Here is a 72,089-nt window from a genome sequence, read left to right on the forward strand (position 1 = left end):
ATTGACGAGAGTGAAGTAAATGTGGCAGGAAACCTAGACACAACAAGGAATCAAGAAAATGAGCTTTTGACCACCATGACACGTTTAAGACTTGAATGCCTAGTGCGGTTGTGATGGGTCTTTTCTGTACTTTTTTACTCCAATCCAAGCAATCACAATAGTCGAGGGGCAGACTGGTTGGTACGACATTCAAAACTAATGACCCATTATACTATGTCCTACGAGATCAAATATACAGCGGCCAGACTATCTTACATTCACAGTAAAATTCAACAGCTATGTCTCATCTGTTATGCATTAGATCAAAGGCGATACTTGTTGAGATGAACTCCTTGCTACATGGTTCTTGCAAGTTCAACAAATTTTATCAAAGACTACTTATATGTGTTTGGTTATTGCATGATCAAAGCCACTCATGACTACTAGTACTACCGATACGTGATTGGCTCAACAAACCGAGGCACAAACAACCCTTGCACGGTTGCGACGAGTGAATTGAATGCATGAGGAAACTGATGTGGACAAGGCCCAATCTTCCAAAAGGTATGATAGCGTCAATTGGTGGAGACTCAACATTCATGATCTAGGCTTCTAACCAAGACTGATTTAGACCCCCACAACCATTACACCACTGCTCCGTTGGTTATCAACCACGCGAACGCGATTGACCTCGCCGAGAAGGCTTTCCTACAAGCGAATTGAGAACACAAGCAAGAACGGGATGAACACAATCTGAAATTGCACATAAATATCAAGATTATGGAAACAAGAAGGAGTTCAAGTCTTTATTTGAAAGGACTAATCACCACAGGCAAACAAGATCAAGAACTGGGGCCCTGGTTCACAGCAAGCAGCCTTGGCGGCACAGTTGTAGCAAAATGATGTATGTTTCACAAGGAGATCAAGAACTAAACAAAACCCCAAACCCTAAGGAGAGCGACGGCTGCTAATTATAGAGTCTTGGGCATCACCCCCATGCACATGCCCCTAATGGCCCCAAACACGATACACGGTCCAACGGATAAAAAGACGGTGTCGCAGCACCCTAGCAGAATCTAGATGCTGATTTGTTTTGACAATTCCCATTGATTATGTAGGGCTTTTGACATGAGACCACTTGCATTGGCTTCCTTATCTAATTAGCTTTCCATCCATATGTGGATCGTTGCAAATGGAGTTCGAACGCGCCCGTGTGACTAGTTTTATGACGGACTGGTCCTCAAACCCGAGATTGACTCAAACTTGATTTGGGCCTCCACCTTGGTGACTCAAACTGGATGAGCTTTGGGCCTCCTTCTTGGTTAGGACAACCTCTTTGATCTCCTTGGCCTCTATCTCCAAGCATGGTCATATGTATGGAGCTCATGTCCTTATCATCCTCCCTTTCTTGATGAAAAGTCATCCTCGGCGTTGATTGTGCTTGAAATTGATCCTACACAACACAAAGGAGAACGGGGTTGCTAAAACAAAGGGAACTGAAATAATTGTGAGAAGGAATGTGACCATGTTTCCAAGTTTCTAGCGTGTCATCTCGCATAAAAATTTCAGCAAACATGTACACTCCATGATCCGAATGCACACGATGTATGTCAACACTATCTTGTAAAAGATTAGAACTAACCAAAGACAATGCAGGAATAGATGGTCTAGCAGACATAGGTAGCAACCAACAATGGTCTCCTTCTTGGAAGTGAACTTGTTTCTTTGAGGAACTTGAGAAAATGTTTGTAATATTATGGCTGCCATCTAAACGATCATAATCTTGTACAACAAAAGGAGAATTCATATTACTACGAACGTATACTCGATGTATCATATATTGTCCTTTGTTGTTATATTTGCCAATAACATGATATGTGTGTTTAGAAAACAAGGCAAATCAACATATTTAAAAAGTCTCTCCTCCAAGCAATCTAGGTTACACAAAACATCAAATTCAATGTAACCCAAAGTATGTAAAGAAGACAATAGTTTGAGCTCATCAGTTTTAGTAGCAATATGAATAACATGTTTATTTTCAGCACAAGTGGGTGGTTCCAAAACATGTAAAACTGAAGCATCATCAACCAATTCATCTTTATCACAAGGAACATTAAGCAAATTATCATGGGACAAAGATAAATCAAGAGAGGGTTTCCACTAACAATTGCTCTATGATAGCATGGTTTGTGGAAAAATTTAGTACATTAAAACAATTCTCACCTTCTGTGAGTGTAGCACCATGGGCATTACCTGTGTTCTCAGCAGGAGTAATATGTGCATTGTGAAGTGATGGTTCTAAATTTGCATATGAGGTTGTGAGCTCCTCATTTTCTTCCATGTCATCCTCTCACTTATGTACATTATTCCTACAGAAGGTTAGTCATAGCAAGAGGAATAACAATAGACTCTTCCTCTAAATAGTGCACCTCAGCATATGAAGTCAAAATAGGAGGTGGATTAATAAAGGTTTCTCATATAAGGAGTTTCATATCATTCCAAGTTTGAGGTTTCTCAGAAGGATCTAAAGACTCCCACCAAGATAAAGTAGAATGTCGCAAAACACTAGCTGCATTTTTTACCTTCCTCCTTAGACACATAAAGCGAGTAGCAAATATGTTATCTATGGCAATTTCCCACTCCATGTACTCATCAGCACCTATACCATCATAAGTCGGTGGATACGAACAACATGTCATTGTTAGAATCAAACAAGAAAACACACAAGTATGTATCTTCCTATTAGCTACTATAGGATGTGGTCAAGGAGTAAAGTCACACACTCTCAAGCGTCTTACCACTGGTCTTACAAGTGTTCTTACCAAAGCAACAGGCGGTGCAATCGGTCGGTGACTGTGATACTGTTGTAGCTTGAGTGTAACAGTGGCAAGGTGAACCTGTACTTTGTTAGAAGAAAGTGGAGCTTGGACAGGCACAATATAGTAGCTAGGAATAGCAATATTCGCAACTGAATAGCAAAGCTGAATAAGTATCCCGAGTACTTATCTTAGTTGCTGGCCTATTCATGTTCCAAGTACCAGATGTATCAAGTGATGTGAATAGCAAGAATATGATTAGGAACAAGGCAGAAATCAGCACACGCAAACACAGCTCAAATGGAGCTCTCTATGTGCTCCTCTAGATATTGTTCCACTTTTGTCCCTCTCTTTTTTCTCTATTTTTGGACTGTCATTGTTTTTTCTTGGGATTCTTTGACTTTTTCTTTTTCTTTTTTTGATATTTTTCACTTAGGAGCACAAAAGAAGTAACCACAGAAAATATGAGCTTAAACAAGTGAAAGGCGTGGCTTGTGGAAAATTTAGAAGACGTGCTCAAAATTGACAAAAAGCTTATGACCATGAAAAGAGAATCTTGTGACCAGTTTTTGGCCAAAATAAAATTTTCTGAACCCAACAAAGCAGGGGACAGACGGATCCAAAAAAATTCTAATCGATTTCGATATATGGAATGTCGAAATCCGAGTTTGTATGTGAAAACTAGACCAGTTTTAAGAACTGACTCTGAATTAGAGGACAAAACAGGGAATAATGCGCGTAAAAGTTATTGTGGTGGCTATGGATAGATGCAAATAGTGAAGACAAGTGTAACAAATTAGATGGCGTGGACTAGGGTTTGATGGATACAAAGGAAACACAGCAAGACTTGAAGGTGTTCACAGATTATGATAAAAAACAAAGGAAAAAACACAAACTGGACTCAAAAATGATCTAAAACCAGCAACCAAAACTTGTCCTAGGACACGACCTCAACAACATGAAACTAGAGGCGAAATTGCATGGCACAACGAGGCTAAGGACAGGGAATATGTGATGGTGTATATTTTTTATTGGCTTTTTGTGGACTATAGGTAATACAAAAATAGTAACAATCTAAAGGGGAAAACAAAGTTATACCTAACGGGCAACAAGGTCTCTGATACCACTTGATGTGGACAAGGCCCGATCTTCCGAAAGGTATGATAGCGTCAATTGGTGGAGACTCAACGTTCATGATCTAGGCTTTGAACTAAGACTAATTCAGACCCCCGCAACCAGTTACACCACTACTCCATTGGTTATCAACCACGCGAACACGATTGACCTCACCGAGAAGGCTTTCCTGCAAGCGAATCAAGAACACAAGCAAGAACAGGGATGAACGCAATCTAAAATTGCAAATAAATATGAGGCTTATGGAAACAAGGAGTTCAAGTCTTTATTCGAAAAGGACTAATCACCACAGGCAAACAAGATCAAGAACTAGGGCCCTGATTCACAGCAAGCAGCCTTGGCGGCATAGTTGTAGCAAAATGATGTCTGTTTCACAAGGAAATCAGGAACTAAACAAAACCCCAAACCCTAAGGAGAGCAATGACTGCTAATTATAGAGTCTTGGGCGTCACCCCCCTAGACACGCCCCCTAATGGGCCTAAACACGATACACGGTCCAACGGACCAAAAGACGGTGTCGCAGCACCCGGGCAGATTCTAGACGATGACTTGTTTTATTGATTTGGGCGTGTGACCAGTTTTATGATAGACTGGTCCTGGAACTCGAGATAGACTCGAACTTGATTTGGGCGTCCACCTTGGTGACTCAAACCAGATGAGCTTTGGGCCTCCTTCTTGATTAGGACAACCTCGCTGATCTCCTCGGGCTCTATCTCCAAGCATGGTCGTATGTATGGAGCTCATGTCCTTATCAGAAAGCCTCTGCAGTTATTTCACTCCAAGCATTCATAGCAGTCAAGGGGTAGACTGAAGAGTGAAGACGAGTTGCTCTTGCTTCCGTAAGAAATTTCTCTTGCTTGGTTTTGTAGAGCAGCAGCTAGCCAGAGATGGCTACATGATTTCATAGGTCCTGATCGTCTGTACTCGCTCGGCTATGGCTGAAGATGCCACTTCAAATCCAACTACCTTACTAGTACTTCATGCATGCATCCACAGTTGGTGCAGCTGTTCTTTGTAGCACAAGCCGATCTGGCAAAAGTTCTAGTCACAACTCAGTAGCAGAGTAAAATGTCTAGGGCTGGTCAAATTTACATGACTCAGGACTATGAGGCGTGCATACAATTACAAGAAATAGGTAAATGTCATTTCGTCAATATTGTACTTGTCTATATATATTTGGTCAACATACTTTAACTCACCTAATATAAAGTTCAATAGAAGTCCATTTACATGGATATTATTACAACAAAATAAACTAAAGAACATCACAATTGTCTCCAGTGAACATTGAAAACACAAATCAGAACATCAGTGTTATGAGATACTTGAACATCACAACTATTTCAGAAACGGAGAACAAGAGCATATCTCTAATGCAATAGATACTAAATGTTAACATCATCTGACCATGTTGCTACTACTTAGTTAAAAGGAACTGCACAAACTCCACCAATCTCTGGATCATTTGGACGGATTGTAAGATAACAGATACAATGAGAAAATACTTCTGCACCACGGAACTCATAGCGGTATGAAAGCAAAGTCTAGAGATCTGCGTTTGAAGGAAACACAACAAACACATAGGGTCCTAGATGATCTTCGGCAAGACAATAGTTTCGATGGCCAAGAACTTGATGAACAACTAAAGAAGCAATGTACCACCTACTGTAAAAGTTAGAATGCACTGCAAGCACTACAACCCTTGTTTGTAGGCCATGGCAAACATGAAGCTCATGGAAGACATAGCAATACATAGACATGTCCCTAAGAATGATCATAGTTATCCATGATCTATGTAAAAAAGAAAACAATATGTAGAAAAAAAATGCAAAACAAAGATGCCTAGTAGTAGGGTGGAGGGCAAAAGCTTTGGGATGGAACTGAAGCAGGAGCTCTAGAGAGCCTTCCTCTCACCCTTGTATCTACTGTTATATAGTTAGCGGGTCATGGACCATCCCATGACCCGTGTGCATGCACCTACGTGCCCATGACCCCACATACATGGTGCAAGAGTTGACACGATCTATATTTTGTTGTTTCATAAAAACTATGATCCGGTCTGTCAAGATTTCTTTAGTATCAGACTATCTTAGGCCCTGTTTAGATGGACTGCAACTAGTTAGCCATGGCTAAAAATCAGCCAATTAGTTGTGTTATTAGTCCATACCTGTTTGTATCCTGAACTAATTGTTGGGTTCTATAGACTAGACTAGTTGTTAGCCCCTGGTAGTCGGGTTCTATGGACTTGTTGGATGGCCCCTGTATTTCGTAATGATCCAGATCGTCTATATTTTGTAGGATCGGACTGTCTTAGGATCTAGAAAATTTGAACATCTATACACCCACATCCTCCGATCAGAAAGGGCAAACACCATTAGTATAACCAGTTACCAAATGACTAAAGGACCTGAGCTACACCATGCTCAATAGTTTAACCGACCTAATACAAAGTTCAACAAAAGTTAACACAGACATGCATGCAAATAAGACTTCACATACAAGTCATCCCATAGACCAAACCTAGTCATGACTTGTACTACTGATATGTCCCATAGATCAAGTGTCGAGGTGGGCATGCAGGATGTTAATGTCCATGTTCACCTTCGCTAAGATGGTGTTGGCGACCAGCTCGAGGCTCACAATAATGGGAACGTACTCGAGCGATGGAAAGTATAGCACCGACTATGACTCCAATGAGGAGGAGGATGATCCGGAGTACTAGCGAGTCGGCGAATCATAAGAGCGCTAGCCAGGAGGAGGATGCTTTAATTTTTTTCTCTTCTCTGAAAACTCAAAGCACCTTAGAATCCATGACTACTTTTTCCAGGGTGACAAATCCATGGGGATATCATTTGAAAACCCCATTTAGTTTTCTGAAGGGTTTTCCATCCCTGGGCATGCCTTCCCCTTGCTTCCTAATTATAGGCCTTAGTTCAAATAGTCACAGATGCAGTCACACAAAAAAAATCGCTAGTTGAAGCGCAATAAGTTGTAGTGAGCAGGTTTATTTTTTTTCTTTTTTGGGTAATTTTTAGGTGTCAAATTCATGGATCTTTTAATTGTTTGTTATCACCTTCTTTTAGTTTTATGTTTATTTATATTATGAAATAACTAAAAGGGCAACAACTAACTGATCGGATATATAAACAAGTGCACAAGAGAAAAAATGAAAAGACGGATATTAGGTAAGTACAATATTTTGTCGTAATCATTTCCTATCAAATCACAAAATAAATTCCGATCTCTGCTGAGCACCAGCCGAGCAGTCCTACCAACATGCCTCAAAAATTTGATTTCGCACCGCAGTCAAGCAGTCCCGCCAACACGCACCGAAAATTAGATGTCTCTCTTTTGCCCTCCGCACAGAAAATAGGTTTACCACGCCATCGATTTCAGACAAGGGCATTTGTGGTAATATGATGGCCACATAAAAGTGCAAAGAGTCACCATCTCTGCCTCCATCTCCATTCTCTAGCCACACCATCTCTCCTCCAGCTCCAAATTGTAGTCCCATGGCCTCTCTCTCCACTCTCCAGCCACCCCCTCTGCCACCTCGCTCCAGACCCTAGGCTCCATCGGAACAGTAGCTCGACTCCCTCTCCACTCTCCAACCGCACCCTCTTTTTGAACCCTAGTCAAAGCCAGATCCCCTTTGATTCGTCGATAGTAGGTCAATTTGGTGACGGTGGAAGGACCGCCTTGACGATGGTACAAGCTGGATCTAGAATCCCCTACCTAGCTCGGCACCTATCATGACTCAACCAGATCTGATCCCTAGATAGAGCCAGATTTGGTACCCCTTCATCAACGCCAGTCGCACCAGCTCCACAACCATGATGATAGGATGGCGGTGCCGACGACAAAGCAAAGCCCGAACACGGAGGAAGAAGTACCCAAATTCCTTTTATGATGTGTGCTACTACTGTAGTGGTTGAACCAAGGATATGTAGATAGCGATGGGTTTATATATTTCCTATAGTTGAGTGTAGCTAACATGTGCTTTATTGGATTAATGACTTCTGTATAAGCTATAGTTACTAGTTAGGCGCTTATTTGCATACTCTTGCTCTAGTTGTGTTGACATTCCATAGAAGCTTTAGTTAATAAATGTCTTTGTAATCAAGATGAACAGCCACTAACTGCTTATGAATGAGCACGGGATGCACAAATCACAAGGAATCATAGAAAGATGGAAGAACTTGGAATACGTGTGGGCCCAAAACCTATGTCTCCAAAGGCAAAAAAAGTCAAGCACAAAGGTAGACACGATGAAGATTTGGAATATATCCCTGAACTAGGGGAGGTAGTTGAGGGATTTGATGATACAGATAAAACAAATTTAGATTTAGAAGATGAGCCAGTGCCCCTATCAATTGAGGTGCTTGTTATATCTTGTATTTAGTTCAAAGGGGGAGGGGTGTAGATAGCCAAGCAATGCTTTACTCTCTAGATAGCAATAGAATTTGTACACGCTTGTTGCTTAAGTTTGTATCTCTAATTTCAGTGTCTGGGTCCAAGAAGCCATAGACAAAGCTCTACCAGCAGAACAAAAGGCAGCACTATCATGAGTCCTAGGGCGAAGGCTCTCCAAGCGAGTGAGGTCAACACCACTAGAAGTGGATGCTCATGGATTTTGTACTCGGAGGTCTTCTACTTGGTAAAAGGGTGGAGGTAGCAGTAGTAGGTGAACATAATTCTCCATCATGACTGACACCCAGACTCATGGATCAATTCCAAGCTCATCAATTGACTAGAGACAATGGTTGGGACGGCACCCTACCTAGCCCTAAGAGAGACTCCTCATGACCAGATGATGATAGCCCTCTCAGCAAACTCAGTCTCCCCCCACCCGCAGAACGATGGAAGTTGTCAAGGTTGGTATTACCATATAGATGTCTATCAATCAATTTGCACTAGCTATTTGATATCCATGTAACTTTTCTAAGAATCTAAATGTATGAAAACTATGTAGTACCATTGGTGGGAAGAGCGAGAAAGCTGAGGCCTCGAACTCGTGGAATTATGTTTGACAAAATGAGCAAATCACTAGGAGTGAGGATGGGCATCTCTTTTAATGAGGGGAACAGAAGGCCACATGATCCAGTGCAAGCTACCAAGTTTGCCTTAGAGGTAGGTGTAGTAGTCCACCTGATGAAGACATTAATGCTATGGAAGTCTTCTAGGACTTCCATACCAGTAGGAAAAAGGGCCTGAGTGATGTTGCAAGAGTAGCAGTTGTAAGTACCTTCTTTTGCTTCCCTTGAATCTACTAAAGCCATTGCCATAAAAGAAGAAAATGTAGCAGGAGCCTAGTGTTATGGAAATCTACTAAAATCTATATGTAATCTCTATCAGCAGTAGGCTGAGGAAGACTTATGCATTACTTGTTAAGAATCAGTCTCTTGGGTTTTCAATTGAAGTCCTCTTACACTAACTGTAACCTAATGTTTTACTGATTGAACTTTGCAGGAAGCTATGGAAACTATGCAAGCAGAACCTATTACTGATGGGTAGCAACCAATGACTGAATGCTGATGTTGTTTGCAAGGTCATCTATGTCTACTAGGGCAAGGCCCCCTCCTAGGGAAGCGGCAACAACCTTTTTTTTGAAGAATGCTAATATCCAAACAAGCTTCACCAGAACAGAGACATCGAAGGAGAGAATGCTTGGGAACAACTTGCTACTGAACAAGAAAGTTTCTGCTGCCCTCATCGATCAAGTGGATGAACTGAAGAGGAAGACAAAAAAGACTAAAAGGGAGCTTGAGGAATATAAGAAATGACAATAGGAGAAGTACAATAATCTCTATGAGCTATGCACTCGCTTTAGCTCTTCTGGTAACTCTCAGTCTTCAACTCCTACGGCTTGATTCAATAAACATTTGTGGTTTGATGTGTGAACTCATGTGTCGGTTTGATGTGTGGATTCATATGCCGGTTTGATGTGGTGATACTCTATCAGTGGTTCGCTATTGACGTATGAAATGTAATTGTTGTTATTTGATTGCTAGGCTAAATAGTTATGTAGTCAGTCTATGCAGTAGTGATGATCTCGAATTACTTTTATGATGAATTGATTATACTCCACATGGTAGAACCAGGATAGGCCACATGATCAAATAAAAATGCAACACATGGATGAACCAGTGCATGACACGTGCAATAGCCAGGACTCGACACTGGGGGCTATTAAAATCTGACACGTTGAAGGAAGTCATGAAGCCACATGGCTGAATAAAAATATGAAACATGGACGGACAGCGTCGTGACTCAGTGGTTGAATAAGAAACAGCCATGTGAACTAATAAAAATACGACATATGGTCTAATGAAGAAGTGACACGTGATCCAACCATAATATGACACTGTGTGCCAATAGAAAACTAACGTGGAACAATAGGGACCTCGATGCATGGTCCAGTAAGAACCTAATACAGTGCAAGAACCAGTGATGGCCATGTTGTGCAATAAGAAGGTGACACGTACTCAAACCATCTCCAATGCAACCGGCTATAGCATGGGCTATAGCATGTACATGTGGAAAGCATCTCCAACAAAAGCGCCCACCAGCGTGGCAGCCCCTACCACACATGCCAAAACAGTTCTATGACTGGTCTAGTTTTTTGTCATAGATCAACACACTTCTATGATGATTTTGTCATATTCATCATAGATGTGCAAGTGTGACGCGACTTCTATGACGAACCGTTTTTCGTCATAAATTCCTCATAAAACTAAAATTATGATGAATTTGGCTCCTTTAGTGACGAAAATCTATTCATCATAGAAGTGGATATTTCTAGTAGTATTGAGAAAAGCTTTGTATGGCTTGAAGCAAGCACCAAGAGCATGGTATGAGAGGTTGTGGGATTTCCTACTCTCTAAGGGATTCAAGATGGGCAAGGTTGACACCACTCTCTTCACCAAGAGGATAGGCAATGACTTGTTTGTGTTATAAATCTATGTTGATGACATTATCTTTGGATCAACCAATCAAGATTTTTGTGAGGAGTTTGGAAAAAATGATGGCAAATGAATTTGAGATGTCCATGATTGGAGAGCTTAGTTACTTCCTTAGTCTTCAAATCAAGCAAATGAAGAATGACACCTTTGTAAGTCAAAGCAAGTACATCAAAGACATGCTCAAGAAGTTTGGAATGGATGATGCTAAAGCTATTAGTACACCAATGGGGACAAATGGAAACTTGGATAGTGATGCTAGTGGCAACATGGTGGATCAAAAGATGTATAGGTCTATGATTGGAACCAACTCTATATGACCGCATCAAGGCCGGATGTGATGTTTAGTGTATGCATGTGTGCTAGATTCCAAGCCTCACCAAGAGAGAGTCCTTTGAAGGCAACCAAGAGAATATTGAGGTACTTGAAGCATACACAAAATATTGGATTGTGGTATCCTAAAGGAGCAAGATTTGAGCTTGATTGGATATTCAGACTATGATTATGCGGGATGCAAAGTTGAGAGAAGAGCATATCGGGCACATGTCAACTATTGGGAAGATCACTTGTGTCTTGGTCATCAAAGAAGCAAAATAGTGTAGCACTTTCAACCATCGAAACAGAGTACATTTTGGCTGATAGTTGTTACTGCCCGATTACTTTGGATGAAGGCTACTTTAAGTGACTTTGGAATCAAATTCAAACAAATGTCATTGCTATGTGACAATGAGAGTGTCGTGAAGCTCACCAACAACCCTGGTTCAACATTCAAGAACAAAGCACATAGATGTCTACCATCATTTCATTAGAGATCACCAACAAAAAGGGGACATTTGCATTGAGAGTGTGGGCACCGATGATCAACTTGCCGATATTTTCACCAAGCCACTTGATGAGAAGAGGTTTTGCAAGCTAAGAAATGAATTGAACATACTTGACTTCTCAAATATGTGTTGATGCACCCCCATTATATGGCATGCCTCTCCTTTGAGCTAAGCAAGGTAAAATTGATTGACATGTCATTCATACATTACTAAGGACTTGTTTAGTGCATCCTAGTCATTCCACACACTCATTCATGAAAATCAAATGGATTTGATGCTTGTATGGTACCACTATTGCTTTTATGTTTGAAATGATCTAGTGGTAGCATATGACATGTTTGTGGGCTTGTGAACCTAGTGTTTAGTCTAGAAAATAAGCTATGAGTGTTTAACTCAACATGGTCAAGATAACCCTTGAAATGAGGTGTGAAGAAGCTTGCCCTTGGATCAAACCGAGTTAAATATCTTTTGCAAGTGATCTAGATTAAACCAAATATGGGAAAAGATCCTCACTTAACATGGTTTCACCTTTTGTGGTATTTGATGCCAAAGCGGGAGAAGTAATTTACAAAGATAGTAAGATAGAGGGAGAAAACAAATGAAATGACATTGTAAGGGGATCAATTAAAATTTGAAGCACATAAGTAGGGGGAGCAAGCTCATAAACTTGTTTTATACATTTGTATGTGCACTACATATGTTTGCTTGCATAGCACAAGTCTTTAAATTCCTTATCTATGCTTGTGTGGTGTATGCTAGTTGTAGGATTGATTGATGAAATGCAAAACTAGCATGCATAGGATGATAGTTAGATGCGCCTTGCTCACTTTTCAAGTGGTACTAGAGTAATGTTGATCTCACAAGGTATTTAGTGTTTGTGTTTTGCAAGTGCTATCTAACTAACCATGGTGCTAAGGATGGTATTATTGAAAACTCTGATTGGTATCACGCTTCAAAAGTCTATTCTTTACACCTTAGCATCACTTGGTAGATGTGGCAGAACCTCCTAGATTATAGGGCCCACATGCACCTGTCATTGTCCAATGATTCCTGACGACTATGCATATGTTCCCGACAACTTAAGAAGCATGTCGGGTGTCCTCAGGAAACCCGAATCATCCATGATTTCTTCCGATCAGGATCCATTACAGAGTCATTGCAGTATTACAATAGTTTATTCATTAATATACATTAGAGTAAAATAGCGGAAGTCTTACAATAACTTAGTTACAAAATAGTTGTTTCACATACTAAGTATGATTATTATTACAAACCATAGTAGTGGAGTAGCTTAGTAACATAAAACAAAAAACACAATAAAGTGCCCTGCCCAAGGGCCACGCATTTACTTGTCATCGTCGATTTGAAAAACCATCATGCAGCACGGTCCAAAGCAGACCTGCACATGAGGCTCACCTGCAACAAGGGTTTAACGAACCCTGAGTACAAAAGTACTCAACAAGACTTAACTGAAGTAACAATAGATAAGACTCAGGAATGTAGGCTCGAGGATTCAAGGTAAGGCTTTAGCAAGAATCAAAGTTCTTTTGTGTAAAAGCTCTCTAACAAGATTTTTTCTTTCAACATATAACCCTCATCAAGATCATATATGAATCTACCATGATCCATATTGAGATCATGAACTTCATATCAAACCATTTCTCAAATCTTCCTCAAGTTTCATTTATTAACTACGATGATGAACAGTGAGTTGAGTCTCCATAACCGAGGAGCAACGATGATTCGAACCGATTATAACCCAGCTAGGGATTCCCAACCACATGATATATGCAGGTCCCTGACCTACATATACCAACCTACCCTTAGATCCTCTAAAACAAGAATGGGTCCGCGCCACCCGAGAATACAGTACTCCACCAATCCAGCCTATTGCCACTGTAGGTACACGCTACTCTTGCTATCTCTCCACTCCTAGTGCGTGAGTAGCCATTCTCGTAATAGAATAGCCGAGTTAAGGCTTACCGGAAGTATGTGGCTAGTACTACAAAGTCTCACCTCATGCAATTCAACAACGAACGGTTCTTAATCGACACAGGCGGAAAGAATCCGCTCACAAGACATCCATGTCTTGTGGCTCTCATACACCGAGTCCGTCCGGTCTAGATTTATTACTCCACATGATTATACCTCATGATAGCATAAATAACCAATCGTATCCAAAAATCCATGTATACCTCATAGGTGACCGGTAATCACCCGACCTTTATCTGTCTAAGCATGGCTAAGCATAACTAGACCTTCTCGAATTAGAACTAGTAATAAGGTTGATATGGAAAAACAAGGTTGGTAATGCATCAATTAGGTTTCCACTCAACCCCTAATCACTTAATGCAATATATAAAAGCAAAAGCGAATATAAATTTGTAAAACACAAGGTAGGTTTAAATGCATCCGGGGCTTGCCTTGATTGTCGGAAAAGTCCGGTCCCGAAGATGTTCCACAGATATCAAACCCGACCTCAACAGGTGGATTAACTTCCTCGACAACTTGGTTGACTACCACGTTCTCACTTTCGTTCACTACACATAGTAATAATGCCATGTTTAAAATGATGCGAGATATAAACATGATGCTTAACGATGGATGCAAAAGTTAATTTGAATACAACTTTCCTTCGCGGTATAGTTACAAGCCAAAAACTAACTAAACCCCTTTTTATAAACTCAAACACTTACTTTAAATATCAAGGATCATTTTATGCTTATGACCCAAGGTCATCACTCAATCCTAGATTCAAACAACACCTAAGTCATTAAGGGTTAATATTTGTTTTTATTAATTAACAATTAATTCAAAATTATGAAATAAATCAACCTTTTCCAATTGAGCTCAAAATTTTTGTGAAGGCTCACCACATGATAACTAAGTGTAAAAACAAATCTCATAATTTTTGGATAATTATACAAGCCTAGAAAAAATCATGAAAACCTATTTCTTAATTAATTTGAGCAAATTTTATCTCATTCAAAATGCACTGAAAAGTAACATTTAATATTTTTCCTAAAAAGTTTACATCTCAGAGAGGTCACACAAAAATTTTCATAATTTTTGGAGCTCTATTTAATTCTTCACAAAATAAACAAATCACAACACTATTTAATCATTTCAGCAAAATAGAAAATTTCATTTTCAAACAAACGGTCGCTGACATCAGGGTCGCACCCGTCAGTGAGAGCAGCGCTTCGTCGAGCCTCTGACTAGTGCGTTCTCACCGGCGGCGAGGTCTCCGGCGATGGGAATCGAACCAACATGATCTCCTTGACATTGCGCACACACCGGTGGCACAGGTTGAAGCTCTAGGTCACCGGAGTGACCTTGCCAGTGACGATGGTGGCTCAACAGAGCACGGCCGATGTGCGCCCAACGATTTAGTACCTCACCAGTGAAACTAAGGTCGTCGGCGTACTCAGCAACTTCTAACGGACTTAACCGAGCACTTAATTAGTCCAACAGCGCTTTACAACGCAAGCAGCGACGAGCGCAACTGCACGGTGGAGCAAAACTCACTGGCATCATGTGGTCCGGTGGCTATGGCATGGTAGAGGTTAAATAGATCGCACAGGCATGATCAGTGGCTCACCCCAAAGCTGACGCGCTCGAGAACGACGGTTGTGGCGAGTCGGAGCTAAGTCGTCGACGTTGGAGACGATGGCGGCGGCATGAACTCACGGTGAAGCTCCGTTCTGAGAAAAGTAGCTAACCAAACAATCAACGATCAAGCTCATGAGCATCACGAGAGAATGAAGATCAAGAAACAACAAAAGCTGAAGCAAGAATCCCACCCAAACTCCCTGTCCATGGTGGAACTGATCTCGACGGAGCCTTGCCGGGGTTGGAGAAGACGGAGTTATGCCGGGCAAACCAAAGGGAAAGAAGCTAGGCAAGTGAGTGATCTGGAGGCGCTAGGTGATGGCAATCATGGTGACGTGCTCGGCTGAGACTAGGAGGGCTCTATGACTCCAGCGTGAGCTCGTCGGAGCAAGGCAGCGCTGATGGGAAAAACAGAGGAAGGAACGGATGAGGACGACGACGGCATCTCGGCTTTATAGGGCGGCCAAGGAACCTGGAGACGACACGCAGCAGTTTCCCCATGCCAGCACGAAGCAGGAGGTGGCAACGGCCGCGCCTGGAAGCCAGTAGAAGCTCACCGACGGTGAGAGTCTGCCTGCTTGCACTGTTCAAGCAAATTACCAAATTGCCATTCGCTCAATTTCTCAAATTACTCTCAAATTTGTATGGAAACTCAAAAATCTCCAAAAATAAAAGTTGTTCCAAATCCAAAGTTCTACAACTTTGCTTTGATAACCATACCCAAATTATGTCTAGATTTGAAAATGCAAGTTTGAAATCAAAAGGGGACACTTATAGAATTTATCCCCTTTCAAATTACTCCAAATTTTACATAACAACTTTGAAAACTCTAAAAACCAACTTTGTTCACATTGACAAGATCTACACTTTTCCTTTTAGGCTCAACCCCAAAATGTGCTTAGATTTTGAATTAGGTTTTCCAGGGTAGAATTTAAATGCTGGAAATTAGGGTTTTGGAATTCAAATTTAAAACTAGAGTTATGAACTTGATTCATCCATACAAGTCAACACATATAATCATAAAAGTAAACTTGTTTTAGTGAATGCATATCAAAGTTTTCACTAACTCAAAAATGATGTGCAATGCATATGATGACATGGCATCTTTTAGGGTTTAAAACACCAGAGGTGTTACAGTAGACAATACTTCCCCACACTTCCTAATCTATGCATATGTGCAAGCTTTCAAATCCAAACTCTTAAAACATATATAGGGGGGCTAATGCTACCAATTTGGGTTTATGAAACTTGTCCATATCCTTTACACATGGTAAAATGCTTGGGCAAGCAATATGAATCCAAGAAAATTTCATTGAATATCTTTGTAAAAAGGTTGTCATGAATTACCAAAAAGGGGGAGATTGAAAGCCCTAGTATGGTTTTGGATAATTGATGAAACATATGTACTAACCTTGCTATCTAAGTGTTGTGAGAGATAGGTTGGTACATCCAAGTGTGGAGCATGGTGGCACTCAAGTGATGGTGATGATCACATGAAATGATGAAGATGGCCACATGTGATGATGACAAGTGCACAACGTGGAAAAGAAGAAAGAGAAAAACAAAACCCTATGGAGATCAAGGCAAAGGTATAAATAGGGGTTTTTCTTTCGGTGATCAAGACACTATAGAGAGTGTGATCACGTTTAGGATAGATGGATGTACTATTAAGAGGGGATCTCTACTAGATAATTTGGTCATCTGGTGCCACTAGGTGTTAGACTTCATGCATTGCATTTAGGCCTAGTGCGCAATCGGAGAGCAAGCAAAAATATTTATTGAAAATGTTTTTAAGAAATGTTAACTTGGCTCTAACATGTTTTGAGAAAACACTTTGAGAGTTAGCATCACTTGCGAGGAGTTGCTTGAGTTGTCGTGGATCGAATCGAGACAAAGTTTGCAACTTGGCGAGCTAGTGGCGGTGTCTAGGTGGCACCGCCACCCATTGTCCGGTGCACCGCCACCCCTATGGCGGTGCCCACCTAGACTTGGCTGATAAGGGCAGCTTCAGGGTGGTCACCGGACACGCCGGTGTACACCGTCTCAGGCACGGCGGTGCACCACCATGGGCTGTCCGGTGCCACCGCCATTTATTTCTCGAGAGCAGCGAAAACCAAACTTGTGGTAGGTTCTTGACCTTTCCCCTGTGGAGAGCCAAAAGGTACTCTATTGGATTGCTCGTGTCATTGAGCTATCTCACTTGTGGTAGGTTCTTGTGGCGCCAAGTATTGGCTAGGTGTGTGATACCTATTAGCCGCCGAACCACCAAGTGTTGGTCGACTCAACGAGGACTAGCGTGCTGCAAGCACGTGAACATCGGAAGAAAAATCATGTGTCTCTTGTCTCTTTGGTTATCTACCGGTGCTCATTGGTATTCACATTGATTGATTGAGCGCTTGCCTCGGACGGTATAATCACCCTACCACTCTCCTTTGCACTACTTTGTTTCATACTTGTTGTAGAGGTAGTAGTGTAGTGTAGCTCTCTTGCTAGGTAGTTGTATAGCTTAGTGTAATTAGTTGATCTAGTTAGCTAGCTCAGTAGTGTAGAATTAGTGACAGCCTTGTGTGATCTAGAGACAATAATCAATTAGAATTGTTGGTGTAGGTGGCTTGCAACCGTTGTAGAGCTAGAGCAAAATTGTATTTCGTCTTTTAGGTTACTAACCACTTGCTCTAGTGTTTTTGTAGATATTTTAATAGGCTATTCACTCCCCCTTGTAGCCATTTAGGACCTTTCACCGTGCCGGCAGGCCCCCGCCCGCGCCTACATATCGCACACCCACGTGGGACACGCGTCCCCTCCCGCTTCAATTCCCACGTGCATCCCATGTACAACACATCTATCTACTTTTGAAACATCCAGATGCAACGCTTGCAACATACATACATCTGAAGACAGATGAAACACTTGAAACATGTGTCTAAAACACTTGAGAAACACATGAAAATTATTGCAAACATACGCAACATCTAGATAAAACACTTGCAACGTATGTGTGAAACATATGCAACATACGTCTAAAAACAGATGAAACATTGGGGATAGACGCTTGAAACATACGTGTACAATCATTGCAACATGTGCAACATCCCGATCTACTTTTTGCAACATCCGTATGAAACACTTGCAACATACCTCTGAAACATTTAAAATGTACGCTTACAACATTCATCGTATCCCGGTGCGGCTTCCTCCACTATCTGTATCGGGGGCGTCGGGGCCATCGCAGGGCCAGAGGGCTTCCGCGTCAGGGCCCAGCACTTCTCCTTACACCGGCAGCACCTATCGGTGTCATCAGACGCAAGCACGCGCGCCCCATGCGTGGGCATGGCGGTGCCCACGTCGTTAGGCAGGGCTGGTGGTGGAGCAGGAGCAGCGGCGAAGGGAGGTCCAGTGGAGAGGAAAGATGGCGCCAAGTAGGCGGCCGGGCACACCACAGCAATCACCATGGGGCACGACGGAATCCGCAACGGCACGGACAGTGGAGGTCACGTCTGGGCGAGTGGATTTTTTTTTTTTTTTTTTACAAACTTCAGGAGTAGAGCTGTTGAGGGCAAAAACGCAGTGAGCTGTTTGGGCCATCGCTGCCCACTTACATCAGGAGCATCCGAACGCCCTAATAAGAGCAGTTGCGTAACATAGACACTCCAGAAGTTAGGACCAAAATGACAGCCAGACAAATTTGAGGACCAGGTGTAAAATTTACTCCTAAATATATCTATCTAGCTGCAGTAAAAGATACGTACTAAAAAAGCAAGAACGACGACTAACAATTTAGAACGGAAACGGAGCATACTAAGCTGCAGCCTGCGGGCGGAGGCGCCCAGGGCCACGAGGAGGAAGACGCAGCTAAGGTGGAGATGAGGCTTGACACTGGACAGAATAGCGGCGTTCCAGGGGAAAAAAACAGTGTTGCGCCGTCATTATTAATTACGGTATATGGCTCTCTGCGCTCGTTTCCAGAAAGTAGGCATGGGACAGCATGTGGGTACAACGCAAGCACACCTACAAAAGAGGGGCAGAAGGCACACAACTGCCGCTTAGTGTTACAACTTTACAAGCGTATTCCAGGTTATGCATTATACACATTGCTTTGAGCTACGGTACTATATGGAAACAACCAAACTGTTCGCTTCCAATGTATCTTGTCCTTCAGTATCGACGGCCACCACCAGTCGACAAGAGCACTCTAGTTGCTTTCTTACCCTTCTTCCCAGCGCCATTTGCTTTCTGCATCTCCGAGTTGTCAGCTGCAGCCACAGCTCTGCTGGAAGATATGATGCTGGCAAATGATAATGCGGGTGTCGCTAACAGCCCTGCATATAACAGAAATATATTGTTACCGCCAGGACTTCATTGGAAATCAGGTTCTAATTGTAATACACTGATAAGTGTCCAAACTCCTAAACAGACCAGGTATCTCGTACCTTGGTCTCTTGAGTTTTCACTTTGGCCATTTGCATCCCCAGTTCCGAGTCTTAGGGGAGGTGAGTCTTGAGCAGATGCAAAACCCAGGCGCGTTACGTCAGAGAAAAGCTTCCTTTCACTGACTGGTGGACTGGTGGATGGCCCAGCATTGTTTCCCAGAGCTTCAGTGGAAAGAGACATCAAAATCAGCGCCAACAAGAATGAACCCAATGCGGACGTGCGTAATAAAGCAGATGAGAAAATGGGCAACAGCCAAATGCAAACAGAAAACTGCGATTTTAAGGATGTCAACAACAAGCAGGGGAGTCAGACTAATTATGGAACTCTATTCAAAGTTCAGTAAATTTACCTTCGAAGTCATCCAGTGAGAACATGACATCGTTGTGACTTTGAGAGGAATTTGCATACTCAAACCGCATAGCTGATGCCTGCACAGCAGCAGCAACTTCCGCCTTTGCTCTCTCACTTTCTTCCTATAAAAACAGAGGAAACATGTGAAAAGGAGACAAAACAGGCCACACACAAGCAACATGGAAAGCAAACCATGAAACTTAATGGCCCTTGTACAGAATGATGACCTCCTCATACTGTATTTGGATTCCAATTGCATCTAAATTTCCAGAAATGGCCAAGGTCCAAATTAACCAATTAGGTAAGCAATTTGTAGGTGATAAGCATTGTGAATTAGAGTTGCAAATCGGCATGTAATCAGACCGTTTTTCTACCTATTAATGAGATGACACGCAGCTCCTGTGTGTTCGAGAAAAAAAGAATGAGTTGCAAGTTATATTATGCCTGATGATTCTGCGCTCATCCTTGCTAGACATATACTAGGTTTCATGTGCCTCTTTAAAAACAAACTAGCTGCCAAAACCAGTTGTAAAGGGCTTCACCATCCCCCAGATGGGATTATGCATAGCAAAATGGATGTACCAAAAAAGTCGAAGCGACTTATAATTTGGAACGGAGGGAGTACTACTGTTGGGAAAGAACCAACAAATATAAGACAAAACCAAGCAGTAACAGGGACAAAATTTGCATCTAGGCATTGTACAAACATCATTGTTAAGCAATGAGAAAGCCAATATCCAAATACCTAATATTCATCAACTAACTCTTTTAACAGTTACCCAATTCAGGGCACAATCTAGATCTGGCAAATCCAATGGGGATGACTGCTACATAGCACAGGCAAATCAAAGTGACATTCTTAATGATCATCAGATTTTTCAGATCCAGTTTTCCAAAAACCTGGCCACTTTCACTACTAAACAGTTCCAAGGCATTTATATCATGACTCCTAGGGCAATCCATATTTCAGACCCCAAGAAACTTAATTTGCAATTTTTGTAAACTAAATCTGCAATTGGCTGCCCTCCACCAGGTAACCTGCTAATAACCTGGTGGTTTTGACCCCCAGTCTCTACTACCCTGATGCACATGATAGTTCTCATGAGTTCTGAATGATTCAACAAAATAATGTGCAATGCAGCCAACAAACTTGTTACCTTCTTGGCGGCTCGTCTTCTTTGTTTCTCACGCTTCTTGATTTCATCCAAGAATGGAGCCAATGAGCTAGGAGATACTATATCACTCAGGTCAATTTCACAGAACTGCATAATGTATCAGATGTGCATGGTCATTGGCCAAGAGCAAAACTTGATCTTCACACCAACTTCACCTGCATGTGGATGTTAATAAGAATACCAAATTTACCTGGAATGTAGTTGTTAATGAAAAGTGACTCAAAAACCGATAGCGCTTCCTTATAGCCTCAGACTGTGTTACAGTTTCCAGCTCCAATATTTTTGCAGTTATTCTGTGTACAAATTAGCAAAGTCAGTAACATCAACGTGATTCAAGCACCAATCAAAAACAGCAACAGTATTAAAGTGACAAAAGATACTGGCATTGTGGTAGCATTTCAAAGTAGTTTTTATTCAAAAAAATTATGGGGCTGCAACAGGAAAAAAATTCATAATTTTCCACAAAGGGTGTGGCGCAGAAACTAATCTCAGAGCTACATGGTAACCAATGGCTACAGAAAAATTGACTTGAAACAGGGATGATGGATTGAGATAATTGATACTTACCTCCAGTCAAAAATACTTGTTGCATTTGACCTTGCAAGGCCTTTGATACGTATCTTTGACCACTAGTTTCTTCTAGTAAATATTTTTAAAATCCTTCAAGTCTGATATTTTGCAAGTCTACTTGAATAAAAAACTACACATATATCTTATGTGTTTCCACCCCCAGATCCACCGTGCAGCGACCCGGGCCGGTCGCCTGGGCTCTGCCGGAGGGCAAAAGAGATGTGTCTTGTCTAAAGGATAAACATAATATGTTGTAGGTAATACTCTTGTATAGTGAGGATCAACCAGGCTCCAAGAAATTCCTGGATCCGACACTTAATGTTTCCAATTCAATAATCGAAAAGTTATGTCTTTGTACTTTTTATTAAGGTTTGACCATATATTGTCCTAAACGACATGTTTTTATGACAAGAGGGAGTAATAAATTGGCTTAAGACGACTAAAATCGCACATTCAGTTTAACGATTCACACACATTTGTGAGAACCCCAAGCGCAAAACATCTTTGACTGGACCAAATACTGCAAATAAATATGCAAACATCAAGCCCTCCAACTAACCTAATTGTCACAGGTCAACTGTAGCTGCAGAGTACAACATGCCTCACACGTCGCATGTAGGCACTATCTGTGCTCTTGGACATTCAGGTAGATTGTAGTGCTAGAAGCAAATAAGGGCATTCTAATAGCGCTAGAAGCAAATAAGGGCATTTTAAGTCAGTATCTTTCCTTATTCCTTAAACAGAATGCAAGTTACACTTGATGGATAAGTCTCATGTGTGGCTGGTCTTTGTGGGGTTGTGCTGCTCACATGGTCCTTGTGGCTGTTTTTCTGTTTTTAGGACAGCATCTTAGACTAGAGGACAGCATCTTAGAGGATAGCATCTTAGACTAGAGGACAGCATCTTAGCTAGGACAGCATATTAGCATCTTAGACTAGCATCTTGGCATATGCTTGGCTGGCTAGCAGCCTATAAATATGTAACCCCAACCCCTCAGGTTGGTATGGCATTTGTGTGAGTTTGTGTGAGAAATAGACAAGAAAATTGCCCCAACTCCTAATGTCATCCTCTCTCGATGAGAGTAAGAATTCTCCTACTACCAAGAGTGAGAATTCAGCGACTAACAACTGGTATCAGAGCCGTATTATCCTGTAGCCTGAGCATCTCTTGCTCATCTTCTCTCCCAGCCCCACAACAGCACCAGCTGTTGGCAGTAGCAGCTCCTCCGGCCGCTCCTGTTTACTCCTCTCCCAGCTCGTCTGAAGCAGCCCTCTCCCCACGCAGCAGCCCCCCGGTAGCGCGTCATGTCCGCAGGGCAGTCTCAGCGCTCGGTCGCCTCGAGCACGCGGCGTTGGCAGGAGGCCGAACTTGCCGCGGCAGAGGAACGCGAGAGAGCGGCGGCAGAGACCGCTGCGGCGGCGACAAGGGCGTCGAGGCTGGCAGCGGCGGAGCTGGCAGCAGCCAGAGCGGAGGCGGAAGCAGCGGTGGCGGCGCATGAGCGCGTGTGGCGGCAGCGGAGGTCGAGTTTCTGCGCGGCAGCGTCAGCAGCTCCTTTTGTGCTGACGACAGTGCCGACGCGGACCTCGAGCTGCTAGAGAGGGAGGCAGCGCGAGCGCGGGCGGCGCAGTGGGCAGCCGCGCACGCCCACGAGCGTGGCGGCAGCCCAGACAGGCGCGGACGCGCTGGCGGCGCTCCTGGTGGAGGCGCGCACGGCGGTGGCGCTCCTGGGGCAGCCGCGCACGTCCACGAGCGTGGCGGCAGCCCAGACAGGCGCGGACGCGCTGGCGGTGCTCCTGGTGGAGGCGCGCACGGCGGTGGCGCTCCTGGGGCAGCCGCGCACGTCCACGAGCGTGGCAGCAGCCCAGACAGGCGCGGACGCGCTGGCGGCGCTCCTAGAGGAGGCGCGCACGACGGTGGCGCTCCTGGAGAAGGCGCGCACGGCAACGGTGGCGGACGGGTCGATGGAGATCGCGGCCTTCACAGGCAACGTGGCTCTCTCTCCCCGGATCGGTACCGTGGTTACCACGGGTTCCAGGCTGTTGTTAGGGACGTCGGCCCCGGCGGTGGGTGGCCTACCCTCATCAAGACCAACTACGTCGAGTGGGCTGCGGTGATGAGGGTAAAGCTCCAGGTGCGGCACATGTGGGAGGCAGTCCGGTACGGCGACATCGACTACGACCTAGATCGACGGGCGCTGGATGCTCTCATCGCTGCAGTCCCGCCCGAGATGCAGTTCTCGCTTACCAGCAAGCGGACTGCCAAGGAGGCTTGGGACGCCATCGCTGCGGCACGCATCGGCAGCGACCGCGCCCGCAAGTCCACACTGCAGGCACTTCGCAAGGAGTGGGAGAATCTGGCCTTCAAGCCAGGTGAGGACGTTGATGACTTTGCTCTCCGTCTCAACACTCTGTTGCAGAAGATGGTGCAGCTCGGCGACGACACCTACGGCGAGGAGAGCGCTGTCAAAAAGCTCTTCCGCTGCGTCCCTGAGAAGTACAAGCAGATGGCTCGCTCGATCGAGTCTCTGCTGGATCTCTCCACGATGTCGATCGAGGAGGCGATAGGTCGCCTCAAGGTCGTCGACAGCGATGAGCCACAGTCCCTCTCGGGGCCCATCACCACTGGCGGGAAGCTCCTTCTCACTCGGGAGAAGTGGCTTGCCAGCCAAGGTGACCGGAGGAAGGGGGAGTCTTCTTCCGCGACAGGCGGCCGCAAGCGTGGCAAGCCGCGCAAGGCGCGCAAAGACGCCCAGGCCAGGGCGCGAGGACGTGCCGAGGGTGATGCCCGCGGAGGCGCCCAGGGCGGCGCCGCCGGCAGGCACAAGCCGGCACGAGACGACACCTGCCGCAACTGCGGCCAGCTTGGCCATTGGGCCAAGGACTGTCGACAGCCACGACGCGGCCAGGCCCACGTCGCACAGGCGGAGGAGCCGGCTCTGTTCATGGCACATGCCAGCATCGAGCTACCTCCAGCGGCACCGGCCGCAGCGGCTCTCCTCCACCTTGACGAGCCAAAAGCACACGCCCTCCTCGGCGACAGCTCCGGCACCGACAAGACTGACGGGTGGTGCCTCGACACCGGCGCCACCCATCACATGACCAGTCGACGGGAGTTCTTCACCGAGCTTGACTCTAGCGTCCGAGGCTCCGTCAAGTTTGGGGATGCCTCCGGCGTGGAGATCAAGGGCGTCGGCTCCATCATCTTCACCGCCGTGTCTGGTGAGCACAGGCTGCTCACCGGAGTCTACTACATCCCCGCGTTGAGGAACTCCATCATCAGCTTGGGACAGCTAGATGAGAACGGTTCACGCGTGGTGGTTGAGGATGGAGTCATGAGGATTTGGGATCGCCGTCGTCGCCTTCTTGCCAAGGTATCCAGAAGCGCAAATAGACTCTACGTCCTTAACGTGCAGGTGGCACAACCCCTCTGTCTCGCTGCTCGTCGGGACGACGAGGCGTGGCAGTGGCACGAGCGTTTCGGGCACCTTCACTTCGAGGCCCTGAAGCGGCTCAGTGCCATGGAGATGGTGCGAGGCCTACCGTGCCTCGACCATGTGGAGCAGCTCTGCGACGTCTACGTGTTGACGAAGCAGAGGCGACTCCCCTTTCCCTAGCGGGCGAGCTTTCGAGCCAAGGAGAGGCTCGAGCTCGTGCACGGGGACTTGTGTGGCCCGGTGACACCGGCCACACCGGGAGGACGACGCTACTTCCTGCTGCTCGTCGACGACTTCTCCCGCTACATGTGGGTGATGGTCCTCGGCAGCAAGGGAGAGGCTGCGGACGCCATCAGGCGCGCGCAGGCTGCTGCGGAGGCGGAGTGCGGCCGCAAGCGGCGCTTGCTGCGCACCGACAACGGCGGCGAATTCACGGCGGCTGAATTCGCGTCGTACTGCGCTGATGAGGGCATTCAGCGCCACTACTCCGCGCCGTACAGCCCGCAGCAGAACGGCGTCGTCGAGCGGCGCAACCAGACGGTTGTGGGGATGGCTCGGGCCCTTCTCAAGCAGAGGGGGATGCCGGCTGTCTTCTGGGGAGAGGCGGTGGTGTCGGCCGTCTACATCCTCAACCGCTCGCCTACCAAGGCGCTCGACGGCAGGACGTCGTACGAGGCTTGGCATGGGCGCAAGCCGGCGGTCTCCCACTTACGGGTCTTCGGCTGCCTCGCGTTCGCCAAGGAGCTTGGCCACATCAGCAAGCTCGACGACAGGAGCACTCCTGGAGTGTTCATCGGCTACGCGGAGGGCTCGAAGGCCTACCGCATCCTCGACCCGAAGACACAGCGTGTGCGCACGGCGCGCGACGTTGTGTTCGACGAAGGGCGAGGATGGGCGTGGGACAAGGCGGTGGACGATGGCTCGGCTCCGACGTACGACGACTTCACTGTCGAGTACGTCCACTTCGAGGGAGCTGTGGGAGTAGGCAGCTCTTCTTCGGCGAGCGCGTCCACCCCAGTCCCCGAGCCTCCACCGACCCCGGCGCCTGCTACTCCGACAGCACCACGCTCTCCAGCCAGGACCTCGGCTGCGATGAGTTCTTCGCCGGCTCCACCACAGCCAGCAACGCCACGCACTCCAGCATCGACAGGCACCTCTCCGGGCACGTCTACTCCAGCTCGTGTCGAGCACAGCCCGATTGAGCTCGCTACTCCACTCTCACGACGAGGAGCGCATCGACGCGTACCACGACGGCGAGCCATTGCGGTACCGTACGATGGAGAACCTTCTCGGCGACCAGCCGGTGTCGGGACCGGTGCCTCACGACCTGGAGGCGCAGTTGCACCTTGCGTGTGACGACGGTGAGCCTCGGTCGTATGCAGAGGCCGAGAGACACGCGGCATGGCGCGCCGCGATGCAGTTGGAGATGGATGCGGTTGAGAAGAACCGCACCTAGGAGCTTGCTGACCTTCCTCGTGGTCACCGCGCGATCACCCTTAAGTGGGTGTACAAGCTGAAGAGGGATGAAGTCGGCGCCATCGTCAAGCACAAGGCTCGCTTGGTGGCACGAGGTTTCGTGCAGCAGGAGGGGGTGGGTCAACTTCGACGACGCCTTTGCTCCCGTGGCACGGATGGAGTCCGTGCGACTCCTTGCGCTAGCTGCCCTGGAGGGCTGGCGTGTTCATCACATGGACGTCAAGTCGGCGTTCCTTAACGGCGACTTGAAGGAGGAGGTCTACGTGCACCAGCCACCGGGATTTGCAATCCCCGGCAAGGAGGGCAAGGTACTCCGCCTGCGTAAGGCCCTCTATGGCTTGCGGCAGGCACCGAGGGCGTGGAATGCCAAGTTGGATTCCACGCTAAAGGGGATGGGCTTCGAGCAAAGCCCGCACGAGGCGGCCATCTACCGACGGGGCAATGGAGGAAATGCCCTGCTGGTGGGTGTCTACGTCGACGACTTAGTGATCACCGGCACCAAGGATGCGGAGGTGGCGGCATTCAAGGAAGAGATGAAGGCCACCTTCCAGATGAGTGACCTGGGGCCTCTCTCCTTCTACCTGGGAATCGAGGTGCACCAGGATGACTCTGGGATCACGCTTCGACAGACCGCCTACGCCAAGCGCGTCGTTGAGCTAGCTGGGCTCACCGACTGCAACCCAGCTCTCACTCCGATGGAGAGGCTGAAGCTGAGCCGCGACAGCCGACGGAGGAGGTGGACGCTACGCAGTACCGGCGTCTTGTGGGGAGCCTTCGCTACCTCGCCCACACACGGCCGGACTTGGCATTCTCCGTCGGCTACGTTAGTCGGTTCATGCAGCGACCGACGACGGAGCACCAGCAGGCTGTGAAGAGGATCATCCGCTACGTTGCGGGGACTCTTGACCATGGCCTCTACTACCCGAGGTGCCCTGGGGCGGCACACTTCGTCGGGTACAGCGACAGCGACCACGCCGGCGACATCGACACCAGCAAGAGCACGAGCGGGATCCTCTTCCTCCTCGGCAAGTGCCTCGTTAGCTGGCAGTCGGTCAAGCAGCAGGTGGTGGCCCTGTCCAACTGTGAGGCCGAGTACATAGCGGCCTCCACCGCTTCGACTCAGGCGCTCTGGCTCGCTCGACTGCTTGGTGATCTCCTCGGCAGAGACACTAGAGCGGTGGAGCTCAGGGTGGACAGCAAGTCCGCTCTGGCCCTGGCAAAGAACCCCGTGTTCCACGAACGCAGCAAGCACATCCGGGTGAGGTACCACTTCATCCAAGGCTGTTTGGAGGAAGGGAGCATCAAGGCGAGCTACATCAACACCAAGGACCAGCTTGCGGACCTGCTCACCAAGCCCCTTGGGAGGATCAAGTTCCTTGAGCTCTGCTCCAGGACCGGGATGGTTCAACTCTCCCACAAGACGACGCACAAGACTTAGGGGGAGAATGATGGATAAGTCTCATGTGTGGCTGGTCTTTGTGGGGTTATGCTGCTCACATGGTCCTTGTGGCTGTTTTTCTGTTTTTAGGACAGCATCTTAGACTAAAGGACAGCATCTTAGAGAACAGCATCTTAGACTAGCATCTTAGACTAGCATCATGGCATATGCTTGGCTGGCTAGCAGCCTATAAATATGTAACCCCAACCCCTCAGGTTGGTATGGTATTTGTGAGTTTGTGTGAGAAATAGACAAGAAAATTGCCCCAACTCCTAGTGTCAAGAATTCTCCTACTACCAAGAGTGAGAATTCAGCGACTAACACTACCATACTAGAGTTGCACTTGCACGGCAACAACAAAATAGTGTGTAAAGGTGCTAGAACTAAACTTTCAGGGAATAAGCAAAGATCATATTACCTAGGTGGAAGCATATCAGAACCTCCGAAATGGTTTAGAAGACATCTCATGTTTAGTGGATGAAGAATTAGGTGTTGGCCATCTGACACCTGCAACAATATTTAAAGCCATCGGAAACTCTGAATATGTGAAACCACAACTTGGAAAATTCATCAGTATCAAAAGCCTGAAAATCTCAGACCTGGTAAAATGTGTATGGATCATGTTCATTTGAATCAATGGTGGTGGTACATTTCTCATTTACTTTAGACATTGTTCCTTTACCAGAGCTTGTGCTCAACTCAGGAGACATGGAGAGTTCTGAAATACCATTGACCATATCTCTATCTGAAACAGAGGAGATCTTGTGCCCACTGATCTGGTGAGAAGTATTCACATCAAAAGAGTTCCTAGACTTGAAACTAGATCCAGGAGAGAAGCTATCTTTTGATGGAGGGCTACCACCATAGTTTCTGTACTCAATCCAATATTTCATCCTTTCTTCCAGTTGCTCCAAAGTAGCAGAAACATATGGAAGTTTCTCCAAGTCATCAACAAGGCCTAAGTCAGCCATATGCAACCAATTACTAAGATCCAATTTTGCCTCTCGAACAGACAACTCCACGTCAGATGTCAAAATAAACTTTGAAAAAACATTATATGGATCTTCATCTGCTGTAGAACTTTCACTGGAGGAGATTTTAATGGAAGGAGTGAGCGAATTTCTTGACCGGCTCAGAAGTGTAAATGTGGCAACGTCACCAGCACAGAAATTCTGGACTTGAGTAACTTGTATTGTATACAAATCCTTTGTTGATACCATCATGAAACACAGAGGACACTTCTTCCAGCACTCACCTCTATAATCCTCTTTGCCCATCATTAGATAACGCAAAATGCATGGAAAGCAATATATGTGTCCACATGATGTGATCTGTGGGCACAATGGGCTTTCCAAACAAATAGGGCATTGTACCTCAGAAGGGCTATAGTACCTTACACAGATAATATCTTCCCACTGGAGCATCTTATCAGGATCCACTGATTCAATCTGGTAATTCCCAGTATCCAACACAACAAACTTATAGTTTGCTTGGAGGAACAGATCCTTGTTGTAAGGTTTGATCTTCCTTTGTCTTCTGGGAGGATATGTTCTAGGGCCTCTGGGCTGTGGCCGAGAAATAGGATCATACTGGAAATTCAAGAGGTGATTGGCATTCACGGCCTGATTCTTCCTAGCAGCTATCTGAGTCCCATTACGCTGAAGTCCAGTAGAACCTGAAGCCAAATGGTCAGCCTGAAGGGATCCCGCCATTTTAGGTCTCTCGGGATATGACCCAACTGAGCCAAAACTATCTACAGTGAAACCCAAATTCTCCTGTTCTGAAGATTGGCATTCTGCAATATTGCCAACCTCTTGAGTACATATCTCTTCCCCAGATATTATAAATCCAACTACCTGGAAGTTATTGCATTTTATCAATATGTTAAGATCAGTAACTGGAGTATTTAACGCTAATGTGCAAAGAAAAGATGAAAATGGCAATAAGCTCCTCAAGCACTTCACCTTTTCGGGAGCATTAATAGATTCTCTAATAGCTGGAACCACTGGGTCTGCAAAATACGAATTGCATTGTAAAGATTCATCTGAAAACAGGAGGGCTAAAAATGGCATGGCATCAACGATGAGAATGCAACATGAGGTTATGCATACTAGTCTAACAAGAAGATAATGAAAAAGCTGACTTAAGATCTTAATAATAACCAAGTTGTGAAAGTGAAATAATGAGTATGATGACACCATAACAACATGTATAGAGCGGCTTGATTGGAAATAACAAGCAAATCAAAGGCAAGTATCTCCATTGCCATTGGAATATTCACTTCCAATATTAGTACTACACTGGGAGATGTCCATATGAAAACCAGTTGTTCAAAATTCAAAATGCTAGCACTAGAGCTTCAGTAGCATATTTTTTTCACTAGCTCTAAAAGAACCAACTGTAGGGTATAAAACTTGTAAATTAAAGGTCACTGCTGATCTAACTATAAGACGTTCATTTTTATGAAAAATTGTAACTTGATCAGGTAAACATTCAATATGAATTTCAGCCATCGACGCGCTGATACACAAAATATGGTCAGATTTAAACATCTAGATCTAGACGACCTGTACACTAGACAATCTTATTCTTAATGCAATGTATTGAATCATTGTCATACATAGAGTTAGGCACACAGATCATGACCATATTGTACACTAAAAACAGAGTGTGGTCATCAAATATATATGGAGAAACAATGGTTATGATGAAATCTAAATTATGTTGCTACTGTATTTTCTGCTGGATAAGAACTGAATCAAATGAAAAATACTATCACCTGGGTGTCTGCATCTAAACTATGCTTTCGTCCTTCAACACAATAAACAGCAACTCAGCAAATGTTTTGCATCCAAATTCAATCAAACCTAATAGTAGCAAACATACAGTAACTACACTTAAGTCTATAACCATCCCGCTTGACCAAGCCCAAGCCCACGAGCATTTATGCACGCGAAATTTGGCTCCAGGCTATCAAATCATTCTCAGCTCAGCATAAAACCTAGAATCCATGGCCAATCACATGAGTTAAGCCGCTGAAAATCTCAGTCCCTAATGCGCAAAGAGAACACTGTAAACTTGCTAGGAGAAAAAATTCCCTCCAAGCTTGTGCTCAGCCAAGGCACCAGCTGGCGCCAAACAACGGCACGCAATCAAACCAACACCACAGCAGATGGTAGCTCTCAAAGTAACAACCAACCGAACCTAGATCCAGCCTCGCCGGGAATAGGCGCGTTAAATCGATCTACGGGTGCAGGGGAACGATTGGGGAGGAAAACTCACCGGAGCTCGAGCCGACACAACCGTCTCCGGCCGCCGCAGCGGCGCCGGGTGGCGAGACGGATGCCGGAGGGGAGCGGCGGCCGTGGCGGCGTCTGTCGCTGCCATGTTGGGGACTAGGGCTAGGGTTGTGCGGGCGCGAGTAATAGTGTCCACCGGTGCGTTCGCGTGGGGAGATGGACATGAACCCGCGCGGGAGCTCGTGGGGTGGGTGAGCGGCGCTCGGTCGGTCGGCGGCGACGGAGAGGGCGGTGACGCGGGGAAAGGGACAAGGTGGCGTGGGATTAATACGGTCGATGCGTGGTAGGATCGCCGGGTGTTAGGCGTTGGGCAGGCAAGGCCGCGCTCACGTGGACCAACCCACGTGTGGGGTGATAAGGGATGAAGAGAAATGCGGGGCCCTGACGTCAGTAACGTGGTGTTGGGAAATACTGTGGACTGCCTTCATGCGATGGGGCGGGAGGTGGGGATTTGGGGACAGGAGTAGTACGAGGATACGCAGTTGATGGGTTGGCGGGTTCATATCGTTACTGGTTCGTTTACGTGAGAGAGAAGTATTGCTGGTTGATTCATGTAAATAGTATCTATGTGAGAAGGCTGGCCCGTCAGCCCAGCTAGCCAGCCCCAGCCGATCGGGCTGATGGATTTAAAAAACGGAACGTCTAAAAAAGATTTAAAAAATAGAAATGTTAGGGTCAGTCTGATCGTCCGGAGCGTGCACCTGCCCTCTGCGCCATCGTCACCTGTGCCGCCCCCACCTCTTTGTGTGCCGTCGCTCAGCTCCGTGTCGTCGGCGAGCACACGGTGACCTCCACGCGTCACTCACCCACCCTCTATGCCACCGCCACCCATGCGACCCACCTCGCCCTAATGCACCGCCGCGCGAGCACACTAGTGACCTCTACGCGTCGACGAACCTACACAGCAACAAGAAGATGTTTACGTCGAAAGAGCAGGTTGCAAACGTATGTTTTAAGTGTTTCAGGTGATTGAGAGGTATGTTGCAAGTATTTTATATAGATGTTGCAAAAGTAGATTGGGATGTTACACATTTTGCAATGGCTATACACGTATATGTTTAAGTATATGTTCTAAATATTTCTGTTATGTGGTTGCTAGGATTGAGAGGAGAGAGTCGAGGGGAGCGACGGCGGTTGGAGTGAACAGTACCCGCGGCGCTACAGTACCCGCGGGTACTGTTCACAGCGGCGGCGGCTAGGGCTACAAGGGCGCTGGGGGAGGCCGGCCGCGGGGCTTTGCCCACGGCCAGCAAGAGAGAAGGGATTTTCTTCTAATCTCTTCCTTGATTATAGATTGATACATCTCCTCTCATTATATAGAGAGGTCTGACTTGGCCCCTAAGCAAGCGACTAATTAACCCTAATGGGCTAAGGCCCAATAGGCCCTTGACTCCTCTAACACTACTCCCCACCCGGACATGCAGCTCGTCCTCGAGCTGCGACCTAACAATGATGTTAACTATGGCTTCACTAGACACAAACTGAATACCTAAGAACAAGCCTTTTACATCTTGGCTTATTTCAAATAAACTCGACTTTTTATTCTTGAATCCTGAAGATGCGGCGAACACCCTCCGCGTGCTGGACAGGCTCGTGTAGCCGCCTGGATCCCATGGAGACCATCGAAACGAGAGGGTTGCACGGGTACGGCTGTCTGGAATCAATCGCAACAGCGACCAGCGGAGACGACCTCGTGGCGGCCGACAGCGAAACGCGGCAGCGCTAGGCAGTGCGTCTCCACCGGCGACAAAGAGGAGTGCGCTTCTTCTATCATCACTCCCATAGAACTGGAGTGCGCCGCCTGCGGGAACAGCACCATGCTCGCGCCTGGAGACAGCAACGGGTCGGCGCGGTTGTTGTTGGCCGTTCGACGGGGTGAGGTCGTGCCCCCCCTTGCCGAGGTCGATCGCCGTCAAGGCCGCCTCATGCATCTGCCGGCGCATCTCTTGCAGTCGGCGCCGCGCTAGGAGGCCGCGTGCTGCAGCCTGTAATCGCACCGTCGCAGACTGACAATCACTCTTCTGCGCAAGCGCCACTTGCACGGTTGCTGCCACAGTGGCGATCTGATCGCCCGGCTATGCACCTGTGAATGGAGGCACCGGCACGCCGAGGACGAGGCCCGCCGACTGCGCGCCCACAGATGAGGGCACCGACGCCGGCGGCGGGTCCTGTGCGGAGGCCGAGGGCGCCGCGTCCGTGCTGTCCAGTGAGGGCGGCGTGTAGATGGGTTTCGACAAACCGGCGATCCAAGCCGGAAGCGGTGGCAGCAGCTGCTGTTGGGACGTCAGCGGTGGGTTCGGCTGCGGCCCCAGCAGGAACCCATGAATCCCGGCCACCATCTTGCCGAGGTCAAGGACAGCCGCCGTCAACTGCTCGTTCGTCATGACGCCCACGGCGGAGGACGACGCACCCGCGGCCATCTGCAGCGGGGGCACGGTGGTGACATGATCGAACCACATGATCGAACCAGAGATCTCTGATACCAGATGTTATGTGGTTGCTAGGATTGAGAGGAGAGAGTCGAGGGGAGCGACGGCGGTTGGAGTGAACAGTACCCGCGGCGCTACAGTACCCGCGGGTACTGTTCACAGCGGCGGCGGCTAGGGCTGCAAGGGCGCTGGGGGAGGCCGGCCGCGGGGCTTTGCCCACGGCCAGCAAGAGAGAAGGGATTTCCTTCTAATCTCTTCCTTGATTATAGATTGATACATCTCCTCTCATTATATAGAGAGGTCTGACTTGGCCCCTAAGCAAGCGACTAATTAACCCTAATGGGCTAAGGCCCAATAGGCCCTTGACTCCTCTAACAATTTCATCTTTATCCGATGTATTTGCAGGTGTTTTATCTGTATGTTGCAAAAGTAGACATGGATATTGCATATATATGCATGCTGCAAGCGTATGTTTCAAGCATTACAGGTGTTTGATACGTATGTTGCAAGTATTTTATCTGAATGTGGTATATATTTGCAATGGCTTTCAAGTGTTTTTTAGGTGTTCTGCAAATGTTTTAAGATATATGTTGCAAGTATTTCAGCTGTTTCAGACATATGTTTCAAGTGTTTTATGTGGGTGTTGCAAAAGTAGATCTGGTATTGCACATATTGTAATAGGACCCACCTGCCGCATCCACCTATCGCAATTGCTGGGTGACGTCCAGGTGGCACGGGCCCGCTGCTGGGACGCCATCGAGCGGACACAGACAGGCGCGTGAGAAATCGAGCGCGGGTGTGAGGGCCTACACAGTGGGCGGGCAAAAAAAAGGCAGCACGAGCTCCACTTCTCTTGCGTGCGCGGCACTGTCCGATGCTAGCGCTTCGGATCGAACGTCCAGACGCTAGTAAGTCTTTTTTAAAACAAATAACCTTTTTAGAAAAAGATATTTTACAAGTAATAATGTGTTTTAGTTTTATAGGAAAATGTGTGAGTCCCGGCTGCTAGGCCAAGCCGCTCACACATGAATTTGTATGCTCATTCTTTCTCTCTTCCTTTCATCTTTTTATTCAAACCCAAGCATTCTCAAGTTCTTTTGATACAGGTATAAATCAAGCATAGAGGGGCAGGTGAATAAGAGTAATTTAAAACTTTAAAAACTTTATAGCGGATTAAATCACCGGTACCGGAATTTTCAGTCCCAGTCGGAATTTTCGGACTTGTCTAGAAATTCCAGTGAGGATCAAATTTTTGGGTCTTAAGAGCGCAATGAGCTAACTAGGGTTAGGAAATTGAAATTGCTCAAACACCAAATTGTTTTACCACACGTCTAGGGAAGTAATACAAAGTGATTCCATGTTGTCATTTGTTCCAACACCTACACACGATATAGATAGGGCCACCACAATAAATAATACTTCCTCCGTCTACAAAAAAATACAATTCTCACAATTCGAGGAGTCAAACCATTTAAACTTTGACTACAATTATATAAAAAACTACTTACACCCATTTGACAAAACAAATACTTCGTCTCAGGATAGAAGGCGCAACTCCCTTTGGCACCAAGACCAATAAGTAAATTGACTCCTACACATTAAAGGCGTTTTGGTTCTCTGTCCAATTTACTGTGATGCCACATGCGTGCATGCAGAAACGGTCTAGCCAATTAGCTTCCAGCATTCATGCATGCATGCTGCACAAATGCATTCCTGAGGGAGCCTAGGAGTCAGATTTGGTCCTACATTAGTTGCTGCATGCGGGAGCTAAAGTGCAAGCGCCTTGTATCATGGGTGAAAGCATCTAGGCCCCTTGTTGGGTTTCGGTGATTAATGACAATACAATATTACTATGACTAATGTGTGTTTTGCAGAGGCAATTAAGTTAGGTCATGGTAATGGAGATCAATTGGGCAATCAAGGTGGTCATGCCCCTACGATGGAAATCGTTTCGGTTTTCAAAGGATGAATGACAAGGTTAAGGATGACTAGTTCTAAGTGTTGGTTGGAGTTGGAGAGACACTTAGAGTAGTTTAGGACTTTGTTTTTCCTTTGGCCGTACTATTAAGGGGGGTATGGACGGGTAGCTTGACCTAGATGAGTCTAGTGAGTTAGGTGTGGTGCACACTTATTAAATCTAGCACTAGCTAGCTCCACAACAGCCCTATGATCCTATGGAGCAAACTTCATTCACATATGTTCGAGAGTTGGAAGTGAATGGAGGGTCAAATGCTAACCGGACGCTGGCTTCGGTTGGACCGAACGCTGGCTGTAGGGTCCATTCAGTTTATTTGACCAAGGTGATTGCGTTCGGTGCGACCGGACGCTGAGTGGTCGAGTGACCGGACGCTGAGGACCAGCGTCCGGTCGACTCTAGTAAGGTTCCAGAGAAGGAATTCTACGACCGGACACGACCGGTCAGTACTGACCGGACCCTAGGGGTTTAGCGTCCGGTCGAGTACAGTAAGGTTCCAGTGAGGGTTTAATGCGACCAGACGCATCCAGTCAGTGGTGATTGGACCCTACCAGCGTCCGGTCAACACTTAATCACTAGTGTGCGGGTTGAACTGACCGGAGCATCTGGTCACCCCGCAGAGGCACATAACGGTTCATTTTTCAGGCTGCCTTATAAATAGAAGCTCCACTCGTGTATGGAGTTACTTTTGCTCATTCCAACAGCTGAAAAACACGTTTGTGAGTGCCAAGAAGAGCAAGGTCCTAATGAGGTGATTGAGATTTGAGAATCCAAGAGAGTAGCCTCATTAGTGAATCAAGAGTAGCAAAGTGTGCATCCACCGTTCTCATTAGGCTTTGTGTGGTCAAGTGAGAGTTCATGCTTGTTACTCTTGGTGATCACCATCATCTAGATGGCTTGGTGGTGATTGGGAGCTTGGTGATCACCCGACGGAGCTTGTGGGTGACCCAACTCAAGTTGTGAGCGGTTTTGGATGATTCACCGCGACGGAGTGTCGAAGAATCAACCCATAGAGAGCACTTGATCCTTGCGCGGATCAAGGGGGAGCTATACCCTTGCGTGGGTGCTCCAACGAGGACTAGTGGGGAGTGGCGACTCTCCGATACCTCGGCAAAACATCGCCGCGTTTCTCTCTCTCTATTTACTTTGAGCATTTACTTTGAGCAATTTAATACTTGTTTTTACATTCATAGAATTGACATGCTAGAGTAAGTTTGGAACATAGGTTGTAAGTCTGTTGTGCGTTAGATTAATAGAAACACTTTTCTAGGCACAAGGGGTTAATTGGGCTAACCGTAGGATTTACTTATTGCAAGAAAATTTAGAATTAGCCCAATTCACCCCCCCTCTTGGGCATCTTGATCCTTTCAATTGGTATCAGAGCCTCGTGCTCACGTTTTTAAGCTTAATCGCTTAGAACAAGATGTCTCACGGGGATGAACCTCCTCCTATCTTTGAGGGAGATGACTTTCCATATTGGAAAATCCGCATGGAGGCGTAAAGCTCTAGACGTTGGTATACTTAGAGCCGCCACACAAGGCTTCCCAAAACCTTGGGATGCTACACATTTACAAGGCGATGAGGTTAATTATGAAAAGTGGAATGCAAAGGCTCGAAACACCATCTTTAGAGGCATTTGCAAAGATGTGTTCAACTGCATAAGGAACCACAAAGACGCCCATGCACTATGGTCGGACATTTGTGCGCTCCATGAGAGAACCAAGAGTGAGTGTGAGGAACGCTATCATCTTGTGATTAAAAAGCTAAATTCATTTGAGATGCTTCCCAAAGAATATGCTAATGAGATGTATTCACGTTTGAATATTCTTGTAGAGGAAGTCAATGGGCTTGGACTTACTCAAATGTCACCATCCGACGTTGTGAGAAAGATCTTGAGTGTCCTCCCCATTGACAAATATGGGCATATTGTGATCGTGCTACACCAAGGTGATCTTTCCACCGCTACACCGATACAAATCTTGGGAAAGATCAATGCTCATGAGATGTACATGCACATCACGCCACAAGATGGCTCATCCTCTACCAAGAAGAAAGAGAAGGACTTAGCATTCAAAGCTAGACAAGATAAGGGCAAAGCAAGACTTGAGTATGAGAGCTCAAGTGATGAAGAAGATGAAGATGAAGATCTTGCTCTCATGGTGAAGAAAGCCACAAAAATGCTAAAGAAACTAAACAAGAGTGGCATCAAGTTCGACGGCAAGAAGAAGAAGTTCTTCACAAGCTCTACAAGAAAGCCAATCTCCAAAATGGATTGCTTCAATTGTGGTGAACTTGGTCATCTAGCACATCAATGCACCAAGCCTAAGAAAAACAAGTTCAAGAACAAGAACAAGGGCAAGAAAGATGACTCAAGTAACAAAGATGAAGATGAGAAGAAGAAGAAGAACAAGCCATACAAGAAGAGAGATGGCAAAAAGAGGGACTTTCACAAGAAGAAGAAGAGTGGAAAGGCCTACATCGTCGGTGATTGGCTCACGGATATTGATTCATCTAGTAGATCATCCGATGATGATAGTGAAGATGAGAAGGTGGCCGCCATTGCTATTGATCTTTCATCTTCACCGCCACCATCGTCATCATCCTCTACACACTTATGCCTTATGGCCAAGGGTGAATGCAAGGTAACTAATAATGATGATAGTAGTGATGATGAGCAAGCTAGTGATGATGATAGTGATAGCGATGATGATGATTCACCTTCATATGATGATCTTGTCAAAATACTAAGACAATATACTAAGATCATTAGAAAGAGTAGAGCTAAAAATGATTCACTCTTAGCAAAATGCAATACATTGGAAAAGGCTAATGTTGAGCTTAAAGAGACAAATGATGCTATATCATCCAAACTCAAGGAGCTCAAATCTTCTAAGAAAGAGCTTAAAGATAAACATGATAAACTTGAGTGGGTGCACAATGAGCTCATCACTAGCCACAACAGGCTAAAAGATAAACATACAACTCTAAAGATCAATTATGATACTCTTGTTATTGCTCAAGAATTTTTGCCAAATGAGCCACATGATGCTATTAACCATATTGTTAAGATTGATATAGCTACATCATGTGATAATTTGATTGATGAGAGCATTGAGCAAGGATCTAGTGGCAAAGGCAAGAAAGTGGTTGAGTGTAATGACTATGATGAATATGTCAAGCTCAAGAATACAAATGAAAAGCTCATGAAAGATCTTGAAGAGATGAAAAGCCACAACACCATTGTGCTAGAAATCCTTGAGCATGATGAAGAGTTGATCCTTGAGAATAAGAAGCTCAAAGAAGAGAACAAAAAGCTCAAGGAAGAGAAGAATAATGATATTCTCAAGGAAGAGAACAAGAAGCTCAAGATGAAGAAAGAGCATCTCAAGATGGGATTGAGCAAGTTTGCAAGAGGCAAGCATCTCCAAAGTGAGCTACTCATGAACACCATTATGAAGATGGATAGAAGTGGCATTGGATATGTGGCAAGTGTAGAGAAGAAGAAGGCTCAAGTTCAACAACAACAATCAAAGCCAAAGACAAAGCCAAAGAGATGTTTTGAGTGTGGACAAGAAGGCCACTTTGCTCATGAGTGCCAAACTCCACCGCCACAACCCTTGCCTAAGCATGCTAGACCCTTTGCCTTCAATGCTCACTACATGCTTAGAAAGGATTCTAGTGGAAAGATGAAAGTCATGTTCTTAGGACCCCCTAACAAGAATAGGCCTAAGAAGATTTGGGTGGCTAAGTCACTTGTTGAGAAGGTGAAGGGCCCTCAACAAGTTTGGGTTCCTAAAGTTTGAATCTCTTGTGTGTAGGTAAACTACAAGACCGGTGGAAGTCATTAGGTTATTGATAGTGGTTGCACTCAACATATGACTGGTGATCCTCGTATGTTTACCTCACTAGATGAAGAGGTAGATGGACAAGAGAGAATAACATTTGGAGATAACTCAAAGGGCAAGGTTAAAGGATTGGGCAAAGTGGCAATATCAAATGATCATTTCATCTCCAATGTGCTTTATGTTGCTTCATTGAGCTTCAACTTGCTATCCATTGGACAATTGTGTGATCTTGGCTTCCAATGCTTGTTTACCGAGAAGGAGGTTGTTGTATCCAAGGTAGATAATAATCAAGTGATATTCAATGGATTTAGATACAACAACTTATATCTAGTGGACTTCACCTTCGAAGATGCAAATTTGAAGACTTGCCTATTCACTAAAACAACACTTGGGTGGCTATGGCATAGAAGACTTGCTCATGTTGGGATGAGCTCACTCAAGAAGCTTATGAAGAATGATTTGGTGAGAGGGTTGAAGGATGTGAAGTTTGAGAAGGACAAGCTTTGTAGTGCATATCAAGCCGGCAAGCAAGTTGCAAATACTCATCCAACCAAAGCCTTCATGTCAACCACAAGAGTGCTAGAACTCCTTCACATGGATTTATTTGGACCAACAACATACAAGAGTTTGGGAGGAAATCTTTATTGTCTTATGATTATTGATGACTATTCAAGGTATACATGGGTATTCTTTCTTCATGACAAATCCAAAGTTGCATCTTGCTTCAAGAAGTTTGCCAAGAGAGCACAAAATGAATTTGAAGTGAAGCTCAAGAAGATTAGAAGTGATAATGGCAAAGAGTTTGACAACACAAATATGGAAGCTTATTGTGATAAAGTTGGAATCAAACATGAAGTCTCCGCAACTTATACTCCTCAACAAAATATGTAGTTGAGAGGAAGAACCGGACATTGATCACTCTTGCAAGAACAATGCTTGATGAGTACAACACCCCCGAAGCTCTATGGGCGGAAGCAATCAACACCGCATGTTATGCATCCAACCGCCTATTCCTTCAAAAGTTTCTTGGCAAGACACCTTATGAGTTGCTCAATGGGAAGAAGCCAGACGTCTCTTTTTTAGGGTGTTTGGTTGCAAATGCTACATCTACAAAAAGAGGCAACACCTAGGGAAGTTCCAAAGATGTTGTGATATTGGTTTTCTTGTTGGTTACTCATCAAAGTCCAAAGCATATAGAGTATTTAATCATGCCACCGGCTTGGTTGAAGAAACATATGATATGGAATTTGATGAATCTAACGGCTCCCAAGGAGCACATGAGAATCTTAATGATGTAGGTGATGAACCATTGAGGAAGGCTATGAATAATATTCCAGTGGGAGACATCAAGCCAAAAGATGATGAAGATGATGTACAAGTCATTGATCAACCTTCTTCATCAAGTGTGCCATAAGATGGTGAAAAAGATGGGAGAGTAGAAAATGAAGATACTCATATCTCCCATAAGCAAATGGTGATACAAGAACAAGATGTTGATGCTCCACAACCTCCCCCTCAAGTGGTCAATAGAAGAAATACACCTCTCATATAAGATCATCCACAAGATCTCATCATAGGGAGTCCATCAAAGGGTGTAATAACTCGATCTCAAAAACTTTCTTCATTTATTGCTCATCGCTCTTTTGTCTCTTGCTATGAGCCTACCAAGATAGAAGAAGCTCTTAAAAATCTAGATTGGATCAATGCCATGCATGAAGAGTTGAACAACTTCACTCACAATGAAGTTTGGACTCTTGAAGAGCAACCAAAAGGTGCAAGAGTCATTGGAATAAAGTGGGTATTCCGCAACAAGCAAGATGATCAAGGTCGACACCACACTATTTACCAAGAAGCTTGATGGGCATATCTTCAATTGTCAAGTATATGTTGATGATATCATCTTTGGATCATCAAATGAAGACTCATGCAAAGAATTTGGTGAATTGATGTCAAAGGAGTTTGAGATGTCAATGATTGGTGAGCTTACATTCTTTCGTGGTTTTTAAGTCAAGCAAATGAAAGAAGGCATCTTCATCTCTCAAGAGAAATACACAAAAGATCTTCTCAAGAGATTCAAGATGGATGAATGTAAGTCCATCAAGACACCAATGCCTACCAATGGACATCTCGACCTAGATGAGGGAGATAACACGGTTGATCAAACTCTCTACCGTTCCATGATTGGTAGCTTGTTATATTTAACTGCATCTAGGCCCGACATCATGTTTAGTGTGTGTATGTGTGCTAGATTTCAAGCTAATCCTAAGGAAACATATTTAATTGCCGTAAAAAGAATCCTTAGGTATATTAAGTACACACCAAGCATTGGCCTATGGTATCCCAAAGGAGCTATATTTGAATTAGTTGGTTATTCCGATTCAGATTATGCCGGTTGCAAAGTTGATAGAAAAATCACATCTAGAGGGTGCCATTTGCTTGGTAGATCACTTGTGTCTTGGTCCTCCAAGAAGCAAAATAGTGTGGCTTTGTCCACCGCCGAAGCAGAATACATTGCCACGGGTGCTTGTTGTGCACAAATATTATACATGAAACAAACTTTGCTAGACTATGGTGTAGTTCTAGAAAAGGTACCTCTTTTGTGTGACAATGAAAATGCGGTAAAACTTGCAAATAATCCGGTTCAACACTCTCGCACCAAGCACATAGACATCCGCCATCACTTTCTAAGAGATCATGTTGCTAAAAATAATATATCACTAAAAGGTGTAAGAACCGAAGATCAATTAGCGGATATCTTCACTAAACCGCTAGATAAGGCTACATTTTGTAGATTGCGGAATGAGCTCAATGTGCTTGATTTTAGCAACTTCACTAAAAGTTGAGCTTGTGTTGTCCCTTGCATTGCATTGTAATATACAACATGTTTAACGCTTTATAATGCATATAGGGCTTGTCTAACATGGTTAAGATAGCAACCGAAAAGCGTGTGAAGAAGCTTAACCTTGGATCAAACTTGACAAGCAACTAGATTTACTTACAAGTATTGCATATGCATGAATGTTGTTTCGTCATTTTGTTCCAGTTGCCCTTTTATTGCCTATTTTCATAAAAAGAATTATAGCCTAAGGCAAAATATTTTGAAAAACTTGAGGGTTTGAGAGAGGTCACTCACATCAGTCCCAATTGGTGTCTATTTGGATCTTATTCAAGTTGGGATTTGATTGGGAACAGGCAGCGCGAAGGAACTTTGAAGATTTGCTGGAAAAGAGTGACCAGACGCTGCACCGAACTCTGCATTCCAGCGTCTGGTCAGTTCACAGGAGGTGAACTCGCTGCGAAGGAGTGACCGGACTCTGTCTTTCAGCGTCCGATCAGATGACGTCTCAGCGTCCGGTCGTGTGAAGAAGACAAAGGCTAAGTTGACCAGACTCTGGCTGTGTCCTATCGATGTCCACCGGACGTGTCCGGTCACGATTCTAGAGGAATTGGACCTCTCTGGAATCGACCGGACGCTGGGTGGTAGCGTCCGGTCGCTACCACCGGAGCATCCGGTCAGTAGATTTCGTGCAGCATCAGGACTCTTATCTTCGTTTCCTTTTCTAACTTGGGGGCCACCCTATTTAACCACGCGCTGTCTATCTAGTCCCGCATCCGCCATGCCCTAGCCGCTGTGAGTCACCGCAACCACTGTCTCTAGCCGCCAGCGCGCACGCCGCCGCCAGCCCACGCGCACACCACCGCCTGCTCCTACGCCGCCAGAGCCTCACCAGCGCTGCCCTCCACCGAACCAAGCTCCACCACAGCAGCATTGCCATTGCACTTGCCCTAATCGCCGAGCTCATGTCCTTCATCCTCTTGGCCGTTGATTCACCGCTTGTGTCGCCAATCTTTGTCGAGTCAGAACCCTAACCCTAGCCGAGTCAATGGTTCCTCGCTGGTCGCTTCTCTTCTTCTCGGATCACCGGTTCGTCAGGTAGCAAGCCACTCGCTTCTATTTCGTACCTACATTGCTTGCTCTCATAGGGTTTCACATCTATTAGATATATCATATTTACTTGTATATCCTTCTATTCCATCGTGCAGTAAGTCGGTGCCGTTAAGGTGTTAGTGACAGTTGATAGTCAACTTGGAGCCAAGCTTACGAGTACGGATCGAGGCCAAGCCTCGAAAGTGTCAGTGGATAGTTGATCTTATCAGCGGCAGTAGTTCTAGTCAGATCAGATGGCTTGCACCAAGAATGTTGGTGGTGGTCCAGGAGATGATGATCGGAGGCCTCTGCCTCACTTGCCCACAGGTACTAAAGGCAAGGCAACAAATAAGGTTGCATCAAAGAAGCGAAAGTACCATGATGTAGAGACAGCGAGAGCAGCAGCAGTTGTAGAGGCCATAGAGCGTGCCGAGAGAAGAGGTGCCTACAGTGGAGTTGTCATTGCAGATCATCTGTCACCAGAGGTGTAGGGCAGACTTGAGCAGATTAAGAGTCTTCATGGTAGTCCACCTAGGACTATCATGATGGTAGGATGACGTCTTCCCGTTGTGGATCCTTAGCCTCAGAGGGAGTTACAATAGGAGTCACAGTAGCAACCCCCACCAGCAGAGCCTCAGCCAGCTCAGGAGACACAGGAGGGACAGCCGTCACAGCAGACTCAGGAGGGCTGAGGAGGCTAAGGAGACCGAGCAGGCACCCCAACCACAGCTATGCCGCTCTGGTCGTACCCGTGTTCTAGTCTCACCGAGGCCGCCGACATAGCGGAGGGGATCATGTCCACCACCTAGACCACAGGGTCCACCTCCAGTGATCCACCTTGACTTGAGGGCCGCCATAGCCAAACAGGTTCAGCAGCTTCGCTTCATGGAGTTTGATGTGTGGTTTCCACCCAGGAGGGATGAGAGAGCAGCAGACGGTTTCTACACGCCACTGCAGGAGGATTTCTATAATGCCTATCTGAACAGTGGAGCAGTCTTTAGATCTTAGAGGGTCTGCAACATAGAGGCTATAGTCACAGCAGCTGGAGAGCACATTCACCCCTACCTTGCATATCTGTTGGGGCTGACAGATCTGATTGGCCAGACATGATTGTATGTACCATCTTGGATTCGGTAGTTCTATGTCTCGCTCTACATTGACCCGCATAATAACTTTATACACTTTACATTCAGAGGTAGAGACTACAGGATGATGAGTCAGAGGGCTAGAGAGATACTGAGGTTATAGGAGCAGCCTGTCAGGTTACATGAGGTATGTTATGGACAGCAAGAGCCTCCCATGCGCCCTCATGGTGGTATGGTGCCCCCTATAGATCTTGTGCGCCATTGCTTCAAGGAGCCCTTTGGTGAGGGGTCGAGGAGGAACCCCAGTGACCTTACTCCTATAGCTAGAGTGCTAGAGGCTATCATTAGGAGGACACTACTTCCTAGGATGGGATACTGAGAGGGTTTGACTCGCCTCCAGCTTTGGCTCCTCAGCGCCCTGATGCAGCAGACTGTGTTTGATATTTGGGACCTCCTTCTATCAGAGATGGAGGATACTATAGCTGAGGGCTTCAAGGGTCGTAGGCAGCTTCCATATGCACATTGGATCACATTCCTTATTCTCAAGGCCGTGCAAGTTAGGACACCAAAGATGGTTGTAGAGTACAGAGGTGCCACCATAGAGTTTCTAGCTTATAACATGGCACAAAGGATCAGGCATAGCACTCCATAAGCACCCACTCAGTCTCATCATCATCCAGATGTACTAGAGTCCGCAGCTCAGTAGGATGAGATTATCAGAGGCATAGCTGCTACTGAGGAGCAGCTTAAGGCTCAGGAGGAGAGGAGCGAGTCTAGTGATAGTTCGGATGACGACTATCTGCCTATTCCTTAGATGCCTCCACGCAGACATGATGCAGAGGCCGGCAGTTCTAGCTCCGCTCCACCTGCACCACAGACGGACCTCGCTTTGATTGCTATCCTTGAGCGAATATAGCAGGATCAAGCTAGACAGGCTCAGGAGACCGCTGCCAACTTTGCACAGTTTCAGGCTCATCAGGACGAGTTCCAGAGACAACAGCAGGTCCTCCAGCAGCAGCAGCAACAGATGCATTAGCAGTAGTTACTCATGTAGCAGCAACTTTTGGGATTCATGCAGCATGTAGTGACAGCCATTGGGGCCCCACAGCCACAGCCTTCGCCCTAGATTGGTCAGCCTACTACCACTATGACAACTCCAGCAGTACAGCCCAGTGGGCTTCAGAGTTAGAGACAACCTCCACCTCCGTTTGCTTCTCCCACAGTACATGTGTCCCAGTGGTTATCCTTGCCAGTGGTAGCCCCGCAGTTCACACCACTTTAGACGGGCTTCACTCCGGATCAGTCACCCTCACTATTTGTGCCTGACACATCAGTTTCCAGGAGTCTTGGAGCATCTTTTAGCGAGGTTATAGGGATGCCTACACCACCACATATGTATGCCCCAGGTCCTTCTACAGCAGTTCCTGTCGCCGTGACTACTTAGAGGTTCCCTTCTTCTGTCGCATCTTCAGATCCTACGACAGACATACCAGCAGCTTCACAGGCAGCACCTACCCCAGCTCAGACCTAGACCTCTTTAGCGATGCTTCCAGCCATAGAGGGTCAGTTGGTACAGAGCTCAGGGTCAGATGATGATGGCGCCCAGTTCCAGCTTGCCCCTCATACCTCAGTGCCCGACTCGTTCGCTGCAGCCCCACCGACCGACCATTAGGTTTTGGTGTTTGACGCCAAAGGGGGAGAGGGTTCGAGTATGTAGACTCAGGGGGAGCGACTTTTAGGGGGAGCTTAGTTAGCCTTTAGTCTACTATATATACATTTGGAGTTTTATTTGTGTGATACACTATTACTATTATGCATCCGTGTGTTTACTTTCATGCATACTATTATATCTATGTGATAGTGATATCTACGTGATTGTGATATTGACATGTGTGTTCTCTACTTTGAATTCCTTTACATGTCATATCACTTGTGTTATGCTCATTTGTTTTTGCTTCCGCGCTTTACTCCGATGCAAATGAGCTTCACCACTTGTACTCATGCTTATTTCATATCTTTTGAGTACATCGTGTTGGCTTGGGTCATATAAGCTTGCCTAACTATTTTGTTATTATTGATAAAAGCTTATATGAACCAAGCAAGTCAAAAACCTCACTCTTTCACATACTCGAGGTAGTATTGTCATCAATCACCAAAAAGGGGGAGATTGAAAGCATCTAGGCCCCTTGTTGGATTTCGGTGATTAATGACAATACAAGATTACTATGACTAATGTGTATTTTGTAGAGGCAATTAAGTTAGGTCACGGTAATAGAGATCAATTGGGCAATCAAGGTGGTCATGCCCCTATGATGGAAATTGTTTCGGTTTTTAAAGGATGGATGACAAGGTTAAGGATGACTAGTTCTAAGTGTCGATTGGAGTTGGAGAGACACTTAGAGTAGTTTAGGACTTTGTTTTTCCTTTGGCCATACTATTAAGGGGGTATGGATGGGTAGCTTGACCTAGATGAGTCTAGTGAGTTAGGTGTGGTGCACACTTGTTAAATCTAGCACTAGGTAGCTCCACAACAGCCCTATGATCCTATGGAGCAAACTTCATTCATATATGTTCGAGAGTTGGAAGTGAATGGAGGGTCAAATGCTAACCGGACGCTGGCTCCAGTTGGACCAGACGCTGGCTGCAGGGTCCGATCAGTTTATTTGACCAAGGTGATTGCGTTCGGTGCGACCGGACGCTGAGTGGTCGAGTGACCAGACGCTGAGGACCAGCGTCCGGTCAACTCCAGTAAGGTTCTAGAGAAGGAATTCTGCGACCGGATGCGACCGGTCAGTACTGACTGGATCCTAGGGGTTCAGCATCTGGTCAAGTATAGTAAGGTTCTAGTGAGGGTTTAATGCGACCGAACGCGTCCGGTCTGTGGTGATCGGACCCTGCCAGCGTTCGGTCAACACTTAATCACTGGTGTGCGGGTTGAACTGACCAAAACATCTGGTCACCCCACAGAGGCATATAACGGTTCATTTTTTAGGCTGCCTTATAAATAGAAGCTCCACTTGTGTATGGAGTTACTTTTGCTCATTCCAACAGCTGAGAAACACGTTTGTGAGTGCCAAGAAGAGCAAGGTCCTAGTGAGGTGATTGAGATTTGAGAATCTAAGAGAGTAGCCTCATTAGTGAATCAAGAGTAGCAAAGTGTGCATCCACCGTTCTCATTTGGCTTCGTGTGGTCAAGTGAGAGTTTGTGCTTGTTACTCTTGGTGATCGCCATCACCTAGACGGCTTGGTGGTGATTGGGAGCTTGGTGATCACCCGGCGGAGCTTGTGGGTGACCCAACTCAAGTTGTGAGCAGTTTTGGGTGATTCACCATGACGGAGTGTCGAAGAATCAACCCGTAGAGAGCACTTGATCCTTGTGCGGATCAAGGGGGAGCTACACCCTTGCGTGGGTGCTCCAACAAGGACTAGTGGGGAGTGGCGACTCAACGATACCTCAGCAAAACATCGTCGCGTTCCTCTCTCTATTTACTTTGAGCATTTACTTTGAGCAATTTAATACTTGTTTTTACATTCATAGAATTGCCATGCTAGAGTAAGTTTGGAACATAGGTTGCAAGTCCGTTGTGCGTTAGATTAATAGAAACACTTTTCTAGGCATAAGGGGTTAATTGGGCTAACCGTAGGATTTACTTATTGCAAGAAAATTTAGAATTGGCCCAATTCACCCCCCTCTTGGGCGTCTTGATCCTTTCAATGGGACTAAGAAAAAAACAGTTATGCCTTATATACTGGGATAGAGGGAGTATTAGATTAGTTATAGAATATATTTTCATAATAAATTTATTTAGAGACATAAAAGATAATATTATTTACTATAAATTTGGTCAAACTTAAACCCGTTTGACTAGACTTGTTCCCATGATTATATTCTTTCCTAGATGGAGGAAGTACATGATATGCAATCACAAGGTCACAAGCACACGGGGACACAAGTTTTGTATGGGGTTCGGCCACACCATAATGTTGTGCCTACATCTCCATTGTTTAGGCAACCACAAAGTTCTTTAGAGTCACTTTCACCTCCCCTCTTTCCGTAGTAAACACAAAGATCAAGCCAGGAATTCAACTAGAACAAAGTGGGCAAATACGAAATTCATGGAGCATCTCATAAACAAGATATGAGTGCTTCAACGGGCAATACCTAGTTGGCTAGGGTTCTAAGAACCAGAGAGTAATAAACCAAAAAATAAATCACCGGCGGGTGCCATAAGTGCTCAAGAGATAGATCTTACTCCTAGAGTCACAAGCACAAAAAATCTCACTCCAAAGTTTGTGAATCAAACTTGAGTGAGAGTGTGGGAGAGGGAGAAAGTGTTAGAGCTTTTGTCTAGTGCACACCTCGTGGGGTGAACACTAGTAAAAGGACCGGTAATAACCTTAGGGGCTTGCCTCAATGGGGATTAAGTCGTTGGCAAGCCACTGAACCTTAGGATAAAAATTATCATGTCATCTATTTATATCCTGCTCGGTTTGCATCCCTACACTTGCTTATTTTATTTGCTCATACTTGTGCTAGTGTAATTGCTCTTGTACTAGTTAGCTTGTGTAGTGTGACTAGTTGAGTAGTGCTAGTGTAGTACTAGTGTAGATTGTGCATGCTTATTTGACTAGTTGCATAGGTTTGTGTGACCTTACAAGCTAAAATTGTTTAGGCGAGCTCTCACTAGCTTGACATCTTAGAATTACATTGTAGGATTTTTTGTAGGGTGTTAGTGTTAATAGGTAAAGAGTGAAGTAAGGGCTAGACGATGAGTTCAATTCTACTGTTTTGATCGGTTGGCCAAAGTGATTAGATGTAGAAATGACTATTCATCTCCCTCTAGTCGGTCATCTCGACCTAACAACGAAGAGCGACTCTAGTGGAATCAGGTGTTGAGAGCACCTTGTCTTCATGCCGGCTTGAGATCAAGCGCTCACGTTGGAAACAGGCTTGTGGCTTGGAAGCTTGATAGAGGACCAGGTGAACCTTGGTCTCCCCAAACCAAATGCAACCATGTTCTTAAAATTTCGGTGCTTACATGGTCTTATAAGTAAAAAATTTGAGTGCTTTTGTGAACAATTTTTTTATGGGGCTACTTAGGTTGTGTTCAGTTCAACTTGTAAAAAGTGCTTCTGCTACTTAAAAAGCAGAAAACCAACCAAATGAGTGCAACTTGAAGTTGTTGTTTTTTCCAGAAGTAGCTGACTTCATATAGCACAATTTTCGTAGAATCTTATACCATGTTTGTCTTTCAGCTTTTTCCAAACAGATGAAAATAGAGAGATGTTTTATAGCAATTTCAAGGTAGATAAAGAGAGGGAATATTTTTCATATTTGTTTCAACTTACAATTTTGTAATAGCACACAGCTCAAGCTTTTTCATAGGCCACAGCTAAACCAAATAACTCACAATTAAAATTTGAAGACTTCCGCGAACTATTGTATGCTTCATCAGTCCTGAGGCCTCCTTTGGATTGTAGGAAAAATATAGGATTGACATTCCTATGGATTTAGTCACTATAGCATCCTTTGGTTCATAGAAATTGTCTGCACAAAAAACGTAGGAAATTTCCTTTTGTATTTGATTTCATAGGCAAAACAAGAAGGGGCTTAAGCGTTTCTACCCCTATTTTGAAGCCAAATTGTGATTTTACCAATTGAAGGGGTCTATGACGCCTAAGAGGGGGTGAATTAGGCAACTTAAAATTCTAACTCTAAACTATGGCCTCTAATTTCAACCTTAGTAAAACATATGTAAAAGATAAACTATCTAAATATGCAACTACGGTTTTACTAGTGTGTTGCTATCTCTACCACAAACGGAGTAATGTAAACAACATAAATGCAAAAGCTAAAGAGCAAGGTAGAGATATGCAAACTCTTGTCGACAACTCTAGTATTTTTACCGAGGTATCGAGAAGCGCGCAAGCTTCCCTCTAGTCCTCGTTGGAGCCGCTAGCCAGGAATCCCTCGCAAGGGCCAAGCTCCTGATCGGGTAACTTCATGGATAGTCTCAGGCTTTTCCCACACGCAAATGGGTCTTCGACATGCCTTTCGGCAAGTCTCTCCCAGATGCTCCCCATCATCTTCACTATCAAGCTTCCGGCTGAAACACCGTGGGCCTTGTTCCCTCTGGTACACGGTGGTGGCCACACCACAAACGTGGTTGGTGTGATCTCGCAAGACTACAAGCCCCTCCGATATACAACCACTACGAAAAATTCTTCTTTTTATGACAAAATCCCTCATGACGAGGCCTATTTTCGTCATATAATGTAACATAATATGACGAAAAGTTATGTGTCGTCATAAAATTATGAGACCCAAAAGTATTTATGACGACATCGTTTCTTGTGTCACATAAAGGTAGCAAGTTTCATCACAAATTATCAAGTGGCAGGAGTTGGTTGACGGTTGTGAATTTTTGACGATTTAGACAGTTTTTATATGACGACAGTAGACCGTCACTGAATGTTTTATCAAATATGACGACCCCCAATGTCATAAAATACCCCAGTACGAGGTGGAGCCTTGACCCATGACAGTTGGGCTCGGAGCTTGGCCTAGGCCCATGCAAAAATGTAGAGGGGGCCCAGGTGGAAGGAGGCAGGCCGAGCCTAAAATAGAAGGCCCGAGAGATGTCTTTTTCTTTTTCTTTCTTTTTTTTAATTTATAAATCACTTGTTCATCATGAACAAGAACGATTTCTCTTTTTAATTTCTGGTTAAAACTTGTAACTAGTCTTTCTCCCACATATTAACTCCAAATGTGATGATTTTTTCCTAAATTTTTCTAAAATCATTATCTATCAAGTTAATGTATTGATTTTGGTCATCTTTTCATGTGACAAAGTTTGACCAATTCGAATTTTAAATTTAAAAAAATAACGACTTCAAACTAGATTTTGAAACCCGAAATGATTTCAAATGAAAAAGTCATAAACATAAAGGTTGTATAATTCATCAAGATCTACACTTTTTATTTTGGTCATTTGTTCATCCGATAAAGTTATAGTAACGTTGTTCACAAATTTTACACATCTCTCTCATAGTTTATGAAACTATAAGAGAGATCTGTAAAATTTGTGAACAACGTTACTATCACTTTGTCGAATGAACAAATGACCAAAACGAAGTTTGTAGATCTCAATGAGCTTTACAATCTTCTTGTTGATGACTTTTTCATTTGAAATTACTTAGTATCCTAAAATTATGTTCGAAATTCTAATATTTTGAAATTTAAAATTCAAACTATTCAAACAAAGTCATATGAAAAAATAACCAAAACAAAGAAGGTAGATCTTGATGAGTTGTACAAACTTGGTATTCATAACTTTTCTAGTTGAGACCATCTAGGGTTTCGAAAACTGGTTTGGGGCTGTCAAAATTTAAAAATCCAAAATTTGAATCGTTCAAACTTTGTCAAATGAAAAGTTGACCAAAACAACAAATGTAGATCTTGATGAGATTAACAAACTTGGTATTCATGAATTTTCTATTTGAAACCATTTAGAGTTTCAAAAACTGGTGTCAAAGTGTCATTTTTTTAAATTTTAAAATTTGACTTGGTCAAACTTTGTCAAACGAGACACTAAATGACCTCAGATAAAAAACTTTTGAATACAAAGGTGTTAGAACTCATCAATATATACAATTGTTATATAGGTCATTTTTCCATTTGAAAAAGTGTTAGTAAACACTAGTTACAAAATCATGAATCTCACATAGAGTTTATAAAACTATACGAGAGACTTGTCAATTTAGAACTAAACTTTCCTAACACTTTCTCAAATGCAAAAATAACCTATATAACAATTGTATATCTTGATGAGTTATACAAACTTGGTATTCATGACTTTTCTAGTTGAGACCATCTAGGGTTTCGAAAACTGGTTTGGAGCAGTCAAATTTTAAAAATCCAAAATTTGAATCGTTCAAACTTTGTCAAATGAAAAGTTGACCAAAACAACAAATGTAGATCTTGATGAGATTAACAAACTTGGTATTCATGAATTTTCTATTTGAAACCATTTAGAGTTTCAAAAACTGGTGTCAAAGTGTCATTTTTTTAAATTTAAAATTTGACTTGGTCAAACTTTGTCAAACGAGACACTAAATGACCTCAGATGAAAAACTTTTGAATACAAAGGTGTTAGAACTCATCAATATATACAATTGTTATATAGGTCATTTTTCCATTTCAAAAAGTGTTAGTAAACACTAGTTACAAAATCATGAATCTCACAGAGTTTATGAAACTATACGAGAGACTTGTCAATTTAGAACAAAACTTTCCTAACACTTTCTCAAATGCAAAAATAACCTATATAACAATTGTATATCTTGATGAGTTATACAAACTTGGTATTCATGACTTTTCTAGTTGAGACCATCTAGGGTTTCGAAAACTGGTTTGGAGCAGTCAAATTTTAAAAATCCAAAATTTGAATCGTTCAAACTTTATCAAATAAAAAGTTGACCAAAACAACAAATGTAGATATTGATGAGCTTAACAAACTTGGTATTCATGACTTTTCTATTTGAAACCATTTAGAGTTTCAAAAACTGGTGTCAAAGTGTCATTTTTTTTAAATTTAAAATTTGACTTGATCAAACTTTGTCAAACGAGACACTAAATGACCTCAGATGAAAAACTTTTGAATACAAAGGTGTTATAACTCATCAATATCTACAATTGTTATATAGGTCATTTTTCCATTTGAGAAAGTGTTAGTAAACACTAGTCACAAAATCATGAATCTCACATAGAGTTTATGAAACTATACGAGGGACTTGTCAATTTAGAACTAAACTTTCCTAACACTTTCTCAAATGCAAAAATGACCCATATAACAATTGTAGATCTTGATGAGTTGTACAAACTTGGTATTCATGACTTTTCTAGTTGAGACCATCTAGGGTTTCGAAAACTGGGTTGGAGCAGTCAAAATTTAAAAATCCAAAATTTGAATGGTTCAAACTTTGTCAAATGAAAAGTTGACCAAAACAACAAATGTAGATCTTGATGAGCTTAACAAACTTGGTATTCATGACTTTTCTATTTGAAACCATTTAGAGTTTCAAAAACTGGTGTCAAAGTGTCATTTTTTTTAAATTTAAAATTTGACTTCGTCAAACTTTGTCAAACGAGACACTAAATGACCTCAGATGAAAAACTTTTGAATACAAAGGTGTTAGAACTCATCAATATCTACAATTTTTATATAGGTCATTTTTCCATTTGAGAAAGTGTTAGTAAACAGTAGAGTTTCAAAGTGTCATTTTGTGAACAATTGTTATATTGTTGACATATTTTTTATTTGAAATTTGTTATTATCCTATAATTTTTGTATTTACAACTTTTTCATTTGTATTCATTTGGTACTCAATATATTTATATAACATATCTGCTTTGAAAATAGAAAAATAAAAAAACAAATGAATATTGGGCCACGTAGGGCTCCAGAATAAGCATTACATTTAGCCCAAACCCAACCCTCCCACGTGCTTGGCCATTAGATCAAAACGGACGGCCAAGATACATCAGGTCCCAAATAAAAACACTCCAGAAACCCTACCCATCCCTCCCCGTATCCACTCCCTGCATCACGGCACCCTACTCCTGCGCCTCCACTTCCTCCGACTATCCCCAATCAGCAAACCCTACCACACCTCGATCCCACATCCCACTAGCACCGCCACCTGCATCTCATGGCTGCCTGCGAGCTGCGCCGCCATGGCCCTGGTCCTCAGCATAACCCCTCTCCTGTGAGCAGCCAAGGGCGGCATGGAGGAGGGCGCCCAGCCTCGATCTGGCCATCGGCTGCGTGGAGGAGGACGTTTGGCCTCGATCCGGTTATGGGTGGCGCAGAGGAGCATGTGCGTGAGGTCCTGGGGAAGCCTCCCCACCGAGTAGCCTGGCCCCAACACCTGCTCCTCTTTCTCATCCTCACTGTGCAGGATCAACAAGATCCATGGCGCGTGCGTCCTAGGAGCAGGAAGCGACAGCGATGGCTGGTTTGCAGCAGCACCCCAGCGACCACCGACGTCCACGCTCGCGCACGTCCTGCCGAGACGATGGCGTACGGGCGTATCTTCCTCGACCGCTCCCAGGCGATGGAGTTCGGGCGCAACTTCCTCGGTAGCTCCGCCACTGCCTTGCGGCGGTGACGGCTGCGCTGCACGGCGGCTGGCGGCTCTCCTACCAGTCTCTGTTCCTCTCAGCCCCAGATCCTGGCGTCGGGGCCTTCCACGCTTCTAGTACGAGGTACACCATAATCTCATTGTTTCCCCTGCTCTGGCCTGAACCAAACTGCAAACACCAGATGTGTCCATCCATTCTTCTCAGTCAAGTACCCCCATTGCACAGCTTTGATTTCAAAAAGACCTCACCACAATTAATTAGTCCCTCACACAATGCTTGCTATATTTTAGGTTAATCTAAGGCATGCATAGGCTACATGGTCTGTCCAGATAATTGTTCCATAATCCACAGCGACAGCGTGACTCCTCTTACAAGGTTATTTTGTTGACTCATGATTCGTTCATAATATCTTCCGCACCATTTATCAAAACAAACCTCCATGTCTTGCCTTCTACAAATTCCCCTTTGCATTTTTAAACAGCTTTTGCATAGTACACAACAGCCAATTGCTCTAGGTGAAATGTGGAGATATGTGTGAGGGAACGTACTTCTCACATACACTGATGTTGACCAAAAATAAAGGTCTCTACAGATCCCGCTTTTGTATCATGCCTGTTACATAAGAAAAAATTTCCATCTATTGCCGCTGTTGTATTATGCCTGCTAACTAAACACTTTGCATTTCCATGCTTGCCCACTATGTATTACGCCGCTGCATCTTTTAGTGGTTTATAACAGATTCATTGTCACCCTATTACGTTTGTGAATTATCCTAACCACCCTACTAAATGGCTCACTGCTTATATGATAACACTTCACTATGACAAAGCCTATTTTTGCTGGAATAGGTACACTAACTACTAAATGTTGATATAATGTTACATGCTACATACTTCAAAATCTTCCTTATATTGTCCTTCGATTTGCAAATATATGTATCCATCGATTTTTTGTCAACTAAACTACATACTTCAAAATCTTCCTGCACAGTTCCAGCTCTTCAGTGATGTCTTCTTCCTCAACCTACTCATCAGTTTGATGGAACATATCGCTCGACAGGTGCACAACTTCACCAAACATTGAAAGTTCTTTCACCCATGCTGAAATGAGTATCCATGTCCAACTGAGACAACCCTGTACTATGCTAACATTATCCTACGACGGGCTCAAATGATGACCCATATATGTAACTAATGTTACTGATCTTTTTGTTTCATGTGTATAATATGATGTGCTATAATTCCACCTTGCTGGCCCGTGCGAAACACGGGGGTACCTGCTAGTTTCTTTCATATTTAGTGAAGTAATTTTTCTAACCAATATAGGGAAACCATTTAGGTGAACTTTGCAAGGAACAATAGAAAGAAAGAAATGATTCTAGAATGAATCAAGCAAGTGGTGTCACCGTGACTTTCTATCTTTGCATTATTTAGTTGGGTGTAACTTTGCAGCTTCAAAGATTTCCCTACTGAGTACTTCTATTATGTCAATCACAATTGCCTACTGCTGTCCATTGTCCCTGTACTTGCATTTATCTTCCTGTTTTAATATAAATTGTGTGGTTTTAACGGTTACTTTATGGATCTAGTTATTTCCTCAAATTTCATTACATCTGTTATTTTACATTTTCCTTCATTTGTCTTGCTGCTTTACTACAAATTTGTGTGGTAATAGATGTGTATATTGATTCAGGTCTATTCCCAAATTCTATTACAGCTGGAATTAGCTCGTAAGTCACCAAGTCTGCTAAATTTGTGTGGTAACAGAAGTCTAGTGTCATGTTGAATATTGTTGGTTTTTTCTGCTTGTAGTGACAAGCTCTGCTTGTTATGTAGAAATGCAAATAAATTGATTGATAATACCATTGAAGGATATGCTGCTTTGGCCATGATAATTTGCCTCTTGCTCGAATGATGCAAAGAATTGTTTCTTTACAATATAATAGTATTGTGTGTTTCTGCAACTTATTGCTTAGCCAAACAGGATAAAAAGTCGTATGACATACCTGCATGTTTTGATCTGTCCTGTGATTTATTTAGTGAAATTTGCTAACCAATATTCACTTAAATTTTTTTATCTAGATCATTCAAACACAATTGAATATGCCAACAATTGGAAAGTGTGATTCTTTTAGTTAGCATTTGCATAGTACATTTTTCCACTTCATTGTTTCTTTTCAGATAACACATAGGGTCATGGGCGTTGTTTGCTGGGCTGTTGGCTGAAACTTGGCGCTAGCTGTTGGCTACTGGCTAGAACTTGTTTGGTGCAAGAACTTGGCTCTAGGTGCTGGCTGGAACTTGACGCTAGCTGCTAGAATTTGTTTAGTTGGCTGGATCATTTTGTGTTCATGTTTTTGTTGTAATTTTGTATGGAAACATGTATTCTGGAACATGCGCCTTTGTATGGTCGTTATGATATTATGGAATTGGTTATATGGTTTATTATTGTTTCAATTGGGTCAGCCCATAATATGGGCCTAGGCTGGAAATGTTGGGCTCACAATATTTGACGTTACCCTATTGTCATAATAACCTGTCCTCCCACGTACCATTTGTGACGGTTCGTACATTATGTGATGCGTTGACTAAACAATATGTGACAGTTATAGTCGTCATAAAAGGTAACAATAGGTGACGATAGAACGTTACCGTCACAAAAGGTCTTGACATTTTGTGACGGTGGCCCATAAAATCGTCATGAGGTACATTATGTGACGGTCGTTATATGACGACCGGCGTGACGCTGCTTTTTCGTCATAAAGTACTTTTTATGACAATTTCTGTACTTTACATGACAGTTCCAGTTTGTCATACAAGCCCCGATTTTTTGTAGTGAACAATGGTGCGTGCAAGCACCGGGTAGTAAGAGGTATGCAAACCTCACTAAACACTAGGCCTAAACCTAGAGCAAGCGCTTAAGCGGTGGTCTAATCAACCTAAACACTTCGCAAAGCACCTACGCTAATCACCTAATGAATCACTAAGCACTATGTAAGTGGAGATCACTAAAATGGTGTACTAGCACCCTCGGTATGTTTCCTCAGCTCCACACATCTCAAATGGCCAGTTAGGGGTCTATTTATAAGCCCCATTGAGAAAGTAGACATTTGGGATGAAATCCCGCTTTTCTACTACTGACCCGGATGCTCAGGTCGTCCTGATCAGACGCGTCTAGTCACCCCGACCATTAGAGCCACGATCAACTGATCGGATGCTGCCAGCGTCCAGTCAAATGCCACCGGACGCGTCTGGTCGTAATTTTGCCACTCTGGAACCTCTCTGTACTCGATCGGATACTGTAGTCCTACGTCCAGTCAATTTGCGGTCAGCGTCCGGTCAGTGCTGAGTCTGTTGTTGGGATGATGAACAGTACCATTAGTGCATCTGGTCACTTTACTGTTTAGCGCCTGGTCACTGCTGCTGATGCCTACTGTTGCCGAGCCTCTTGATCAGAGCGCTAGTCACTTTTCGCCAGTGTCTGGTCCAGCATCCGATCACCTCTGTGAGCTCGTTTGCTTCGTGATCTTGCGTCCGGCTTGGTTCCTATCTTCATGCTTGGACTTTGCTTGATATCTTGAGTCTTCTCTTGTGCTTCTAGGGTGTTGCTTAAGGTGTTGATCATCGAATCATCACGTCACCTTTGTCTAAGCCACGCCTTGCACCCTATTGAACTACAAAATAATCACTTGCAAATTCTTTAGTCCAATTTAGTTGTGTTGGTCATCAAACACCAAAATCCAAAGTAAATGGGCCTAGGGTCCAATTTCCTTACAATCTCCCCCTTTTTGGTGATTGATAACAACACGACCAAAGCAAGCAAATAATAATAATTTAGAATTTAAAAACTATCTACTTGCTAGGATGCAATGCAAAAAGGCAAGGTTAAAAAGATACTGCTTGTAAGACTAAAAGATACCACTTGAAAGCTTATCTTGCCCTTGCAAATGTCCCCATGTGGTATTATGGGTTTAATCCTTGCTTTTTGGTCCTATAAATTCTCACCATTACATAGACTAATCCATAATCTACTATCCTTCCTTTCTCAGACCATTACCACTTGTAGACCATTACCACTTGTAAATTATTATGATCTTGCTTTTGGTCCTATAAATTAATGCTTGCTTTTGGTCCTCTAAATTCTCCCCCTTTGGAATCAAACACCGAAAAGGATGACATTAGTAGCACAAGAAGGGTCAAACTTTGTGATCCTTTGTATGTGAAGTGGAATAGGTCATAAAATTTGACTCTCACATTACACAGACTAAGCCCCCCCTAAATATATGCATACATATGATGGAGGATGTAGTTTATGCATAATTGGCAAATTAATGCTCAAGGAAGTTTAATCTATATAATGCATGGAGAAAGCATATAAATACCAAAGTGAAAACAACATAATGATATCGGTTTAGAAATACCATATGTGGAAACCAATTTGATTTCTACCACTTGCAATAGGTGGTGGATATTTGAAGTATGATGCTTAACTCTGGGGACTCCATTTTCCTTATAATGAGACTACTACACACATGTTAAGCTTGAAAAGGTGTTGTCTCAAAGCATCCAACTTATAGAGTAACCTCCCCCTAAATTTATGCACACACATATGGAATACTTGTAGAAGGCATGCACATTGATTTTAGAATCAACCATACCACTTGAAAGATGACATCACATGAATGTGAGAATCATTTTCGAAGGTGATATTCGGGAGAAATTATCTACAATTTGGACTGTAGCACATATTAGATAAACAATTATAAAACAAGATATGTGCCGTGCTCCTAAACATTTTAAACCATATAGGTTTGCTCCAAGGGTTAAGAATGAAACCAAGCAAGCCTTCCATAAGATATACCTAGTGTATGCATGGCAAAAGATATAAGCATACAAATGCAAATCTAGGCATGAAAAGTAACTAGATGCTAAAAGATACCAATTGTAAGAAATACCACTTGTAGGAAATACAAATTGAAAGAAATTACATCTAGTTACCTAACATGGGAAGGGGAATTTGGGTCCATAGTATTCACTAACCCACTTGGCAATGACTTTGTCCATAATGATGCACCCCATGAAATGCACCCAAACTTTGCCAAGTCTCCAAATTCCCCGAAGTCCATTGGACTTCTCACTTTCCTTTTGGGATCCAAACCTTCATGGTGCACTTCATGTTAGAAATGATTTCCTTTGGCACCCAAAAGTGTTTGACCCCATTGTTGACTTGCTTGTTCACCTTGATGGCCACCATCTTATTATTTTTCTTTTTCTTCAAGAGATAAGATGTGGAGGCCTTCTATGTCCACCTTGTTAGTGTAGGTGTTGGAGAGCTTGCTTGTTTGCTTTTTCTCTTTTTTCTTTGCTCCTCCCCCATTCTTCACCTTGCACTCATAGGACTTGTGGCCTTCCTTATGGCACACATAGCAAACCATGGTTTGTCCTTCATCAAGCTTCTTCACTCCCTTGATAGTGCTATCTTGATGAAGTTGGGCTTGCTTTGTCTTGCCTTTCACTTGAATCAAGTCCTTGGTGAGGCGAGCCACTTCTTGCTTGAGTTGCTCATTCTCCATTGCAACTTCTTATGTGCATGTATCTGCAACAACTTTCTCAACACAAACTTTGTTGCACAAGGGTGAGTCTAAACATAAATCATTGCAAGAAGTAGAAGCATCCTTTTTAGGCATGTTAAATATAGAGCTTTTCTTTTTAGATGCCTTGGTGGGGGTTGTACCGACGGCTTCAAGATTAGCAACTTTATTAGTTAGCTCATCATAATGTTTGCACATGGTTTCCATTTTAGCAAGCAAACTTTTATAAGCATCTTGTGAGCTAGCTAACTTTTCTTTTAATTTTTCATTTTTCTTTACAAGTTGCTCATCATTGATTGTGCATGCATTTGTTGTTGCACTAGCCTCAAGTTGCTCAATTTTAGTAGATAGTTCACTATTGAGATTAGCAAATGTCTCATATTGTTTAAGCAAAGTTTTATATGCTTCTTGTGAACTATCTAGCTTTTCTTTTAATTTTTCGAGCTTCTTTTGTTGACTATTGCAAACTTTAGCATAATTAAGATTTTATTGCACAACTTCATCATAAAGAAGGCATTTTATCATCACTATCACTCTCACTAGAGGATAAGCTTTCGTTACCTTGTGCCATAAGGCACACACGAGAAGAGCTTGATGATGAGTGCTTGCGGCCTCGCCTCTTGTGATGGTGTTCTTCTTCACTTGAGGAATCATCCCATGACCTTATTGATGTGAGGGCTTGGTTCTTGCACGCCTTCTTCTTTGTTTTGGGTGTAGGCTTGTTTGGACACACTTCCACAAAGTGCCCCAACTCGCCGTATCCACATCATTCTCTCTTTCTTTGCTCATTTCTATGATTGGTGAAGATGATATCTTAAATTTAGATGGGCACACCCTTGACATTGAGCCTTTGGATCATCTTCTCCACCTTGTTGATAAGATTGATTGATTCTTCATCAAGGTCGGAGGTGGAGGAGAAAGATTGATCACCATCACTTGAATCTTCATCATAATCATCATCATCATCCTCATCTTCTTCTTCATCTTTACTTGAGAAACTTGAGCTTGAGCTTGTCATAATTAGCTTGCCCTTCATCTTGTTTTTCTCACTACATGTGAGAGCTTTGTCTTTGCTTGGTGAAGAGGCTTCTTCTTGACCCATCTTGCGTGATATTTCAAATGCCACTATCTTGCCAATGACTATGGCCGGGGTCATTGTGCTCAAGTCCTCCATGTTGTGAAGGATGGTGATGATGCTTGCATATTTCTTTTGTGGTAGCACGGAGATGATCTTCCTCATGATGTCTGCATCATCTAGCTTTGTTAATCCTATTGAATGGAGCTCATTGATAATTAGATTCAGACGAGAATACATATCACGAACAAGCTCATCATCATTCATTGTAAAGGAATCATAATTTTGTTTAGATAGATAATGTTTTTGCTCATGGACATTAGATGTGCCGTCATGGAGCTCTTGAAGTTTTAACCAAATTTCATGCACCGTATTTAAAGTGAACACTTGGTTAAACACATACATGCCAAAAGATTTAAACAAGTAATTTTTAGCTCTAGCATTGAAATGCATTTCTTTTTCTTCACTCTTTGTGAGTTTATCGGGATTCTTAGTGGGTTTCATCCCATCATGAGTCACTCTACAAACATCCAAATCAACCACCTCAAGGTGACAAGCCATTCTAGCTTTGTAGTAAGGGAAGTTAGTGCCATAAAAGTACGAAGGTCTAGAGATATCCATCCCAACCACTCTAAATAGCGTCGGCTCAACGCCGGTTAAACCAAATGTCCAAATTGAGCCAACCGGCTCTGATACCAATTGAAGGGGTCCATGACGCCTAAGAGGGGGAGGGGGTGAATTAGGCAACTTAAAATTCTAACTCTAAACTATGGCCTCTAATTCCAACCTTAGCAAAACCTATGCAAAAGATAAACTATCTAAATGTGCAACTACGGGTTTACTAGTGTGTTGCTATCTCTACCGCAAAAGGAGTAATGTAAACAACATAAATGCAGAAGTGAAAGAGTAAGATAGAGATATGCAAACTTCCATCGATGACTCCGGTATTTTTACCGAGGTATTGAGAAGCACGCAAGCTTCCCCCTAGTCCTCGTTGGAGCCCCTCACAAGGAATCCCCCGCAAGGGCCAAGCTCCCGATAGGGTCACTCCATGGATAGCCTCGGGCTTTCCCCACCTGCAAGTGGGTCTTCGACGTAACTTTCGGCAAGCCTCTCCTAGATGCTCCCCGCTGTCTTCACTATCAACCTTCTGGTCGAAACACCGTGGGCCTTGTTCCCTCCGATACACGGTGGCGGCCACACCACAAACACGGTTGGTGTGATCTCGCAAGACTACAAGCCCCTCCGATGTATAACAATGGTGCGCACAAGCATCGCGTAGTAAGAGGTATGCAAACCTCACTAAACACTAGGCCTAAACCTAGAGTAAGCGCATAAGCGGTGGTCTAATCAACCTAAGCACTTTGCAAAAGCACCTACGCTAATCACCTAATGAATCACTAAGCACTATACAAGTGGAGATCACTAAAATGGTGTACTAGCACCCTTGGTATGTTTCCTCAGCTCCACATATCTCAAATGTCGGTTGGGGGTCTATTTATAAGCCCCACTGAGAAAGTAGCCGTTGGAGACGAAATCCCGCTTTTCTGCTACTGACCGGACGCTCAGGTCGTCCTGATCGGACGCGTCCAGTCATCCCGATCGTTAGAGCCACGATCAACTGATCGGACGCTGCCAGCGTCCGATCACATGCCACCGGACACATCCGGTTGCAATTTCGCCGCTCTAGAACCTCTCTGTACTCGATCAAACACTGCAGTCCTACGTTCGATCGATTTGCCGCCAACGTTCGGTCAGTGCTAAGTCTATTGCTGGGGATGAATAGTGACATCAGTGCATCCGGTCACTTTACTGTTTAGCGTCCGATCGCTGCTGCTGACGCCTACTATTGCCGAGCCTCTTGATCGGAGCGTCTGATCACTTTTCGCTAGCGTCCGGTCCAGTGTCCAGTCACCTCTATGAGCTCATTTTCTTCGCGATCTTGCGTTCGGCTTGGTTCCTATCTTCATACTTAGACTTTGCTTGATATCTTGAGTCTTCTCTTATGCTTCTAGGGTCTTGCTTAAGGTGTTGATCATTGGATCATCACGTCGCCTTTGTCCAAGCCACGTCTTGCACCCTATTAAACTATAAAACAATCACCTGCAAATTCATTAGTCCAATTTAGTTGTGTTGGTCATCAAACACCAAAATCTAAAGTAAATGGGCCTAGGGTCCATTTTCCTTACACCGTTGTTTTTTAACTTTGTGATTTTACCCTTGCTTTTTCAAAACGAAGGAAGACTTTACCCTTGATCTATTAAGTACCTCTAATGGTGTTAACTTTTGGACAAAATGATAACTTTATCCATGTGTTTTTACCCCTGTTTTATTATGATATTTGTGTTTTTACCCCTGTTTTAGATCATCAAGTTGACATTTTGTATACATAATTTTTAGAAAATTTCGACAATATTTCAACTGACAATCCATATAAACAGAATTTAATATCACACAACAAATTAATTTCACACATATTGCATTAACAACAACAAACCAGATCCATATAACATGACATCATAGTACCATATTAGATGTCAACATAGAGGTCCAAATAACATGCATGTCAAACACCAACATATAGGTCTAAATGACATGTCAAACAAAAGTAGGAACTAGTAGTGAGTTTTCTAGGCAACTAATATTGAGCTACATATCAAATATTGAAATCCAACAAAGTAGCAAGCCTCCTAGAAGTTGCTCTTGTTCCCCTCCTTTCTATTATCCTTCCTGAAGCACTCGTACTTTATATGAAAAAAGAGCATAACTATGTTAGTAAAGTTAGTACAATATGTAGTAAAGAGAAGCAATGGTGGCTTGTCTTACTTTGTCTCATTGTTGGCCTCTTCTGACCCTCTTCCCCTTCTCCTTCCTCTACCACTTGCACTTCACAAGAACAAAGTAAAAGAAAGATAATATAGGTGGCAACGCTGAAATTTGCTAGAAAAATAGTAACAAACAGCAGCCATGAATCACATACATTGTCTCATTATTGTCCTCTGTTGAACTCCTTCCTCTTTCCCTTCTCCTTCCTCTTCCTCTTCCAGTTGCACTTGCACTTGCCATCCTCAATTAGGAGCACACCAACCCTCACAGTAGGGTGAAACCTTCGTTTTGTTGTAGAAAATTACAGGGGGCCCTCAAAATCATTTATCTGAGCATTGATGCATGCTAATCCTTTCCCTGCATTGATTAGAAACCAGTCTAACAAATTTTCATTAGATTTTATCTCCACCAAGTCATTCTCCAAATCACGCCATAAAGTTATGTATTGTTTAGAACCCCACAAACAATGCTCAACAAATGACCGCCCTGTTTGCTTGGCTTATAAGCCATACTTTTTCAGCCAACGAACAATATTTTTCTCTCACACCAAATTAGCCAACAGTACTTTCAGCCATGGCTTATCAGCTAAGCGAACAGGGCAGAAATCAACTAGCTGCAGTAGCCCAAAGCTATTTATGTCAATAACCTTGGTTAGCAAAATTCTACCTTGCTACCATGATTTTGGCCCACTGTTTGGCAAGTAAAAAATGATCGCACTCTGACAACAAGTTTCAATTATCTATGATTTAGCCTACAAATCGTAGGGAATAAAAAGTCAACAAATCTACTAATCTCTGCTATTTTCCATTGCATTGAAACACAAATATCAGGAATTGGTGAAATACCTCGCCTCTTTGGTTGTCCAGCAATCCGGAGGCAGGGGCGTACCTACCACGCCAGGTAGCCGGGGGGGAGCACCGACAGAGCCCCCAGCTGCGCCGCCGCGGGCGCGACTCGAGGGAGCAGTGGCGAAGCTACATTCACGTGTCGGGGTCTAGCGACACCGACGACTTTGCCGTTTCACCTTATACAGAGTAATTTTGACCGGCTTGGACCCCAACAAAATTTACGTGGGACCCAGTGTCCCGGCAGGTGGCAGCCCAACAGCAACAGTCCAAAGTCCATCGATCTGCTTCTGCTCAACCCATCTAATCCATCAATCCCATACGACCACAACATGGTGAAGCTACATTCACGTGTCGGGGTCTGGTGACACCGATGACTTTGCCGTTTCACCTTATACAGAGTAATTTTGACCGGCTTGGACCCCAACAAAATTTATGTGGGACCCAGTGTCCCGGCAGGTGGCAGCCCAACAGCAACAGTCCAAAGTCCATCGATCTGCTTCTGCTCAACCCATCTAATCCATCAATCCCATACGCCCACAACTCCACATACGTGAGTCGGTCGTGCTGCAGATACGGAGAGTACTTGATAGCCCAGAAGGCCGAATGTCGCTTAGCTTCGTACCCGACGCATCCCAAATCTTCCTGGCGGGCGTCGCCCCTACCCAGCGGCCGGCGATCAGCAGCCGCTCCTCATGGCTCAATTCGTTCTCAATCTGACGATCTTGCGTTCTCCTGCTGTCTATTCTCAATCTAGATGAGGTACAGTCGTACAGGTACCCCACACAACAAATACCCAATTATGCAATTTGTAATTAAATTAACGATCGTCTGAACATTGAAGTCTCAGGGTTTTTATTTTTTTCCAGCTATACAATCCGAAATCAGATTCTCAAAAAGCAGTCTGTAACTTGCGTTCAAGCAATGAAATGAAGAACGTTCTCTTTCATTCCATCCTGCAAGATGCCAGGTATCGATCTAGCAGTGACTTCTACATTATACACATACACATAGCTGCTATCTACTTTAGTTTTTTTAACCACAATTCCAATGAATCATGTGATAATTCGCTTTCATAAGACGGAGGATCATAGTCGTAGAGAGAAAATGTAAAAGGTAACTACTATTGCAAAACCTTATTTTGTCATAATATGTGGTTGTTATTTTTATCAATGTCAAGTTATGCATGGTATTATATTATCGGGACCTATAAATCAGCAATTAATACTGTTGGGCAAAGCCCACTGTAAATTTATGGTGGTACACTACTAAGAGGACATACATAATTCGGTAGAAATACATGACAAAAGTTTGTTTAGTGGAAATTTTTTCCCTTACTGTGGTGCATCGGCACCAGACAAGCTCAATGTAGCTTCGCCCCTGGTACTGAGTATCGACCCCGGCAGCCATTTCTCCTGGCTTCGCCCCTGCGAGGGAGCACTCGGGGTGGACAACCCTCGCGGCGACCCTGATGCCCAGTGCGCGAGCCGGGGGCTGAGGACGACGGGGAGAGGGGATGGAGGACGGGGAGTGGGAGCGCCGTCGCCGGGAGCGCCGCCGCCGATAGCTAGAACCCTAACCCGCGCCCCTGATGCCGCACGCGCGAGCCGGGGGTGAGGGCGACGGGGAGAGGGGGAGGGCGAAGGGGAGAGGAGCCGTGCCGCCTCCGGTTGCCGCACCGCCATGGGAGCAGCGACGGGGAGAGGGAGCCACCTGATGTATTTTTGCGAACCGCACCTCTGTTCAAGCGAGTCGCGAGTAGGAAAGGCTATCAGGGGCGTTTTCATCTTTTTGTCCACCTATCTTTTCTTTTTCTCTTTTTTTTTTGGCCATTTAATCCAATCAGTACCAACGGTGTTAGATAGTAGGGTAGACGGTGGCTTCGTTTGAAAAAAAACGTGGGTAAAATTATAAAATTTAAAAAAACAAGGGTAAATTTACCATTGAGGTTCAAAGTAAAGATAGAAACACCAAATTCCTAAAGAAAAAACATCCACTCAAACCTCATGTTTTGGTTTCCTGCGTTCCTCGCTTCAGGCTATAGCCAGAACTCATTAGCCCACAGCCAACAAACTTTTGTTTTCGATTTCGAGTACACATCACAGTATCACACGCACACACGCACGGCCATCACAAAAGCTCAGCTATACACAATTGCACTGCTGAGAATAATTACTCGCCTCCCAATATAACACAGCCCCAGAATCCACCGCATCCACACAACTGAATTCTGCTAGTCCACATCATTTGAGTGCTATGAACCTGACTTCCCTATATAACACCGCCCCCCAATACAGAATTTCCAGAACCGGCCCAAAAAAGAATCGAATGCCAATAGCCCTATACCAATCTGTTACAAATGTCATCTTCTTCCTGCTGTAATTATTTCTGCCCACATATACACCTAGGTGACTGACTGACTATAGCTTATCGGCGATCCTGCCAAGGGCGTCGGCTAGCCTGCCGAGCACGAGAACTAGGCTGTTAGCTTGGTCTTTCCTCTGCTCCCTATCGAGCTCGCAGTTTTGGTTCTGCGCCTCCAACTGTGCAGCCACCAACCGGCTGTTCCGGTCTAGGATCTCGATCAGCTTGCTCTGCAGGTCTGCTGTGCCTTCTCCAGCCCCTTCTTCGGTCCGCGGTCTCTTCTGTCCACCCTGCTGAGCCGGTGCATCCCTCTCAGAGCTTTGCTCAGGCTCTGTGTCTTTCGATGTGCCTGCTTAAGAGATCACATCATTATCTCTTGTGTGTATAAGTATTCACAGCTGGTGCAGCACTTTGCAGATAATAAAAAAAAGCTCGGACTGCAGGGTTTACTGGCTTCATATAATTCCGAAAACACAGCAAGAATTTCGCATTAACGTAGAGGACTCCTCACCCAGTCCAAGAAAAACCCCGAAGCTCATACCTCGCTTGAACACAGGGGCCCATTACCCTATGAGTGGGCCGGTGCCACGGATAAAAAAAAGGAACTTAGCCTTAGCTCAGCTGGTGATAGGTGGTTGGCGTAACTAGGTATACACCCCTATCTTCTAGGTTTGAGTCCTCTTCGACTCGAATTTGAATGCCTATTTCTTTTTATTTAAAATGAGACCTAGTTCCTCATAGATTGGTCAAGTTCTTTTTTAAGCGCAATGAGAAGTTTCCAAATTCCAACCCGTGCCCTGTTCGCTTGGCTTATAAGCCATACTTTTTCAGCCAACGGACAGTATTTTTCTCTCACAACAAATCAGCCAATAGTACTTTCAGCCATGGCTTATTAGCCAAGCAAACAGGGCATAGTCACTACGTTCAAAGAAAGCACAGTATCTGCAAGTGAAATGATAGTTTCAGTCAAACATATTCTGTTGCCATTGGACATTTCAGAGTTGCTCAGCCAAAAGAAGAAGAAAAAAAAGCATAAGCTCCAGCAGTTTCATAATTCATCACTAGCTAATATGACACCAAGGGATGTAACACAGGTCAGTCCCATTCACATGATTTCAAATTTGCAGTACCAGGGCGAGCCATCATCCCAGTTTGTCAAAAACAAAAAAGAACCAGAAAACGGAATCAGCACAATGGTATCAGCCAAACCCATTTCTGATCCATGCACTTAAAGGGCGTACCCAGTGCAGAGAGCTCCCGCTCTGTGCGGGGTCTAGGAAGGGTGTCAGTGGCAAGCCTTACCCTCGCCTGTGCAATGCGAGGAGACCGCGACTCAAACCCGGGACCTTCCGGTCACAGGCGGTTTTGATCCATGCACTTCCACAATTTAAATATTTTCTCAAAAGAAATCCTGGATATACCATGTTAAAATATAGATACCACCAGAACTACGAAATAAGTTAATGTTTTAACATCATTGTGCATTTATAAACTTTTAAAGAATACTTTGAAATGTTCAAGTGCATAGGCCTATGACTTTCAGTTCGTCCCTACTTTTACTACTCGGTGCTCACTCTTTTTTTCTAACTTCCATTATGGAAACTCTTTATCCATTTCAAGGCAATGCTACATAGGTTTTGTCAGTAGATAGCTACTAAAAGCAAAATTTCTCCCGTGAGCCGAAATGAATGAAAGAATCTAGTTGAAGTGTCAAAGTATGTGCATTGTGCAACATAAAGGTGAGCATTAAAGTGTTGATGCAAATACAGTAACTAGTTCTGCCTAATGAAAATATATTGACCGAAATATGACACCACGAGACTCCTCAACAGTCTATGACAAAGCTTAAAGCCAATCTCACATAAGTTATACCAAAATTGAGGCATTTCATTATGTGTACTAATCAATTATTAACAAAAAACTAAAACTGATCACTTGGAAGATTCAAACTTTGAAACAGTATCACACAGAAAGGAACTGATAACCGCGATCCATCCAAAACTGCCAATATGGAAAAAGTTTGATGGACATGGTAACCACCAAAGACAGCCATTTGTGGTTGCTTACACTTTCGTATAAGCTGGCAATCTAGCACAGTATCAGTTTGATTTCAGCGACCCCACGACCGCATAACAATGGGACTTAATAATGCATATTATAAGTTATAACAATGGATAGCTCATAGCTGATGATACAGTTCACACTAGTTATGCAGACAAACTGACAAAGACATTCTACAGTTCTCTCATTACTGAAGCCTTGCTGAAATTTGAAACTTCAAGTGCAAAGTGAATTTCAATAATGAAAAGTTGTGCATCTGATGCATGGTGTAATTATAATTGCTGAAATACCACATTCATCACTAATGCAACACTCAAACTAGCGATATGCATACAATAGGCTAATGAACCCAATGGAACAGTAAAGTTCTTCAACGATGCTAAAGATCTGGAATTGCAAGTAAAAAAAAAAAAAGAGCATAAAGGAAACTAGAGAACAGTAAACGAATTAAAAGTCCATGTACCTTGCTCAGCGCTCTGTTGTTGCCTTGATGCCTCGGGCTTCTCTGAAATGGAGAATTCAAGACATTAATCAAGACAAAATCAGTGGACCTACCAATGAAATCGATAATACAAGAAGAAAGTACACCAAATGAACACAATCAGAATTAAGAGATGAATCAGAGAAAGTCGCTCAAGCTCCAATGTCAAATTTAAATTCCAGCACACCAAAATGATAATCAGACCGAAACATCCAAGAGCAGAGCAACCGCTAAATTATTTCATCAAAAAAAGTTTCTTGCAGAAAAGAAAAGGAGCACCAAGAACTCGAATTTTCCACCCCGTCAAAGCACCAAAATAAATAACACAAGATACATCTCATAACAAGATACTAAGTAGGATGTCCAATCAAGAGCATCCGATTTGAAGGAAGCTGTTGTGCTTACAAGTTAGGAGCTGTAATTCTGTAAACTGAATACCTCAACTTTAGCATGACAAGAAGAACCAGAAAGCCCCCCACCTTTTGCCTCCAGCATAAACAGCAGCAAAACGAATTCGCAATTAAAAAGTTCTGATTTTTTTATATATAGCACCAAAATTTTTTGAAGAGAACTCGAAAGCACATCAAACAGTGCAAGCAAGCACCGGGAGGCAGCGGCAGCAAAAAGGCGAAGCCGAAGTCAACGAGCAGCTCACCAGATACAGGCATGGCGATGACCGGTGGTGGTGGGGGAGGAGGGGCCACCGCCGGTGCGTCCTCTTCTTCCTCCTCCTCATCCTCCGAGAACAAGGCCTCTTCCGTGGCCGGGCGGCCACTGTCAAAGACGGCCTCCGGCACCTCCGCCTCCTTGCCCTCCTCCACGCGCACCGCCGCCGGCTCCTCCGCTGCGGCATTCCTGGCGGACCGGTCGTCGAGGATGGCCCGGCCCCGGCCCTCGAGTATGTCGTACACCTCGCGGTCGAAGAAGCCCGGGAGGCGTCGTTCCCTGCGCGCATCGTTGCGCATAGCCCAGAAGGACGGCTCGCGCGAGGCCGCCGCGGCCCGCTCCCACTCCTTGATCTTCTTGTAGTCGCCGGCGAGGTTGCTCCAGCGCTTCCGGCACTGCACGGGGCCCCGCTCGACGCCGTGGCGCCGGCAGTACTCCGCGACCGCGGCCCACTTGGGCTCCAGCGCCGCCGCCGACGCCGACGCGGCCGACGCGGCCGCCGCCGTCGACGCCGCTGCCATGCGGCCCCTCCCGCCGCGCCCGCCGCGGCCCTCCACCATGCGCTTGCCCTCGATGAGCACCAGTATCTCCTGCCGGGTCCACCGCGGCAGCCTCGGCGCGCGACCTGACGGGGTGGCCGCCGCCGCCGCGGCAGCAGCAGCAGCTGCTGCTGCGCCGGCGGGGTCGCCTGCGGTGGACATGGTTGGGGCTGGGCAGGGGCGCGTGTGCTTTCGTGGCGGAAGTTGACGTGACGGCGTGAGGCGGGTGGTGTAACGGAAGGCTAACGACGGTAGGAGAGAGAAAGGGAAGAGAGAGGAGAGGGAGGGAAGGGGCGGGACGCGTGGGGGAGGAGGTGAGAGAAAGCAAGGAGAGGGAGGTGGAGGGAGAAAGGGGTAGGAGGGTGAGGGAGGGTTGCGGTGTCTTGCTTAAGCAAGGGGATTAGGAGCAATGGCGTTTGACTTGTGATAGGAGTACCCAATTCCAAGTGGTCCGTATTTCTCTCGTACAGATCACCGTGTTCTCATGTTACATAGGGCATGTTTGGACATGCGACACGCTGTCACCGTAGTTTGTCACAGTTTTGGCACGCGCCGTAGCCGGTAGTGCAAATCACGCGCCGCAGCATGCCAATAGTCGAGCGGCCATTTTATCTGTTGCGCTGGTGTCGCGGCCACAGCTATGGCGGCAGCGAGCCTGGCGGCAGCCAAACCCGCCCATAGTCTCTCACAATCTCACAAATTTAAAAACACCAACTAATGACTTCTAAATTTTATTCTA

General features: G+C 44.5%; 2 protein-coding genes across 2 annotated transcripts; both read right to left on the reverse strand.

The window, feature by feature from the left end:
* Positions 1-19,247: 19,247 nt before the first annotated feature.
* On the reverse strand, positions 19,248-31,799 carry LOC136467071 (uncharacterized). Its single transcript, XM_066465617.1, has 9 exons — positions 31,481-31,799; positions 30,163-30,209; positions 28,798-30,054; positions 28,617-28,705; positions 21,472-21,574; positions 21,264-21,368; positions 20,105-20,228; positions 19,755-19,916; positions 19,248-19,643 (listed from the first exon to the last, which is right to left on the reverse strand). Exons 1-9 carry the CDS (start codon positions 31,659-31,661, stop codon positions 19,480-19,482), a joined length of 2,232 nt encoding a protein of 743 aa, XP_066321714.1. The 5' UTR covers positions 31,662-31,799; the 3' UTR covers positions 19,248-19,479.
* Positions 31,800-67,248: 35,449 nt separating this feature from the next.
* Positions 67,249-71,658, reverse strand: LOC136467072 (trihelix transcription factor ASR3-like). The gene is made up of 3 exons (XM_066465618.1): positions 70,801-71,658; positions 70,128-70,169; positions 67,249-67,952 (listed from the first exon to the last, which is right to left on the reverse strand). The coding sequence occupies exons 1-3, from the start codon at positions 71,510-71,512 to the stop codon at positions 67,660-67,662; spliced, it is 1,047 nt and encodes a 348-aa protein (XP_066321715.1). The 5' UTR covers positions 71,513-71,658; the 3' UTR covers positions 67,249-67,659.
* Between the last annotated feature and the right edge of the window lie 431 nt (positions 71,659-72,089).

This window comes from Miscanthus floridulus, chromosome 7 (genome assembly GCF_019320115.1).
Source record: "Miscanthus floridulus cultivar M001 chromosome 7, ASM1932011v1, whole genome shotgun sequence".
Taxonomy (NCBI): Eukaryota; Viridiplantae; Streptophyta; class Magnoliopsida; order Poales; family Poaceae; genus Miscanthus; species Miscanthus floridulus.

Bases quoted from the DNA above. Each gene is read 5' to 3' on its own strand.
- LOC136467071 (XM_066465617.1), bottom strand. From the start codon at position 31,661: ATGTCCATCTCCCCACGCGAACGCACCGGTGGACACTATTACTCGCGC. The intron at 28,706-28,797 runs GTCTGAGATTTT...ATATTGTTGCAG, and splicing joins ATCCATACACATTTTACCAG to GTGTCAGATGGCCAACACCT. The intron at 19,917-20,104 runs GTAAATTTACTG...TTTCCACTGAAG, and splicing joins CTCACTGGATGACTTCGAAG to CTCTGGGAAACAATGCTGGG.
- LOC136467072 (XM_066465618.1), bottom strand. From the start codon at position 71,512: ATGTCCACCGCAGGCGACCCCGCCGGCGCAGCAGCAGCTGCTGCTGCT. The intron at 70,170-70,800 runs GTGAGCTGCTCG...TCTCCATTTCAG, and splicing joins CATCGCCATGCCTGTATCTG to AGAAGCCCGAGGCATCAAGG. The intron at 67,953-70,127 runs GTACATGGACTT...TCTCTTAAGCAG, and splicing joins ACAACAGAGCGCTGAGCAAG to GCACATCGAAAGACACAGAG.